The sequence below is a fragment of the Sarcophilus harrisii genome, chromosome 5 (genome assembly GCF_902635505.1).
Source record: "Sarcophilus harrisii chromosome 5, mSarHar1.11, whole genome shotgun sequence".
Taxonomy (NCBI): domain Eukaryota; kingdom Metazoa; phylum Chordata; class Mammalia; order Dasyuromorphia; family Dasyuridae; genus Sarcophilus; species Sarcophilus harrisii.
In genome coordinates, this window is record NC_045430.1 from 55,262,007 (window position 1) to 55,334,095 (window position 72,089).

Here is a 72,089-nt window from a genome sequence, read left to right on the forward strand (position 1 = left end):
CTTCATTAGCTTTTTTCTTCTTTCTGTATTGAATTGGTTTTTAAATGTTTTTTTGGTCTGGAATTTTTTCCATTCACTAATTTTTTTTTTTTAGTGTTTTTCTTTTTCAATTCACAGATCCTACTTTCTTATGTTCTTTTTTCTTTTCAATTACAGATCCTACTTTCTAGTGAATTCTTTATTTTTCAATTCACAATTCTTACTTTCCTGAGATTTTTTTACTTTTCAATTCTTTTTGGAAGTTGTTGCTCTCTTGTAAGGCTTCTCTTTCCTTTCCCCATTAATTTCTCTCTCTTTTAGGGACAAGGTTCTCTTCTATGAGGAGCATCATTAAAAGGGGACAGTCTGATGCATTTTTGCTGTTTGGGTTCTTCAGGTTTTGTTCTCTTTTCTGCATAAATGTGGATCTTCTTTTCATCTTTTTATTCATGTTTTAAACCCTTTAGGGTGGGTCTCCCTAGCAGGGGTTAACTTCCTCTGCACACAGGGAAGATGTAAACCGATTTCGCTCTGGGGTATAGTGCTCTGGGTAATTTTCCCTTCCCCCAAAGGATGGATTCAGCACTGGTGGAGCTATCAAATTGTAGTAGGCTGGTGGGTTAACTTGCCCTCGGCTGGGGACTAAGGGGTGAAAGTGTCACTGCCCAGGCCCGGGCCTCCTGTGGGACATTAGTTTGCGCTGTGGCGAGCGATCAAAGATCGGGAACTCTGCCCATGTCTCCCCAAGAAATCGCCCTGGGAAAACTCATGGCCCAGCCCCCCTGTGAATTGGAGGCCCCGGGAAGTCCTCCTCCCGTGCAGGTCACAGCTGCCCCAAGGAAAAGCCCCATGGGGGTTGGGGCTGTGCGCTTGTGGATCTTCTTTCACTTTCGTTTGAACTCTCCTCAGAACTAATTTTCTCCCAGTCCGTGATCCCCCCGGCCCCGGAACCAACCTTTTGGGACTCAGATTTTCTTTGGCGGTAGTTTTCTGCTTCTTTCTTTCAATTGTAGCAGTCAAGACTATTTTTGAGGCTCGATATAATATTGATAAAGAGGGTAAGAGAAGAGCTTAGAAAGTCACGTGTGTCTTCTCCGCCATCTTGGCTCCGCCCCAAAGAGTTTTTTATTAAATTATTTCTAATTTTTATTGATTTTTTGGGGGGGCTTTATTAAATAAAATTCAGACAGATGGCACTGTGAGTAGAGCACAGGACTTAAAGTTAGGAAAACCAGAACTGAAATCCAGATACTTACTGGCTATGTGATCTTAGGTAAATCACACCCTCTGTTTGCCTCAGTTTCCTCATCTTTAAAATGGAAATGTTAGCACCAGCTTCTTAGAGTTGTTGTGAGGATCAAATAATACAGTAATTGTAAAGTTCTTAGCATAGGGCCTGGCATATAGTTAGTTCTATACAAAGATAGCTGTGATGATGACTACTACCACTATTACATGGCTTTATTTGAACTATTTTCTCTAGTTCTTTTTCTTTCTAAATTTGGTGGAAAAAATCAAACATCTATTTTTTAAAAAAATTTAATCTTTTTAAAATCTTGACAGTTGTTCACTTATGAACAGATGTTTGATTGCACTAACTTCAGAAGAAATTAAAACAAATCTTGACTGAACATAAAGTCAGCACACAGTGCAGCTATAATTGCTGCAGCTTGGACAGCCCTTGAAGATATAATGAAAGAGGCATTTTCTATCTCCAGAAGCTGTGATTCTGAGAACAAAAGAAAAAAATGATTAATTAAGGTAAAGCTTTTTCCCAAGATATGAATGTGCATGTGATTCAAGGCTTTCTGGAGGCACAAAATGCTGGGAAATATGTGGATTAATCATAGATGTGGGGCTCTGTGAATTAATAAAGTCAGTTCAATGGAATGAATAAAATGTGAGGGTTTTAATTCTCTCTTTTTCATAAATGTCAAAATTGGCTTAGAAAAATCATTGGTTTGTCAGTATCTTTGAGTCTTATTAGAGAAGTGGAAATAATACTACACTCCCAGAAATGTTGTGGCATTTGAAAAAAAGTAATCTAAAAAATATGTATTCACATTTTTTAGTTGATATGTCTTAAATTTCAACTATAAGAAAATCGCATGGTGGGTAACTATGTGTTGCAGTGGGTGGAATTCTGGGACTAGAGTCTGAAAGCTACATTTTCCTGAGTCCAAATCTGGGTGTAGGTACTTACTTACTAGCTTTGTTACTCTAGGCAAGTCACTTAGCCCTGTCCCTTATTGATAAAAGAAAAAAAAAGAGCTAAAGAAGGAAATGGCAAACCACTACTATTTTTGCAAAGAAGACCCCAAATGGGATCAATGACAAATTGGACATGAATGAAAAATGACCAAAAGTTTTCAAGGAACAGTGCTACCTAGAGAAGATACAGTGAATTAAGATATTCAGATATTAAAATATTCAGTGAATTAAGAAGCATTTAAATATCTGCTACATGATTGTCCCTGATTTTGGCAGGGGATACATAATAGATCAAATTGAAACAGTGTTTCTTTTTAAGGATCATATGTACTCCTACAATATTGTACAACATTCCTGAGTACTTTCTGAACAAATGCAATTTGGAAGAGTTATAGATTTAGCACTCTTAAGAGAGCTTAGTGACCATTAAGTCCAAATGATTTCTAAATGAAGAGATTGTAGCACAGGATGGTTAAGTGATTTATCTGAAATCACACATAATAAATAACAAGATATCAAATATCAAAATAATGAATCATCTAGATTTTTCACTAATGTTCTCTTTAACCCATTAATTTTCATGATAAAATAGAAAATATATTTCAATTTATATTGTCAGGTTGCATTCTCAATGTTTTTGGATGCAATAATATAGAAGTGACATAATGACATATGAGCAAATCATTCATATATAAATGATTTTGAATGTGAAGAGTGAGAGAAACAAAAGTCAATGGGTACACAGTGACCCACATTCAGAGCTTCTAATTCTAATTCCAATGTTCTTTCTAGTACATCCTCAAAGTTATAGCTATATAGATGACTGGAAAAATAAAAATAACAGTGAAGAGCAGAGTCTGCCTTACCAAAATAAATCCTATTTTATTTCCCTATACCCACATTCCTATATAAATCAGGGTTTAAGAAATCTATTCACTTAGTCTATTCAATTCAAATTCAGTCAAATTCTTCTTCAACTTGTGGCCTCTGAGGACCTTTTGGGATATATTGTCAATGATGGTATTGGATTAGTGGGTTGGATTAGAAAGAACCTTCACTCCAGGATCACAAATCCTGGGTTCAAAGTTCATTTCTACCATTTACCACCTCAGTGAAGTTCACTTTACTTGATCCAAATTACAGTATCCATAAAACACATTTGACCTTCCAATTTTATGACTATAATCCTAAAAATTCTTTAAACCTCCTATTTAGCTAAAACTTAAGACTTCTTTTTTCATTTGTACTGATAATGTTACAGTGTAATGGAGAAAGAACTTGATTTGGAGTCATGAGTCTCATTCCAATACCAACTAAAAGGATGACCATGAGGTAAGTAACTTATACGCTGTGGCCTCAGATTTTGCCTCATGGGCAAAAACAAAAGGGTGGACTAGATGAGAAAACAAAGAGTACTTCTAATTCTATAGTTTTACTCCCTCAGTGACTAGATAATAAGAGTCTGAGATCAGGTTTGAACTCAATAATATGAATCTTCCCAGCTGGCTCAGCATTCTATCTACTGAGTCATCTCGATGCCCTGTTTTTAGATAACTGATCATATATATTTCTTTATATGCCTTCTTGAAGAGAACTTAAAAATCATTCTTCACTTTAGCTATAATTTCTTTTAAGACTTTTGGTTTGATAAATAGAATATCTCAAAAATCTTAATACAGTTTTAAACTTTAATAAAACAAGATTTTTGAATCATCCTGTATACTGTAATGTGATGAGGACTTGACTTGGAGTTGTGAGTCAGTTAAATTCTGACACATAAAATATCCAAAAGTACAACTACTAGAAAATTATTTAATTTCTCTGAATCTCAGTTTCCTTCTCTGTAAAATGAGAATAATAAAATTTATTCTTTTCCTCTTCTAGTTTTAAAGTAAGTAAACTGTTTTGTAAGAATTGGAGCATAATATAAATGTTAGAAATAATTATTTGTAAAAATAGACATGGAATTATTATTTATAAGATTAGTATTCAAAGAAATATGCTTCAGTTTCTTTAGCAGCATGTCAATTTGTTGGTAAATGAACAAAGAAAGTATGTAAAGAGAATTCATATTTATCTTAGGGAATAGGGACTAGACCTATGATTCATGTGTATAGGGAACTCTTAGAAGAAGAATATCTTTCTGTCATTGCTAATCAGCACTTCCTTTGCAAATTGTATTCTTGGACAATTGTCTTGAGTGTTGAGATATTGAATAATTTGCCCAGGTTCACATATGAATCAGAAGTGAAACTTTGACATTGATCTTCTGTGTTCCAAGATCATCCCTCTTATCTACTATGCCAAACTGTCTCCCACAATATATGGTATATACATAGCCATACACAGACCCATGCACCCTTGTATGTATGGGTGTATGTATACATATGTTATATATAATACATGACATATGTGTGTATATACATACATATATGCTAAATATATATTCTCTTGTGGGAAAGAGGAAGAAATATTTAGCAAAATTTGGAACTGGTTGAATGGCTGGATCTTTTGATTCAGCTTCAGCCTGGAAATAAGCCTTTGAGTGCTCAAGGATTTACAACAGAATTGGATAACGGCTCATACAGAATCTTTATCACATTGTTATTGACAAAAATCTGAATAAGACAACTATCACAATTGATTGCAGTTAGAATTCAAAAAGATTTTGTGAGAGGAAAACCACTTAGACAGGATCTAATAAGATATAACGAAGTGGCACAAGTGGACAGGGAACTGGAGTTGGAGTTTTAAAAATCTGAGTTTCACAAGGTTGGTGCTACTCTGCTGCAGAGGAAAGTAAAGGTGATGGGACACTTGAGTTCAAGAGCTTTGAACTGTAACTGGGTTAAAGCATATTGGATATATCACAATATGATAAGTGTGCAGGGAATGAATCACTGAAGTGAGAACCATTTCCCCAAATAGGGAAGAATATAAAGGTTATCTTGCCTTACTGAGGGCCCAGTTGTGATTAAATGACATAAATTTCTTGGACTCCCTAAGTATGAATTCATGGTTTCTTCTTGCTCAATTCAATAGGATAAGAAAAAGAGTGAAGAATGCAAATGGTAGGAATGATTAATGGTTGAGATTTGGGCAAGTTAAGAAGAAAAATGAAATATATCCTAAGTAGATTTTTAAAAATGAAATAGCCTATTTCATTACATAATGTATATCTGTCATTAAAACTATCTTAGTAAAGGTTGAAAGGCACTATGGAGAAGATTCTCTTAGTAGACAGGAAATTAGACTATATTATCTCAAAAAATCCCTCCTGTCTCAAGATTTTGACTATGGATAAACTACATTAGTTCTAATTTTAGGTAATCGATGTTAGCTCATTCATTCATTCTGATAATTTGTTAACAAGATACGGTGATTTATAGAACAAGTTATTTGAGAGAGTAAAATTAAATTAGTTCACCATTAGGTTGAGATTTAGAAGGGAGGAGAGTGTTGCCAAAGCAGAGAAAGTAGGGTTACAATAAAGACAAAGAACAGGGCATAGAGAAAGATATAATTATAAATGATTATGCTCAGAAAGGAATTTTAGGATTCCTATACATAAGTTAATTTGTTATTTTCAAATAATATTCTATTGTCAACTTGTGCAGCCATTCTCCTATCTATGGACATGGGATGTGTTTTCCGTTTTTACCATATAAAATATCATTATTGATGTTTTAATAATTATGAGGAGAAGTAGCATGATATAGATGTTAAAAAGCCAGTCTTAGATTCAATTCTTGCATGAGACACCTGCTGGCTCTATGATCCTGGTTAAATCATTTGACTTCTGAGAGCTCTCAGCAACTCTTTAAGATTATTAATTTCAGAGAAGGTGCAGGAATTTTCTTACCAGAGAGTTTCCTAAACTATTATAATCATTGGTAAGTTCCTCTTCTTTGTGGATATTATTTATGCTTTTTATTTCTCTCATATATTTCCCTAGAAACTTACTAGAGCACCAAGAATTAAATGCATTTTCTTGTATAATTTCCTTTTTTCCCCAGAATTGTTTGAATCATTGTTATTTATTACCCCATCTCTAATCTTTTATTTTCAAGCGATATTCTAGGGCAACTAGTTGCCATGCTTAGGTCATCAAGTAACATTTTTTCCCCTAATATAGACAGGAAATAGAAAAAATAACCACTTAACATATCTTCCTAATACTACTTTTCATCCTCTTTAAAACAGAATCATATCAATGACAGAATTATTCTTCCTGCCCAGGTCTCTTTGCTTAAACAAACAAAACAAAATATCCCATTTGTGGTTCTTTATTGTTTACTATTGCTCACACATCACAACTTGCCACCTCTCTACTTTTCAAAACTTGTCTCATATGATTCCCTTTCCTATACCTTTTAGTCTGGCTATACATGTTATGATAGAATGAGGACTATTTATGAGTCTAAGATCTATATTCAAATCCTTCCACTGCCATTCACTACCATTTATACTTGGGAAAAATTACTTTACCTTCTCACCATTTTACCTCCTTACAACTGGACAAAGTATGCATATTACTGTTAGTTCTATATCAAATTACCAGAACATGGAAGATTCTATTATAAAAGGAGAGAGACAGAGAGAGACACTACAGAGTAAAGAAAAGTAGCAAAGAATTTGAGAGGAGGAAAGGGAGTTGAAAAAAGAGATGGGGAGAGGTACGTATTTCCATCCTCTTTTTTAAAAACTAAAATTGTAGGAAAATTATGATTGTGAAAAAAATAGAATCATAGAATCTTAGATTTAGAAGTGATCACTCAATATCATCTTATTAAATTTTACCAATATATTTTATTCATCACCTTCAATTTCAAATATTTTCCTTTCCTTTTCCTACAGTCATCTCAATTTATCAAAGAAACCAGTTAAGCAAAATTAAGCAATACACTAACTAATTATGACAATATATGTGTGCAATGCTGTGTCCAATTTCACTACTTCTACATAAAAAAGTTACATTTTTTTCTTCTTTGGAAAAAAGCTTGGCTATTTTAATTTCATACTGCTTCATTTCTATTTGTTATTGTTGCTATTACATTTTCAGAAAAGTATATTTTTTTATTCTGCTTATTTTTGTATATATCAATTCATACAGCTTTTCCCATTTATTCTGATTTTTAAAAAATATATATATTTCTTGGGGCAGCTTGGTGGCACAGTGGATCTCTATCCCTGAAGTCAGGAGGACCTGAGTCCAAATCTGGCCTCAGACACTTAACACTCCCTAGCTTCCTTGGCAAGTCACTTAAACCCAATTGCATCAATTCCAAACTTCATAATTAGTGTTATCATCAGGATGTAATAATATATATATATATATGTAAATATATATATATTTACATATATATATATATATATTAAGGTAATATTTCATTACCTTCATCAAGAATTTGATTCCATGTTCAGCTTTTCACTACTTTAAAAAGTGCTTCTGTGAATATTTTATTTTATATAAAATTTCTTTCTACCCTTGTTTTTAATCTCCTTGGAGTAACTACTCAGAAGTGGGAACCCTCAAAAATTTTTAATGCTTGAATTACCTTTATAAAGGTATTTCTCCCAAGCAGTCAAGTTTTTTACAGTGGCAAACACAAAGGAATGCTAAATACTTGCAATGTTTCTATGTTAGTATCTACAATGGAAAGGCAGCTTAGCAGCACTTAATAACATTTCCTGTCCTTCTATTTGGATCCTGATGATAACACTAAATATGAAGTTTGGAATTACAGCAAGACACACTTAAGTTCCATAAAAGAAAATGAACCTAATAAGTAGACTCTGGTTTTTTGGTCTATTTTCCCCTGGCCTTTTATTGCATGTGGTTTTTATTGCATCATGATCTGAAAAAAAATGTATTTACTATTTCTACCTTTCCGTATTTGATTTTTGAAGTTTTTATGTCCTAATACATGATCAGTTTTTGTATCGGTATCATGAACCACCAAGAAAAAAGGTATACTCCTTTCTGTCCATTCAGTTTTCTCAAAAGATCTATTATACCTAACTTTTCTAAAATTCTGTTTACCTCCTTAACTTCTTTCTTATTTATTTTGTGGTTTGATTTATTTAGTTCCGAGAGAGCAAGGTTGAGATTCCCCACTAGTATAATTTTGCTGTCTATTTCTTCTTGCAGCTCTCTTAACTTCTCCTCTAGGAATTTGGATGTTATACTATGTGGTACATACATTTTTAGTATTTGATAGTGCTTCATTGTCTATGGTACCCTTTAGCAAGATCTTATTTCTTTTAATTATATTTTTGCTTTTGCTTGATCTGAGATCAGGATCACTACCCCTGCTTTTTTTTTTTAATTCACCTGAAGCATAATAAATTTGCTCCAGCCTTTTATCTTTACTCTGTATGTATCGCTCTGCTTTAAATGTGTTTCTTGTAAACAACATATTGTATGATTCTGGCTTTTAATCCAGTCTGCTATGCACTTCCATTTTATGAGAGAGTTCATCCATTCACATTTACATTTATTGTGTTTCCTGCTATCTTTTTTAACCCAAGTTATGCTTTTCTCTTTCCTTTCATTCTTGACACCTTTCTAGTATTGTGCTTCTGACTGCCACCTCCCTCAAACAGCCCTCCCTCTTTAAAGCCCCTTCCCCTTTCTTACACCTTTCCCCTACTACTTCCGTTTCACCTTCTATTAGCCTTCCCCTTTCTTTTCCCCTTTCACCTCGGACTTCACTATAACGTGAGACAAGTTTCTCTGTGAAACCAAATATGTCTGATAGTCTCTCTTTAAGCCAAATCTGATGAGAGTAAAATTCACACAATGTTCATGCCCCTCCTTTCTTTCTCTCAATTATAATAGCTCTTTTTTGCCTCTTTGTGAGATGTAATATCCTTCATTTTACCTTCATTTTCCTTCTTTTCCAGTATAACCCCCTTTCTAGCTCTAGTTTCTTTTTCATATTATCATAATAAAATCAAATTTTACCCACACTCTGTAAGTATACCCATAACAGATGTATAGTTTTCAAGAGTTCTTTCATTTTTACCTTTTTATTCTTCTTTTGAGTCCTCTTGAGTTATTTGGAGAACAACTATTTTGTTTAGCTCTGGGTGTTTCATCAGAAACAGATAAAATTCACCTGTGTCATTGAATGTCCATCTTCTTCCTTGAAAGATAATGCTCAATTTAGCTGAATGGTTTCTTCCTTGGCTGTAATCCAAGTTCCTTTGCCTTTCAGAACATCAGATTTTAAGCCCTTCAATCCTTTAAAGTAGAAGCTGCTAGGTCCTGGGTAATCCCAATTGTGGCTCCTAGGTATTTGAATTGTTTCTTTCTGGCTGCTTGCACTATTTTTTTCCTTGGTATGATAGTTCTGAAATTTAGGCACAATATTCCTTGGGTATTTAATTCTGGGGTCTCTGTCAGAATGTGATTGGTGAATCCTTTCAATGGCTATTTTACCTTCTGATTCTAGGACATCAGGGCAGTTTTCCTTTATGATTTCCTAAAAGATAAAGTCTAGGTTCTTTTTTTCATGGTGGCTTTCAGGAATTCCAATAATCCTTAGATTGTCTCTCCTAGATCGATTTTTCAGGTCAGTTGTTTTTGCTAGGAGATATTTCATATTTTCTTCTATTTTTAAATTTTTTTATAAACAATGTTTTTTTTAATTATAATAACTTTTTATTGACAGAACCCATACCAGGATAATTTTTTACAACATTATCCCTTGCACTCACTTCTATTCCAATTTTTCCCCTCTCTCCCTCCACCTCCTCCCCCAGATGGTAAGCAGTCCTCTATATGTTGAATATGTCTCAGTATATCCTAGATACAATATATGTGTGCAGAACCAAAGAGTTCTCTTGTTGCACAGGGAGAATTGGATACAGAAAGTAAAAATAACCTGGGAAGAAAAACAAAAATGCAAACAGTTTACATTCATTTCCCACTGTTCTTTCTTTGGGTGTAGCTGCTTCTGTCCATCATTGATCAATTGAAACTGAATTAGGTCTCTTTATCAAAGAAATCCACTTCCATCAGAATACATCTTCATACAGTATTATTGTTGAAGTATATAATGATCTCCTGGTTCTGCTCATTTCACTTAGCATCATTTCATGTAAATCTCTCCAAGCCTCTCTGTATTCATCCTGTTGGTCATTTCTTACTGAACAATAATATTCCATAACATTCATATACCACAATTTATCCAACCATTCTCCAATTTCATTTTCCAGTCTCTAGCCACTACAAAAAGGGCTGCCTCAAACATTTTGGCACATACAAGTTCCTTTCCCTTCTTTAGTATCTCCTTGGAGTATAAGCCCAGTAGTAACACTGCTGGGTCAAAGGGTATGCACAGTTTGATAACTTTTTGGGCATAATTCCAGATTGCTCTCCAGAATGGTTGGATTCGTTCACAACTCCACCAACAATGCATCAGTGTCCCAGTTTTCCCACATCCCCTCCTACACTTGTCGTTATTTTTTCCTGTCATCTTAGCCAATCTGACAGGTGTGTAGTGGTATCTCAGAGTTGTCTTAATTTGCATTTCTCTGATTAATAGTGATTTGGAACACTCTTTCATATGAGTGGTTATAGTTTCAATTTCATCATCTGAAAATTGTCTGTTCATATCCTTTGACCATATATCAATTGGAGAATGTCTTGGTTTCTTATAAATTAGAGTCAATTCTTTATACATTTTGGAAATGAGGCCTTTATCAAAACCTTTAACTGTGAAGATGTTTTCCCAGTTGGTTGCTTCCCTTCTAATCTTGTTTGCATTAGTTTTGTTTGTACAAAAGCTTTTTAATTTGATGTAATCAAAATTTTCTATTTTGTGATCAATAATGGTCTCTAGTTCATCTTTGGTCACAAATTTCTTCCTCTTCCACAGGTCTGAGAGATAAAACTATCCTATGTTCCTCTAATTTATTTATAATCTCGTTCTTTATGCCTAAATCATGGACCCATTTTGATCTTATCTTGGTTTACGGTGTTAAGTGTGGGGTCCATGCCTAATTTCTGCCAAAGTAATTTCCAGTTATCCCAGTAGTTTTTGTCAAATAATGAATTCTTGTCCCAAAAAGTTAGGATCTTTGGGTCTGTCAAACACTAGATTGCTATAGTTGACTATTCTGTCTTGTGAACCTAACCTGTTCCATTGATCAACTAATCTTTTTCTTAGCCAATATCAAATGGTTTTGGTGACTGCTAAGAAAAAAGATTAGGCTAAGAAAATAGCTAGGCCACCTTAATTTGATTTTTTTGTCATTAATTCCCTTGAGATTCTCGACCTTTTATTATTACATATGAATTTTGTTGTTATTTTTTCTAGATCATTAAAATATTTTATTGGAAGTCTGATTGGCATAGCACTAAATAAATAGATTAGTTTAGGGAGTATTGTCATCTTTATTATATTTGCTCAACCTATCCAGGAGCACTTAATATTTTTCCAATTATTTAAGTCTGACTTTATTTGTGTGGAAAGTTTTTTGTAATTTTGCTCATATAATTCCTGACTTTCCTTTGGTAGATAGATTCCCAAATATTTTATGCTGTCAAATATTATTCTGAATGGAATTTCTCTTTGAATCTCTTGCTGTTGAATTTTGTTGGTGATGTATAAAAATGCTGAGGATTTATGGGAATCTATTTTATAACCTGCAACTTTGCTAAAGTTATGGATTATTTCCAGATTTGGCCTGCCAGATTGCTTTGCCAGATTCCCAAATATTTTATGGTATCAACAGTTATTTTGAATGGAATTTCTCTTTGTATCTCTTGCTGTTGGATTTTGTTGGTGATGTATAAAAATGCTGAGGATTTATGGGGATTTATTTTGTACCCTGGAACTTTGCTAAAGTTATAAATTATTTCTAATAGCTTTTTAGTAGAATGTCTGGGGTTCTCTAAGTATACCATCATGTATTTTTAAATTTGTTTGGGTTTTATTTGAGTAATCCTTGAAGTCTTATTGACACATTCACTTTCATTTGTTCAATTCTAATTTTTAGTGTATTACTTTCTTCAGTTACCTTTTTTAACTCCTTTTCTATTTGGCCAATGGATTCGTTTTGTTCATTGCATTTTTTCCATTTTATAAATTCATTTTTCAAAAAAATGTTATCTTTCCCATATCCATTTTGTAAAGAGTTATATGCTTTTTTCCATTTCATCAAATCTATTTTTAAGGAATTTCCTTCAGATAATTTGTTTTACCTTTTCCATACCCTCTTTTTTTTTGCTTAGGCAATTGAGATTAAGTGACTAAGTGACTTCCCCAGGGTCACACAGCTAGGAAGTGGTATATGTCTGAGATCAGATTTGAACTCAGGTCCTCCTGACTGGTGCTACATAGCTGTCCTATACCCTCTTGCAAAGATCTTATTTCATTTCTCCATTTTAAAACTCTCTTTTAAGATCTTTTTTGAAATTTTCTAAGAAGGTCTTGGGAAATGAGGACCAGCTCATATCTCCCTTTGGGGCTTCATCTTGAGTTCATTTGCCTTTAGGAATCTCAGGGTTTGACTTTTCTTCTCTCTCTTCATAAAAGTTGTCTATCATCAGAGTTCTTTTGCTCTTTTGCTCATTTTAAAAGGGTTGAGATCTGCTCTTAATGTGAAGGGGTGACAGCCACTTTAATTTGTCCTGGGACCAGTATTTCTGACTGACTTTTGGTGCTGGGTAATCGTGGCTAAGTCCCAAGTTTTTCCAGGGGCTCTGTGGCTTACAATTGTCTTTTGAATTGCTTTTGGATGATTTGGGGTAAAAAAAAATCACAACAAATCTGCTTAACCACTCATTTGCAACCAGGATAGAGTAGCCTAAGAGCCTTACAGAAGATTCTCTGATGCATGGATGCTGCAACAGTCTGGCTTCCTACCCCAGCTCCTTGCTCCAGGCTCCCTACAGTGAGGTCTGAGATCAGCAAATGGTCCCCCTCCCCAATTGAAACAGATCCATTCTGAAGTTCTTCCAAAGTATTTTCTCCTGGAAATGTGTTGTACTCCAAATATTTGTGGGTTTTGTCGCTCCAAAACCAGTTTAGAGACTTAATCTGCTGTTGGTTTGAGAGAAGGTCAGAGGAGGCCACAGAAAGCCATGCTTGCTTCCTGCCATCTTGGTTCCACCCCTCTACTCTCTGTTTTTATTTTTGGAGACGATCAGGATTAAGTGATGTGACCAGTGTTATATAAAACTAGTAAGTGTCTGAAACTCAATTTGAACTCAGGTTCTCTAAATTCCAGTCTGTCCACTGTACCTCCTAGCTGTCCCTCTAAGTGGATTCTTAAAATGCAATAGATAATAGACTGTACTATATTATACTTTTTGTCCTTGATTTTTCTGAAGGTAGTTAACCCTTCAGAAGTCCAAGTCTTCATATTTTTCTAAATCCACTAATTATTTTCTACCTCACAGCAATATTTCAAACATATGCTGTCTAGTTCTTTTAAAAAGTCTAAAGTAATATTGATTAATATGATTGACATATAGTGTAATTTCTCTCTTTTGATTAAATCTTTTAGCTTTAATTTTGTCTCAGGTCATGATTATGACTCCTGCTTTTTTCCATAATAAATTCTACGCCTTATCTTTGTTTTCTATTTGGTCTATTTCTTATTCCCTATCCCTGATGATTCTTCTGCTTTTACCCACTACCTTGCCCTCCCCTTGTTTCTATCTGAATTTAGAAGATTTTATAGCCTTCCAAATGTATATGTTGTTTCTTCTTTATTCCATTCCATTAATCTATAAACTCTTCTATGCCTCCCTTATCTTATTCCCTCACCCTCTTATTTCTTTCTCCATTTAGAAGATTTTTATTCTATTTCAAATGTATGTTGTTCTCACTTTAACCCAGCTCTGACGTAAGTAGAGTTCCTTCTAAAAATCTCTTTGCTATCCTATCCCTGCTTCCTATCCTCTTAGCCTCTTATTTCTTTCTGAATTTTATTGCTCTGTGTGTGTGTGTGTGTGTGTGTGTGTGTATTGTTCCCTCTTTAATCTAGAATAGGTTTCAGAACTAGCAGCCCTCTCCCTCCTCCTTCTGTGACTCTTCCTTTCACATATCATTTAAAAAATATTCTCTCTGTCTCTGTCTTTCTATATTTCTGTCTCTGTCTCTTTGTGTGTCTGTCTGTCTGTCTGTCTCTCCCTCCCTCCCTTCCTCTTCTGCTCCCCTCCCCCAGTTTAGAGGAAGAGATCAAGGGACACCAGCTCTCATAGATAGGGATGGTATTGATTTCATCAGATTGTGGCAGCCTTGTCAGGGGAGGGGAAAACACTCAATTTTTAACTAACACTTCTTTCTGAATGTTAAGATCCATCATAGTTCTTTGATGTTGAGATGTGCTATCAGTACCTATTAAATCTAACCATCCTGAGTCAAAGCATTAGTGTCCCTACATAGTTATAACTGTTTCAAAAAGATTTTTATTTCATGTTCTCTTACTTCTTATGCTTATAATAGCAAAGCCCTTGGCTTAGTTTATAATATCATAGTTAGTTTCTTTTTTTTTTCAAATTGAGATTCCAGTTATGTTGCTTTGAAATTTCACAAATACTTGGCCATTCTGAAATACATTTTATATCTCTAGAAGACAAAAAACTTGACACTATTGTGAGGGATGTAAAAGACCCTTACCCAAAATGACTACGCAGAGATCACTCAAAATAGAATGAAGAAAGGTTATTTATTAAAACCTCTGGAGGATGAGTCGTCCCATCATGAGATAAGAAAGAGAAAGCTCATGGTAGGAGGGCTAAAGAATTAATAAAGACATACAGTTTTTATAGGTTCTGTTGCAAAGGATTGCATCATAAGTTGGGTAGCATTGAGAAAGAGGTGTCATCTCCCCTATTGAATGTTAAATATTGGTGTCAAAGGCAGATTAGAACGGAATGTTTTGTTTCCCTGGTTCTGAGAGGAATCATCAATCAGACCTTCAAACTTCAGATTACTGAGCTGACATCATTTAAATTAATCGTCTAAATATTGATAACATTGGACAAGGATAAATGTCATCATCTCTGGTTAAGTAAATATATCTAAAGTTTTAAATAAATATTGGCTTGCACACACCGTACTTATGTAGGTCACAGAGACATAGAAATTATAAAAAATACAGAAAAAGAATTTAAACATTCTTGTAAGTTCTTCACCTTATCTTTCCATTCCACCCACTATTTTATATTCATTTCTGGGAGGATGAATACAAGATTCTAACTTGTATGCATTGTATTATCTTAAATGTCTTTTGAAGTGTCTTTCACCTATAAACTTTATTTTGGAGTGAATTTTCTTTTCATCATCATGGATATTCTTTCAAGGACCGTCAGGGACAAGAAAAATTTCTTTTAAACAAAGAAAAACTGGCTAAATGTGCAAGTTCAACAGTATACCTATGGAACTTATTAATTTTACACCCATAGATCTGATTTTACTTTCATAAAAACCCTACTGAAATGTCCAAGTAATATTTAATATTTTCTTATCTATGAGTATGGCTGCTCTCAGACTCTGATCAAAGGCTTCAATAGCACAGATCACTCTATTTTTCTTTTTCTTTTTTCTTTTACAGTTCATTGCTTTCGCTTCTTTATTCTTTATTCTGGTTTCAATCACAACCTTTTGCCTGGAGACCCATGAGGCTTTTAATACCATTATAAACAAGACAGAACCGGTCATCAATGGCACAAAAGTTGTCCTGCAGTATGAAATTGAAACCGATCCTGCTCTGACGTATGTAGAGGGCGTATGTGTGGTATGGTTTACATTTGAATTTTTAGTTCGTATTGTTTTTTCCCCAAATAAACTGGAATTCATCAAAAATCTCTTGAATATCATTGACTTTGTGGCTATCCTACCCTTCTATCTGGAAGTAGGACTAAGTGGGCTCTCATCCAAAGCTGCTAAAGATGTCCTTGGCTTCCTCAGGGTGGTAAGATTTGTCAGGATTCTAAGAATCTTTAAGCTCACCCGCCATTTTGTAGGGCTGAGAGTCCTTGGGCATACTCTTCGAGCAAGCTCTAATGAATTCTTGCTGCTAATAATCTTCCTAGCCCTAGGAGTTTTGATATTTGCCACCATGATCTACTATGCTGAGAGAGTAGGGGCTAAGTCTAATGACCCTTCAGCTAGTGAGCATACACAGTTTAAAAATATCCCCGTTGGGTTTTGGTGGGCTGTGGTGACCATGACCACTCTGGGTTATGGGGATATGTACCCACAAACCTGGTCAGGGATGTTAGTGGGGGCCCTGTGTGCTCTGGCTGGGGTACTAACCATAGCCATGCCCGTGCCTGTCATTGTCAACAATTTTGGAATGTACTATTCTTTGGCAATGGCAAAGCAGAAACTTCCAAGGAAGAGAAAGAAGCATATCCCTCCAGCTCCTCAGGCAAACTCTCCTACCTTTTGCAAGATGGACTTGAATTTGGCCTGCAATAGAACACAGGGAGATCCATACCTAGGCAAAGACAATCTATTGCTGCACCATAACCAATCAGGTAAGACAGAACACCAAATGCATGCCTCCTCAAGTCTTCCAGAACAGTATATTCTGTAGACATAAGACAAGAACCTCATTTTCTGCAAATACAACCTAGTTCTTAGTCCTCTCTCCTTACTATTGTTTCTGAATATGCTAGACTTATGAGAGAGGCAAAGTTAAAGCCTTCTTAAGCTAATATTAACTAGACTTGTGCCTAGCTGGCTTATATAATATTCTTGCTTCAGTGCGAATGCTTTTTGCTGATGGTGCCAACCTTTTCTTTTGCCTGTCTCTTCGTTGGTCTCATGCCAATGTTTTTTTTGTATTCTTGAATGATGTGATGGTATGAATATCTTGCCATGTTTCACATTGTAAATTTCCATGTTGTTTTGCTTGGTATGTTTGTCTCTTGTGTCAGCTTTACCTCAGTCACTCGGTGGCAAACATTATAAAAAAAGTCACACCAAACTATCCTTTAAAAGCAATAGATACTTACATTGTAAAGGCCTGAATCTCAAGGAAGTCTTGTGGAAAGTTGTCCTCTAGACCTCAGACTTTGTAGCATTTGTATAATTTAAAATGTTTATCATCCTTGAGTTAAGGACAAGCATCTCATTGTATTCATTTTTAAACTTGTTTTTAACTTTAAATTTCATTATTAGGGTGCTCCCCATCTACATTGTTTCCCTCTTCTGTCAAAGTTGACTATAAATGATTTGTGAATTATTTGCTATTCTGGACTTTCTATATTTGCTTTCCTCCCCTCCCCCCCTTTTTTTGAAAAGGAGATAGAGAGGTCTATACCCATGATTTTATCCACATAGAGGACCTAGTGGATGTGGAAACTCACTCTACCAATGTAAATGGGCAACTTACTACTCCCTTTAAGTCTTAAATGCCCCTAGAGTACTGAAAAGTTGAATTAGAAGGAGGAATTAAAACAACAACAAGATTGACTCTAAGTCTAATCATCTCCCAACTATACTAATGATCCTTAACGTGTGGTCTGAGGATCTCTGGCGTTGCTTTCAGGAAGTCTATGAGGTAAAATGGTTTTTATAATAATACTAAAATATTGATGGATTGATAACAAGTAAAAAGATTCTCTTTTTGGGGGGAGTCTCCCAAATAATTTTAAGAGTATAAAGCGGTCTTAAGACTAAAAACATATGAGACTAACCAAACTATATCATTCTGCCTTTCTTTTCTCCTCCATTGATGTACATAATTGAGTCTGACCCATAACACACACACACACACACACACACACACACACACACACACACACACAATCTGTACTGAATAAGTAGTTGAAGATTTGATTTACTGCATCTCATTTCCATTCTGTTCAATAGCACTGAATATTCTTTCTGATAGATATCTGAAAATTAGCCTACTGAAAATGTCAGTAAGGATTGTGGCTTGTAATTCAAATGACAGTTCTTATAGCACAGTCCTCAGAAAATACCTCCAAGGCATGTTAGAGAATCTAAAAGAAGCCATATGCCCATGAAAACAGAGCTAGTAAGCTTATATGCATGCTGTAAGCTTAAGTCTTTGAGAACTTGATGGAAACAAAAAAAAATCTATACTTCAAGGACATCTCAAGAAGTTTGTCTTTTCAAGTTGATTTCCTTGGGCAGCTGTTTTAGAGCTTTAGAACTGAGCATCCTGGTTTTCTGCTCAATGAGACAATGTATAATATAACAATAAAGCATCAGCAGAGCCCTAGCTCAAGTTCTTATATTGGATCCCTTTTCTAAATAGGTAACCCTTTCCAATGTATTCTTATTTACATTAAAGTTGTTTCCTTTACACAATGAGCTTCATTATAGGGCTACATGTCAAAAATAAAATTACCAGCATGGTCATAGTTTATTCCCTGAAATCTATTTCCTTTTAGACAAAATCTCAAAAGGAAACAGAGATGTCCCAAAAGGATTCTCTCCCTCTCCCAATTTAATGTTTACTTTTTGCCCTATTTAGATGGTTGTGACTAAAGATAAAAATTATTTTTCTTTTTGTATCATGAGTTGACTACTGTGTTTTTTATTGAGTGGCTGGAATATCTGGCAATCAGTGTAAACCTCTATGTGCTGTGTCATTTCTTCATTCATTACTGTCTGTAAATGGGCATGATGCTTTGACCAGTGTTATCAGGTGAAGACAGTGCAGGAAGTGAGCAGCCATTGTCACCTTCTGAAAGGCTACCAATGAGACGCTCTAGTACAAGAGACAAAAACAGAACAGAGGGACCCTGTTTCCTACTGACCACAGGTGATAACACATGTGCCACGGATGGAGGAATCAAGAAAGGTAGGATTGAATTTTATCAGCTTTTGGAGGGTCATTCACTAGTTAAATGCTGAAAAAAGAAATGAAGTGTAAATGGATTGCTTTTGAGGAGAGAGTGCATCTAGTACAATGTACTTTGCTACCCCCTTCCCTTTGTCCATTTTACCTTGGCAAAATCATCCTTCCTTTTTTTTTTTTTTTTTTTTTTTTTTTTGCAAAACCTACTTGCTGTTGCATTTGACAGTCATTTCATTTTTTTTTTTTAGTCTCTTTCAACTTTTTGTTTCTTTAATCCTTTCTCTTATGAGCAGGATTATAACCACATGGGTGAGCTGTTAGTGGTTAAGAACTGGTGTTCCATGGGAGGGGGGAGTAAAAAAGTAAAAAGAATGACACACTTTTAAGTTTAATTTGTATTATTATTAACAAATTTCCATCACTTTCTTAAGTTGAGGAATAAATGAAAAAGTAGCTAAAGTGTAATTTCTAGCATTTAGTCATTTCTAAGATATAAATTCTCATACAAGGCATTTATCAATCAATTCTCTGAGTTTGATTTCAGCACATTGCTGAAATTAAAACATTTAAAAAAATTAATCATTCATCATCACTTTAATCATTCCCAAAGTCTTAAAATTTGCTGGAATTCTCTCATAACAAATAAATGGGAGTAATTAAAATTTAATATAATGTATTTTAAATTATAATTGAAGAATATTGAGCATTAAAAAAACTTCTGAATGTTTTAAAAATGTATAAATAACTAAGTAGACTCCAATAAATTTGCGCAGCTTCTGACCAAAGTTTTATGTAATAAGAAAACAATGACTATTCTATACCTTTATGAAATAGAATGATCTCAAGAGAAAAAGTAGAAACCTTTCCTACTATCTTATTAACTAGGATCTATTCTTGAAAATATCCTTTAGACATCACCAGGCATTATTATTTATGGGTTTGTGCAATTTCTCTTGGTAGTGTAAATTTAAAAAAACAACCACCACCACAACAAATATTTAAATTTCCCCTTTAACAAACATTTTTATAAGAAAAAAGTATATATGAATAGTTTAATTGAAATCCATCTCACATTTCTATGACTATTTTTAGATGTGTCTGATTTTTTTAAACATCAGTATAATTGTGCCTTTTTTCTTTTAAAATATATCTTTAAATATTCAAATACTCATTGACATTTCATCACCCATCAGTATCTTTGCCAAAATCTTGGTATGATAACATAACATACTCCATACTACTACAGCTTCATTTTAATTCTTGTTTTTACTTTAAATTGCAACTATATCAATGTGTATATATGTAATCATATTACCTTAACTATGTGCATAGCATATGTGCTACATTTTCATTTTTTAACAGAAATATTATCAATTTATAGGTTTAAATTTTTTTCTGTAATACCTCATTTAAAAAATAAAAAGTAAAGGTATTATGGTATCGTGCAATCAATTATTAAACATGTATTGTTTTCTCTATGAAAAAAGCTGCACAATAACATGGTAAAATACATTCATAGAGTTATTTTTAGATGCATATACATAAACATATATGGGTATGTATATAATATTACCCATATATAATATGCATAATATTATATAATTTTATTTAACTTTCCAAAGATTTATTCCAGGTTATCCTCCATACTTCCTCCTTCTCCATTCTTTTTTTAGTTCTCATTACACAGTATATTCTATCTACTGCTTCTAGTTGTCTAGTCTTGGCCTTTCTCTTTGCCTTCTTAGTCTTGAGTCTTATTTTGAAGAAGAGTGGCTTTTTTAAAAAATTTCTGTAATGCAGGATATGCTTTCCCCCCACCCCCTCAGATCTTCCCTCATGTTTCTATATCTTAATGTGATGTGTAATACTTCTTATAATTATTCTAGTAATCTCTCAGCATATTGCTATTTAACATTTAAACATGATGATTTAAATTTTTCTCAAAAGAAGTTTTAGATATTATATATATTATATATATCAAATACTTAAGTTGTGATATTTTAAATTGCATTTCAATCTTAGACAAATAATGATTTAAAATATTTTTTTCCTATCTGTTTCTTTTTCTATTTTCTTTCTCTTAGGCTTTGTTTTTTTCTGTCTTTCTTTTTTTGTCTCTGATGCAATTTCTTCTCATCTATCTCTGTCTCTGCTGAGTTTCTGCCTTGCTCTGTCTCTGTCTCTCTGTCTCCATATCTCTTTCTCTCAATGTCTTTGCCTCTCTGCCTTTCTGCCTCTCTATCCCACTCAAGCTTCCTTACTCTGTCTCTGCTTGTCTCTCAAATGCTTACTTTTCATAGATACACCAAGTGTAGGGTAACAAGATCACATTTGATCTTATTATACAAGAATATTTTTAAAAATTCACAGTATAAAATGAAATGGTATATGTGAGTGTTTGCAAAGCTAAACACATTTTCCCAATGCAGGGCATTTTTATTATTTATTTTGAAAGTACAAAGCTGCATGCATAAGATATTGAAAGATTGATTCCATACATGGAGCAGTTCTATGTTCATATTTTCCCTTTGAATTATATTTCCCTTCCTAAGTGAAATTATCATTTGGAAATCTTATCTCCATCTTTTTACTTATTACCTCAATGAGTTTCCTATCCATGGAATGATTGGCAGATGGTCCTAGATTCAAATTCTGATTCTATCATATGGTCGGCCACCTTCGTGACTTTAGGCAAATCACTAAACCTATCATGGCCTCATTTTCCTGAGAAGGAAATAAATTTAGGGGTTTAGAACCTATAACCTATAAAGTCTTTTCTAGTCCTAAATCTATAAATTTATGATTCTTTTTAAATGCATATTTAACTTTTGATTGATTTGCCCCCTAAATCTAGTAACATGTGCTCTCTTCTCTTAGACTTTTTAGTTTATTATTTTCTCATCTTGATGTGGATCTTTCCATCGTTCCTTCTTTCCTTCCCTCTCTCCTTGTCTTTTTCCTTCCCTATTCTCCTTTCCTCTCTTTTCTTCCCCTCCTCTCCTTCCTTTTCCTTCCCTCTCCTCCCCCTCTTCTCCTCCCTTGCTTTCCCTTTTTTAATCCTGCCATCCACTTCTCCCTTACCCTCCAATTCCTCCCTACTTTGCTTTCTTCCTTTCTTCCTTTCAATTCCTCTTCTTTCTTTTTATGTATTTTTTATTGGTAGTAATATTGAATAATCATTCCCTTTGCTGTTTTTCTCTTACATTTGAAATTGGTTTCTACTGTTTTATCTTTAGCAAGCAGAAACCTACTTCTCTCTCCCCATCTCCATTTGAATGAAAAACCTCATCATTACTTTTTTGAAGCATTCTCTTTCATGTCATTTCAAGTGGCTACATAAGTATATCCTATTTTAAGAAACCCAGAAATAGAAAAATGGGAACTTGCAAACATATGCATTCTGTTTTAAATAATGAGGTCTTCCTTATAAAAGAAAGAGAGAGGGGGGGGGAAGAAGGGAGGGAAAGAGAGAGGGAGAGAGAAAGATTTACACAGAAGTTTTAGGGAAGAAATGTTGTTTGTCCTTTGTTCTTGAACATGACCATGACATCAGGAAGGTGATGCCATGACATTCAGGTGAATTGGATTGGGAGGCCTGTGTAAGGTCATCTGCCTCACTTTCCCCTTCAGAGCCATCTGGGTACAGTGACAAGATATGGAGCAAGACGATTGGAGATGGCCCTGGATGTAATGGGAGACTTTGGCCATGTTAAGCTAAGATCTTCAACTGGTTTCAGTTTGACTGAAGCCTCACCTATTCAGTGAGCAATTGAAGCAAAAAATCTCCTATTTCACCTAGCCCCTACACCCCCCCCCAAACAAACAAACAAACAAACAAACAAAAACAACCCTAAATAAATAAATAAATGCAAGGGTAAGACCCTCAGAGTCTCAGACCCTCAGGGAAAACAGAAATGACATCAGAAATGACTACTATTCAATCTGTACCTATCAGGACCCAAACAATGACCAAATGGGGCTTGGTTTCGATCCTACTGGTGACCAATTAAAATCAGACTAGTTTTCTTTTAAGGCTTACTCCTTAAGAAAGAAATCTATCAGTAAACCCCAAAAAAATATATTGGGAGGCTTCAGAGGTGCAAAAGAGAAAAAAAAATGCTTTTAAGAGCATCTCTAGGTAAGGACATGACATCCTATGTGGATAGTAGGAGGGAAGGAAGGAGGAATAAATATTGTATAGCTAAAGGCATATTTATGTGTAATGAGTAACAAGTTTTCTAAAATTTTGTTTGATTAAACAAATACCATTAAAAATCCTAAATATCCAAGCCAAGATAAGTAAGGTGAAATTTCTGAATCTTATAGATTCATATTACATGTGCTCAAAAACACAATTTCCTCTCGGTATTAGATTAAATTTTGTTTTAGGCATAATTGCTCATTAAAGTTTCTTATACAAAATAAAGCCTATTTATACGAGTTGAAACATATGTAATTCAGATGCACTGTGTAAAACATAAATTTCTCAATTAAACAATTGCTTCCAGTCGTGATTAAACCCTTGAGTGAATAATAATGAAATTAATTCAAATGAAATTATTTAATAAGCTGATAATTCTGTTGTTAATAATCATATTACAAAGGAATAATTGTGATTGAAAATAGTATTTATTATATTATAGACAAGTTCTCCTCAGTAAAACTGTTTAATTTCTAGGATAGTTCTCACATTATTATGAAGATGGAATATGGAAGTTTATGTAATATTGCATGAGACAAAAATATTATAAATACAATAGGTTATGATTTACACAACTTTCTTGTATGTGTGCCTGTTTAATACTGTAAATTCATCCTGGGAGACAAGAAGGCTACTATAGTTTGTTAGTGAAATATTCTGGAGTTATAAGAAGAATCATGAGGAATCCTTCAGTCCATGAACCCCATGTTCCTGAATAGAGAACAAAGAGTAGTGTCTAAGGAAGAGAAGGCTAGAATAAAGGAAAATGAACATATAGTACATAAATATGGGAATCAAGAACAATATGTACTATGTTAACATACATTTTCTAGCAAATCTTAACTACTTTAATGTGGCATTCTTAAAGGATTTTTTAAAAAATCGCAAAACCAAAGACTTTCAAAGTTGGAAGTGTTTGGGGCAATTGCACCTACCCAAACTGACTGCTCAGGAGTCACTCCAAATGATGTACAGAAAGAATTTGTTAGAATCTCGAGAAGCGGACCATCCTGACCTGTGGGCCCGAAAGGACAGCAAGGATATCCACAGGAGGAGTCATTCACTTGAAGATGCTTACAACTTTTATACATTTCAGACAAAGAACCCCCCAAATCCCACCCTCTATAGGTTGTGATTGGTTACACAAACCTTTATCTCCCTATTTGGTCCATGGAATGCAGTGAAAAAGGTGATATACAGCTTCGGCCATTTAATTCCTTCTTTGGACAATGGAATGCAGTCCAGGTCTCATCTAAAATCACTTGACTGGGGCCTATAGGCCTGATGTACTTTAGTTAACAGTCTCTGATCAATATGTGCTTAATCTGTAAATTCTTCACCTTTCCACACAGAAGGGACTTTTGGCTGAATCCATTGGGTCTATTAATTTTTTTAAGTATTTCATAGTGGGGGTCCTTTTTAATAATCCATATTTTATTTTAATCAATTTTTTTTTGAAAAGAGCTCCCTAGGTTTCATCTATCTATCAAAAGTTTCCATGACACACAAACTGCTTAAGAACCCCTATTTTGAGGACTCATACAATATCTGAAGATCTCCAGTGAGAGGGAGCCCCCTCTTTTGCAAGTCAGGTCATCCAGCTTATAGATAACTCTTAAGTGTTAGGAAGAGGAGAATGCCTTTCAGTCAATCAAATAGAATTTTGATAGATAAAAAATGAACTCACTGTTATCTTTCTGTTATTCTTCAAATCATCTATAAGAAATGAAAACCTAGTCTCCTCCAGTGTTTAATTTAGAGCAGCTGGCATCCAGCCTTTTTAGCAGAATTACTTATGTTCCTTAACACAAGTTGATGAATTTGAAAATGCTAAAACATTTACAAAATTTAATTTGTATTTTGGTGGCAGAGTATTGGACTTGTTTATTTCATCAGTGTGTGCATATATATACATATATATGTATGTATGTATATATATATATATATATATATTTATCTGCATATATAGCTATATGGATGTGTATATATACACTTGAGTGTGTATGTACATCAATATATAATTATACACCCATATAAATATATAGTGTGTGTGTATGTGTGCATAAAATCAAGTCTTCTTCTCCTAGATTTATTTATTTATTTAGATTTAATTTAATTTCTTTTGACTAGGTGAAAGAGGAGATTCTCTGCCTCAATTGCTACTTAGCCTTAGTCACTGAATGAGTGTGGCTTCAAGTTAACTGAAATCTGTTGTAAACCTTAGCTTAAAAAGGCCAAGATCTTCCTTTGCATCTAGGGCCATCTCCAGTCATTCTGATCTATATATCTTGCCATTAGACTCAGATGACTCTGGAGGGGAAAGTGAGACAGGTGATTTTGCACAGCCTTCCCTCACTTAAAATCCAATTCACTTTCTTAATGTCATGGTCTCTTCAAGAATGAAGGCAAACAGTAATATATACACATACCTATCTCTATCTATCTATCACTTTCTATTTATCTATCTATCCTAGTGTGGAAACTCATTTCACTGATACAGATTGATAGTTCATCTGTAATTTAAAATTGATTGGTGGACATTGAAAAGTTATTTGTCATCATTATACAGCTAATATGAAGGGTAGGCCAAGCAGCTGCAAAAGTTGCTATTCATTATTATTTTATTATTAACAATGATTATAGATGGCTCTATCCATAGCAATGACTTTTGTTTTGAGTGACGAATAATTTAAATGGTTTGACTTAAGCTTAGTAGAAAATATCAAATAAGACACCTTTCAGGATTTGAAAGATCCCAGAAGAAATCACAGCACATCTGCTATCTGCTTAGTGGATTGGGATTGATGGAGAATTTTGTAGTACTCTACAAATAGCAAATTCCCTAAGGTCTGTACCTTTAAGTACCCACTAAGGAATTTCAACTTCCATCAGCATTATTTTTTAATAGAGGCAATTAGAACATACCTCTCCAATGGCAAATGAGCTATGTAGTTAGTTGAAGACAAAGAGATAAAAAGAGATACATACAGAGAAAGAGTAAGAGAAAGAGAGAGATAGACAGACAGATACAGAGAGACATACAGAGAGGGGGGTGGAGAATTGTTCTTGACATCAAGGAGCCTTAAACAAAATTCTGTCCTCCATATAGCTAATCTTCTTTCTTCCCACTCTCTACAATGCCTTTTATTCTCCCTGAAGTGGATGAATGTTGACAAGTCTCTTGTGACACACAAAAGAGTATGTCAGTTGCTTAGTGAGATACATTCTATGGCCAAAGAAAATGAACCCTTTATTCCCAAATTTCCTTTACTTGAATAGAAAATGAAAATCATTTTCTGAAGCAGGGAGAGTTGACATTAATGAAAATAGAAACTAAATCTCAATTATATTCCATATAAACTTTGGAGCTAATCTAGTAACAGTACACTACTATATGCAGGCTTTGTTCCATTAAATGCAAAGCAATCTGGTTTAACATATTCTTTTTTTTTTGATGGTGGAGGTATACGCAACATTTTTTTTTTAATATTCCCTGGAAAATGACATTAAATGTCATTATTTATGATTCAGAGTATATCATCCTTTCTCAGCTCTGATATTTGACTATTAAATACATGTGTTGAGTGTTCTCAATTTCCTTTTTACATTTTCTCTATAATCTTGTCATGGATGTTAGTGCATAAACAAACAACTATGTTAAATGAATGATGGAAATATGAAATGAGTCCCTAGAAAATGTCCTCAAACTAGCCAACATTTTGATCCAGTGTATAGATTTTTTAAAAAAGTATTTTTGCATAGTCTTATAAGAACTTTGAATGCCCCATGCACCAAAGTTTAATCAATTCTAGAAATGTTCTCTGGAAAGATTGCTTTAGGACTGCATTTTCAATGCAATTGGGATGGCTTGAGTTAATTGCATTTGAATGGCAGCCAAAGGGAACTTCACTTTTTAGAGCTGCAAAATTATCTCAATATGGAATTCTTTGTAAACAAGTCTTCTTGGAGATCAAATTAACACTTTTGATGACCATTTTCTATGTTATTTGTCTATGTATATTTTCTGGTTAAATTCAATTGATGTCTGTTCATTCTTTCATAAAAGGATATGAAAAGTCCAGAAGTTTAAACAACATAGCGGGCTTGGCAGGCAATGTTCTGAGACTCTCTCCAGTAACATCACCCTACAACTCACCTTCTCTTCTGAGACGTTCTCGATCTCCCATTCCATCCATCTTTTAAACCAAAATGCACCAGGAGGCTAAATTGCATCAATTCAAGTACTGTTTACCATATAATGGAAATAATTACATGTAGCATTGTTGTAGGCTCCACTAATACAATAGAAATCCTGCATGATACTACTATTATCAGAAGTCAAAAATGCCACTTGAGTAGCTAATGAGTCTCAGCTTGACTCTACAGATTATATAAGTAGTGCTTCTCTTTCTCTTCTGCACTAATTTTCTAAACAAGTATTTTCTGCCAATAAAGAAACATATAGTGTCATCAATTGGCCAGTTTATTCAATAACATAAGCATATTTTCAGGGAGAACTATTTAAACCAATGTGCTTCCAAATGACTACTACTCCTTTGGATCTACCTTCATTTCTCGTGATGCTCTAATTCATTCTGAAGATGTCTGGAATATTGTCTTGATTGCACAAATTATTAATATGACTTTAGTCAAATCATTTGCATGGACCATCCTATCTCCATCACTTGAAAACAGTGTTACACTAAATGAAAATCCTGGATGACTCTGGATGCTTTTTGTTTTTGTTTTTTGTTTGTTTTTTCCACATGGAACCATCCTGTTGATGCAAAAGCAGTGGGCAATGGTTTGCATGTATAACTGTGGGGTGGAAGAGGGAGGAGGAATATAAAGGATAAAGGAGGAGGGAAGAGTTCCTCTGTTTTTTTCTAATACTTTAAAAGAAAAATATATTTACAAGGTTTATTTTTAATTGCTTTTTGTCTTCTAAAATGCTGTAATGGAATTCTGAATGTCTGGTTATTTGCACACAGATAACTACAAAGAGGTTGTCATTACTGGTTACAAGCAAGCAGAGGCCAGATCTCTAACGTAATGACTTGAGGAAGGCACAAAACATGAAAGAAAGGTAAATACCAGCCAGGCTTGCACTCTCCTTCCTTTCCTTCCCCTTCCCTCCTCTCCTTTTCCCTTCCTTCCTCCTCTTCCTCCTCCTCCTCCTCCTCCTCCCTCCTCTTCCTCCTCCTCCTCCTCCTCCTCCTCCTCCTCCTCCTCCTCCTCCTCCTCCTCCTCCTCCTCCTCCTCCTCCTCCTTCTTCTTCTTCTTCTTCTTCTTCTTCTTCTTCTTCTTCTTCTTTTCTCTCTCTCTCTCTCTCTCTCTCTCTCTCTCTCTCTCTCTCTCTCCCCCACTAAAGAATACTTAATATCATAACCATTTTTTCCTTTATTCCCTTAAACATTTTCAAAAGAGGCCTAGGATCAAGTCACAGTCCAAAAGACTTGTGCTTCTTTTTTAGGGGATAAAATGAGAATGGGTACAAATGTAGAAGGGCAAATGTTTTTTAAAGAAATATCTTTGATTAGCCTTAAATCTGTGACTTACTAGGTCCATAAGAATTTCAGGCAGTACTTTTTGCAAATGTTTTGTCCTGTATGTTGTTTCTGTGTGTCTATCTAACTATCTGTCTTAATTGTAAACTTCATCTTTCTCCATAAAGCACAAAGACGCCTTAGGGGTAAAAAGGCTTCCATCTGATTCCAAGTTTTCTCCTTTCTCCCTATTCAGTCCAACCATCCTTCTTCACATGCAAGTTAATAATGTCCTTCATACCACCTACCCTGCCTATGAATGGTTTTGATAAGCAGGATTTAAATAGAGGGTTTTTTTTTTTAACTGTTTGCACTCAGTTGCCAACTGGCATGTCAGTTCTACTACCTAGCAAGCAGCATTCATCACTACACTTTCACTAAGCCTCTGAAGAATCATAGTTAGTTTTTAAGGAATAGGATCTGTTTACCAATTACTATGAATTAAATGGATTTGGTGTTTAGGGATAATGAGAGGGAAGAAAATGCTATGTAAAAAACAGGATTAAATAATTCCTTCTGAGGCAGACAATATTCCTGGCATTGTTGAATAATACCTGCTTCTCATATGTTTAATTTTTTTTGTTATTTTGTTAAGAACATAATGACCATTTTTCTTGTTGACCATGTGAAATATATTAAATTGATATGTATGAGCCCTAGAGCATGAACTGCATGTCAGAATCCTTGTACAAAAGTGTATTTCACATACATTTCTGATATTTAGAGATGTACATTGAAAAATATTACTCATATCACCTGTGAACAGATATTAACTATCAACAGCTTTCTGGCAAAGGAATTAATTCATTGTCTGGTGCTGCTGTTATTGACTACATTGTTGCCCAGACTTTTTCATGGATTTTTAATTGCTGATAAGAGACAATGGAATTTAGCCATACCAAGGACTGTACTGGAAAGTGACTACTGCTGCTGCTAAATGGGTCCTGATAGGCATGCTCTGCCTTGAAGAGGTCTTTGGATCCTTACTTTGATTTAAAGATGACTAAAAGTTCATGGAATGAACTTGGTGCTTCCAATGTGAGAGAGTTGCCAGTGGACAAGCCAGTGTGGATGAACCCATTGTAAATAATTTTTTTAAAAAAGAAATACACATTGTGCATGGGATATCAGCTTTAGTTATCTAACATCAAAAATAGCTGAATTTGCAGTAATTCCTGGTCTTTTATGCTGCTTGCAAATGCACAAGCCTCTCTTTGTTTCCTCATGGGCCTCTCCCTACCCAGTAGATTGTGCTGTGAATCTAAGACGCATGCAGTGGTATTAATTCTATGTATGTTCATCTTAATTTTCCACACACTTACTACATTTTGGGGTAAAAAAATAATTCTTAAACATTGTTCCTATTTATTAATAGTCATTGACATGATTATATTTGTTAATCATTTTATAATTTTTATTGACTATGAAAAACATTCCGATTTTCATTTTTTTGAGAAAACAACTATTATGGCTAGAAAAATATCACCAACTTTGTTCATAGTATAATTTTTTTTCCTTGTTACCTCAAATATATAAATATTTTGAAAAAATTAAATTCTGGCAAGAAGATTTTTCTTGCAATAATAGTGGAGCAACATCAGTTATAGTGAAATATGTAATCAAATTATATCTTAAAATGTATATTTTGCATAAGAGAGATATTCTTTGATCAATTATTCTTTGTGAGTTTTGTGGTAATTGAAGCCAGTTTATTATATGTCTCTGAAGTTTCATAGTTGAAAATGTTAAAGATTATTTCATTTTGTTGAATGATTATCTCCAGAATGTATTAGTGGCCCTGGGGATCCTGGAAATTTAAATCTATCCCAATTATGAAACTCTTTTGTGAACATTTTAAAATGCATGGACAATCTTGGTGAAAACTAATGATAATGTAACTAATTGAAATGAAGAATAAAGGGTAAATGAGTTTGGGATGAATTTGGATACTAACTCCTAAATGGCTCATTTTTTTTCTTTCCTTTACACTTTCTCCCCTTCTTTGTTCTTATCTTTGTCCTTTTCCTTTTGAAGTTTCATTATCTCTCTGTTTCTAACTAATTCATAAAAGCACCTGATCCAGATTTCCAAGTATAAATGTCTTAAGTCAGATATACAATTATATATGTGTATATGTATTTATATATGTGTGTGTATGTGTGTGTATCTTTGTGTATGTACATACATATAGTCAGATATAAAGGTGGATTTTCATAAGGTAGAATGAGAGCAACAAAACATTGCTTCTTCATTAACCCTCATTTCCTAAAGTCTATTAAAATTCAGAATCTGTGTAAAAATTTTTTTTGCCAGACATTACTTTCTACCAAAAATCATCTCTGGTTGAAATAACATCCGATGCTTACATGTTATTTTAACAAAGTCTGAAAACTACTTTTAATACTTTGAGTCTCAAGTATTAAAGGTATTCTTGCTATTCCAATTTTACAGATGAATGAACTGAAGCAAATAGGCGAGATGTCTTGCCTGCCCATGGCTATACAATTAGTAGGTGTCAGAGGCAGAAATGAAGTCTGTGAATTTTAAACTGATCTTTATATCAAACTTTGATGGCAATTATTTTCCATTTAAAAATGCTCCTTTCTCCTCCCTATATTCATTTCATCCTTAAAAAAATATGGTCCTACTTATTCAAATTATCTTTAAAAGGATACCTTGTTTATATTCCTATAAATTTATATAATATATAATGTAAATATATTCCCGGCCTTTTATGCTGCTTGCAAATGCACAAGCCTCTCTTTGTTTCCTCATGGGCCTCTCCCTACCCAGTAGATTGTGCTGTGAATCTAAGATACATGCAGTGGTATTAATTCTATGTATGTTCATCTTAATTTTCCACACACTTACTACATTTTGGAGTAAAAAATTAATTCTTAAACATTGTTCCTATTTAAACATTGTTCCTAGATAAATACTTTTTTCTGAGTCTCTTTAAGAGGTTCTACTCCATGATGTTTCTCCAGTTTGGGTTCTTTTTACTTCTATAATTCTTCTGCTCAAAGGTAACATGCATCCTTTCTCCTAGTGACTTCACCCATTAACTTGCACAACTGAGCTCCTGATGAGGTTTAATTAAGACACACCACATAGTTAACATTCAGACTATTATATGGCATAAAATTATCCTAGTAGGTAAGGATGACAATTAGAAACAACGAAGTAGTATAGTGGATAGATTGCTGAGCCAGAAGTCAGATTTGAGTTCAAATACAACTTCAGACACTTTCTAGCCTATGTGACCTTAGGCAAGCCATTAAACTTCTGTTTGCTTGAAAGGGAAAATAAAAAGAAAATATTACAATTGTTAAGAAAATAATACCCCTTAATTTGTTAGAGGAGTTTCTGTATTAAATTTCTCAGATAAAGAATTGGCATCAGGAGCAAGGAATACTTAACTTTGAAGTCAATGATCAGAAATTACCCTGTATGGGCCTAAAATTTGCTTAACCTTTCTGTATTTAATTTCCATATGTTTAAAATGGAGATAATAATTCCTCAGTCACTGAATTACTGTGAGAATAATGTGAGATAATGTATATAAAGTGCTTGTATCAGTTATTACTAAAAGTGTTAAGGAACTATTAAAAGACTCAGAAAAAGGAATTTATCCAAATATAATTATAAAACCAAATTTTTAAATATAAATTCTAGAATCAGTTATGACTGCTGTATAATTTAATTTTATAATAAAAATGAGTGTTGCTTAATTCCTTCATAATTTTTATTGTAATTTTTACATAAAAAATTGATGGTAATTATTTTCTGTTTAAAAAACCCTTCACCATATATTTCTTCCTTATTTTACAGTGATTCTACAATCTTGAATTATATAGATATGTTAGAGTACATGACTCAAGAGAATTTATCCCATTCCTTGAAAATTATTACAGCTAAATGAGTCTAGAAAATATATATTAACTAATGGTCCAAGAAAATTAAAATACATTGATCTAGTTTTCAAATAGAAAAACAAAAACAAAAAAGGAGCCCCTAGGGGTCTCCTTTATTTCGCAGTACCCAAACTCTTATGCTTCATTATTTAAACTCTTTCATGATATTGGAATTGTAATTATGTACATATATTTTCTGTAGAGCAATCTCAGTTTCCCTTTGTGGTATCAATCTAAGTCCTTACTTTTTCCTATATTCCTCTAAATCAACTCCTTTCAATGTACATCCTCTTTCATAGTTACCCTAAAGTAAAATTAGATTTTTACATAAGGATTATGAAAATTACATTTTAACAGGTTAGTATTTTTTAATCTACATTTTATTATAAACGAGAGAGAGAGAGAGAGAGAGAGAGAGAGAGAGAGAGAGAGAGAGAGAGCCTCCATAGAGAATTCTAATAAGATAGAACAGATATTTCCCTATTTGGTGTCACAACTAGAAGCCTGACATTCCTATATACCTTGAAGGAACCTTTAAATTTGTATTCCCTATACAGAGTAAAATGGCAAGATGGAGGGGAAAAATCCCAAAGATATCCAAGAACTCAGGAATGATGTGCTACAACACTTATTGAAAATAAATATTCTGTGCACAGAATACATTTTTATTATACCAGAAAAAACACTTATTAACCTTTCATTTTCTCATGTTATTGAATCTGAAAAGTGCAACACTCAGAGCATAATCAGAACTACACAAAGAAAAGACATATATAATCATAAGACCACGTTTTTAAATATAAATTCTAGAATCAGTTCTGACTACTGCATGATTTAATTTCATAATAAAAATGAATGCTGCTTAATTCCTTCATAATTTTTATTTTTTTCCAAGAATTGATTGATTGAGAACATAGCAACATCCTATCAACCTAATTACCTTTGCTTTTTATGTGTGAAATATACTCAAGTCCAATAATCCTACCCTCAATAGAAATATTATAAGACATGCCTCTACAATCAGAGGACCTCTATTCAAATACCACTCTGACACTTATTACTTATATGACATTGGGAAGGTCACTTAACCTCTTTATTTCCACATCTGTAAAACAGGTATAAATTATGCCCTATGTACATATCTCATGGAGTTCAAATGAGATAACATACAAATTATTTAGGAAACCTTAGTTGCTCCATAAATCCCACAATGATGATGATGAAAAAAAGAATGAGGATCTCTTTACATGACACTAAACTAAACCAATAAACACATTCTAAAGACATTTTTGAGATGAAATATCAAAAGCAGTGCTCCTAGAGTCAAAAGTTTCAGTTTTAATTCCTTTTCTGACTCTTATCATGAGTGAGATCTCGGGCAAGTCATTTCACTTTTTTGGACCTCTTCTGTTTTAAAGTGCTTAGATGGTTTCTGAGGTACTTTTCACATTTGCATCTACAATTCTATGAAAGAAAAGAAAAAAATTCTCCCACTATTTTCTCTGGGTAATAAAAAATCACTTATATATTTTAATTTAAAGCTGCTAATTGTTGTTTCACTTGTTTCCTTGTCTCTAAAACCTATTAAATTTTCTGCATCTTTTTTTTTTTTTTGGAAAGACAAAGCTTTCTTTCAAGCTGGAAGAAAGTGATGAGGACTCCCAGACAGCTATATTTAACTTTATATACAATGTATGTAATTGCTTACACAAAACAGATGCTGGGAAGATGCTGAATGAATAGTACATTACTGCTCCCCACTTCATTATATAAGTAAGTCACAATCAAGAAAAGTGGCCATCCAGGCATAGTTCAACTGACTGCATTTTAACCAGTCAGAGGAATTGGATTTGTGATAAAAGTTTGACTCTTTCTCACTTCCTTATAAGCTTCATATGCATGGGTTCTGTTTCTTTTTCTCCTTTTTATCTATGTTTCTGAAAAATTTGCAGGTAACAAATATTTTAAAAATATTTGTTTAATAAATAAATAAACAACTGAATGAATGGTCAAATGAATGACTATTCCTTTGATCATTGTGATTCTATGACTAAAATGCTCTTCCAAATGCAGTACAAGTCAATTTCACCCAGCTACTTTTGTTAAATCTATCTAGTAGGTTTTCTCTTCTCTTTTGACTTATAGCTTACAATGTCACCTCTGTCTTTCAAAATTGTTTTGAGCAATACTACAAAACAGTTTTAAGACATTCATGTAACAACTTCATGGATTATATATAATGCAAATTTATTTTCATATAGCCAATGTAGTATCATATCCATGTTATCTCCTTGATTTCTATCTAATATTTAATTTCCATTCTGAATGAGTCCTATTGATGTTCGAATTAATAGAGACACCTAATTAACTTTAGTTCTATTGCTGCTCAAATGATCAACTTGTAGCATCCTTCCCTCATCACTATTACCACCATCAACAACAAAGTAGGGATCTTTTTCAGCTGATTTCTATCAAAGAAAATTTGAGCACAGATATTGCTAATTTCTTGAGATTAATTCCTAAGAAATGTTTATTAAATAAGCACTTACTTTTTGCCAGACATTTATTCAAGTGCTAAGGATATAAAGAAAGGCAAAAATAAGTGTATTTTTCAAGGATATCACCTTCTAGTTGGGTTTGGAGAGACACTGCATAAACATCCATATTGGATATAGAGAGAGAGAGTATATAGGAGTTATTATTAGAAGCAAGATATTAGCATTGTGGATAGAGAGGTGGCATTTAAAAGAGTCTTAGAAGAAAGCAAGAAGACAGAAGGAAAAAAGCAGAGCCTTCCAGGCACAGATGTGTAATATTCCTCTCTAAAATATAATGTTCTCTGTGAGCAGGTTTCTTGGGGGACTTCTGGGGCAGCCTTCATTTCAGTTCAATGTAATCACCCCAAATGCAGCCAGGAGTTAAAGTCCAAATCCTTTATTATGTCCTTCAAAGTCTTGTCTCCTTCACTTGGGGCTCAGAAGAGGCTTTCTGTAGTCTTGGTTCGAGAGCTTAAGCTGCCTTCTCTGGCTTGTGAATCTCCTCAACTAAATCCTGGCTGAGGCTCCGAGAGCTTCTAGTGGGCTTGTCCTCTAGTGGGCTTGTCTTTTAGTGGGCTTGTCCTTCTGGTCCTGAGACCTCCTCCTTATATATCCCACACTGAGTATATGCTAATCATTATGTCACTAGGAAACCATTTTTTGTTGTAGGAGTAAATCAATGCTAAACTAGATTTAATCACTGCCTCCTCAATTCCACTTACTTAGCACCTTGTAAGAATCCTAACACAGAAGGATTTTATTTGTATAGAGCAGAAGACAGTCAACAGGCTATTGAAGAAGTAACAGTTATTTTAATTAAACTGAAGATACTCTTCTTTTGAGGTCAAGAGCATGCTGCATTGCATTTTCTATGATTTAAGGGAAAACTTATTCTATTTTATGTCATATATATTGAAGGTAAATGTTGACAGGTCATTTGTGAAATTTTATAGGTATGATTGGAAATGTGAAAACTCATTGACTTTTAAAAAATTATTTAATATTCTCTTCTGGGGTGTTTGCATAAGGTACAAACAAGTGGTTCTGAAGAGAGTACTAGATTTGGAAGCATAGGCTAGTTAAAATCTGGTCTCAATTAGCTTCTACCTATTGGATCTAGACATGTGGCTTATCCTTTTTGGTCTTTGGTTTTCTTGTCAGTAAAGGAAGAAAAGGAAGGGACAATGAGGGAAGGGAATGGAAGTCAAAGAAACAAAGAAAAATAAAAGCAAGTTATCAAAGGAAGGCAAGGGAAAGAAAGAGAAGAAACAGTGAATCAGATAATATCTGAGGTCCATCTTAATGTTAGATCTATGGTCCATTCATTCTTTTTTTTTAATTCCTCTTCAAGCCTACATTGCAACACAGATGGGAAGCTTGATAAAGCAATTTTACCCACACTTAGTAATGGCTAAATAAACATTTATTAAATTGAACATTATATAATCGGATCAAATATATTCTTGCGAACATCCATATTTTCAAATGCCCTGATGTTGAGGAGTGGTGTGAAGTGCAATTAAAATAATTTCAAATGGGTTGTTTAGAATATTTTAAAGTTTATAGGAAAAAAAACTTTACATAAATTACCATAACCATCCTTTGGTGTGAGTGCTGCAGTTTTTATTAGTTCCATTGAACCAATGAGAGTTCATCATGTTTTGACTACTGTTTCACACCTAAGAAAGGTCATAGGCAGAATTTAATATAAGGTCTCCTTGACTTTGTCCAATCAGAAAGCCATCTACTTTAACCTGATAGATTTTTATTTTTGCTAGCAAAAAAACTGACTAGGACTCTTATTTGCTCACTTATCAGGCATTCTAATAGTATAATCTTTTACTTTATGGGGTATGTTTGAGACTTTGGATTAATCTTTCTGTTTTTTTTTTTTTTGATTCCTGAAGAATCTCTTTCAAGGTAGGCAGATATCATTTAAATTGTTCATCTACAATTATTAGAAGATTTTTTATTAAAGATAATCATCCATGCAAAAATCTTAAATAAAAAGTAAGCAAAGAGATTACAGAAAGTCATCCCCAGGATAATACACTATGATGAAGTAGGATTTATACCAAGAATGCAGGGCTGGTTCAATATCAGGAAAACTATTAGCATAATTGACTATATCAATAACCAAACTAGCAAAAATCATATGATTATCTCAATAGACACAGGAAAAGTATTTGATAAAATCCAACACCCATTCCTATTAAAAACAGTAGAGAGCATAGGAATAAATGGATTTTTTTTCTTAAAATGACCAGTAGCATCTACTTAAAACCATCAGCAAGCATCATAAATAATGGGGATAAACTTAGAACTATTTCCAATAATATAAAGTGTGAAACAAGTTTGCCCACTGTCACCATTATTATTCAATATTGTAGTAGAAATATTAGCTTTTACAATAAGGGAAGAAAAAGAGATTAAAGGAATTAGAGTAGTTAATGAGAAAACTAAATTATCACTCTTTGCAGTGCAGATATGATGGTATATGTAGAGAACCCTAGAGAATCAATTAAAAAACTACGAGAAACAATCCACACCTTTGACAAAGTTGCAGGATACAAAAGAAATCCACATAAATCATTAGCATTTTTATATATTATCAACAAAGTCCGACAGCAAGAGATATAAAGAGAAATTCCTTTCAGAATAGTGGTCGGTAGTATAAAACATTTGGGACTCTATCTGCCAAGGGAAAGTCAGGAACTATATGAACACAACTACAAAACACTTTCCACACAAAGTCATTCCTAATAGTTGGAAAAATATTAAGTGCTCATGGATAGGCTGAGTGAATATAATAAAAATGACAACACTACCTAAATTAAACTACTTATTTAGTGTCATACCAACCAAACTCCCAAGAAATTATTTTACAGATCTAGAAAAAATAGTAACAAAGTTCATCTGGAAAAACAAAAGGTCAGGAATTTCAAGCGAATTTAAAAAAATGCCAGTGAAGGTGGCTTAGCTATGTGAAACTTAAAACTATATTATAAAGCAGTGGTCACCAAAACCGCCAAAAATATTGAGACTCTGTTAGCATGGAGGTTGTGGATTAGTCAACCATGGTTGATGTCGCAGCAGATGTGGGCTACTGAGAAGGCAGTTAGGGTGTCGGAAGTGTAGTGTGTGGTGAGAAATACGCCCGTCAGGATTTGGATACCTAGACTGATTCTCAGTAAGGATCCAAAATTTCATCAGGCATAAATGTTAGAGGGTGCAGGGAGATCAATGAATGAGTGGTTAATGATTTTTATTAGTGAATGCATTTTTTGCTAAGAAATAGAGAAGTTGATCAGTGGGATAGGTTAGGTTCACAGAACAAAATAGTCAATGACTATAACAATCTAATATTTGACAAACCCAAAGACCTCAGATTTGGGGATAAGAACTCACTATTTGACAAAACTGCTGGGAAAATTTGAAACTAGTATGATAGAAAACAAGTATTGACCCATACCTAACACCTTATATCAAAATAGGGTCGAAATGTGTTCAAGATTTAGAAATAGTGATATTATAAACACATTAGAAGAACATAGGATAGTTTACCTTTTGGGTCTGTGGAGAAGGAAAGAATTTGTGACCAAAGAAGAACTGGAGTTCATAACTGAACATCAAATAGATAATTTTGATTATATTGAGTTAAAAAGTTTTTGTACAAACAAAACTAATGCAGACAAGATTAAAAAGGAAGCAATAAATTGTGAAAACATTTTTACATTTAAGAATTTTGATAAAGGCCTCATTTCTAAAATATATAGAGAATTGACTCAAGTTTATAAGAATACAAGCCATTCTCCAATTGACAAATGGTCAAAGAATATGAACAGACAGTTTTCAGATGAAAAATCAAAACCCTTTCTAATCCTATGAATAGTTACTTTAAATCACTGTTGCTCAGAGAAATGCAAATTAAGACAACTCAGATATCACTACATACATCTCAGATTGGCTAAGATGACAGGAAAAGATAATGATGAATATTGAAGGGGATGTGGAAAAACTGGAACACTAATACATTGTTGGTGGAACTGTAAACAGATATAGCCATTCTGGAGAGCAATTTGGAACTATGCTCAAAAAGTTACCAAACTGTGCATACCATTCAAAGAATAATTTAATCAATTAAGCATTGTTTCTACTGGGGCCTATGAACCAAAGAGATCTTAAAGGAGGGAAAGGGATCCACGTGTGCAAACTTGTTTATGGCAGCTCTTTTTGCAGTGGCAAGAAACTGGAAACTGAGTGGATACCCATCAGTTGGAGAATGGCTGAATAATTTATGGTATATGAATGTTAAGGAATATTATTGTTCTCTACGAAACAATCAGTAGGATGATTTTAGAGACCTGAAAAGACTTACATGAACTGATGTTATGTGAAATGAGCAGAACCAGGAGATCACTGTATACGGCAACAGCAATATTATTTGAAAATCAATTCTAATGGACGTAACTCTTTCTTACAATGAGATGATTAAGGCCAGTTCCACTGATCTTGTTTTGAAGAGGGCCATCTACAGGCAAAGAAAGGACTATAGGAACTGACTGTTGATCAAAAGCATAAAATTTTCACTCTTTTTGTTATTGTTCACTTGCATTTTGTTTTCCTACTCATTTTCTTTCCTTTTTGATCTGATTTTTCTTATGCAGCAAGGTAATTGTATAAATATGTTTACATATATTGGATTTAACATATATTTTAACATGTATAACATAAAGTGAATTGCTTGCCATCTAGGGGAAGGAATGGGGGCAAGGAGGGGAAAATTTGGAACACAAGGCTATGCAAGGGTAAATGTTGAAAAATTATCTGTTCATATGTTTTGAAAATAAAAAAACCTTTAATAAAAATGAATAAAAAGATAATCATCCAGACAAAACATTACTTCATCCTAGACTCATCTTGAACTTCATTATAGATTTGCATTTTATTAGGATTTCTTGGTCTTTTAAATCAAATCCTCAACAACTATAATATTTACACTAAGTTGCTCTTTTAAACTGTGAGATGATTCAGGCCAGTTCCAATAATCTTGTCCTGAAGACAGCCATCTGCACCCTAAGAGAGTGCTGTGGGGATTGAGTATGGATGGTATTTTCACTCATTTTTTTTTTTGTTTGCTATTTACTTGCATTTTGTTTTCTTTCTCATTTATTTTACTTTCTTATATGATTTTTATTTTATAGTATGATAATTGTGGAAATATGTATAGAAGAATTGCACATGTATAACATATATTGGGTCACTTGCCATCTAGGGGAGGAGTGAAGAGAGGAAAAAATTTGGAACACAAGGTTTTGCAAAGGTGAATACTGAAAATTATCTATGCATATACTGTGAAAATAAAAACCTTTAATAATAAAAAAGAAAATAATTGTACAGCAAAAAAATCAAAGAAAAAAAGTGAGGATCAGAATAGTTTAAATGAGTTACTCAAGGTCACACAGCAAGTAAGTGTCTAAGGATTGCTTTGAAATTGAGTATTCTTAGTTCCATCTCTAGAAGTCTTTCCATTATAGCTGAAGTGGCAAACATGGCACCCATGGTCCACAACTGTCCTATGTGTGACTTGAACCAGATTAAAATGTTGCTTCTTTCCGATTTTAATATGTTAACATATTTATAAAAATAAATATATAAATAGCTATTTTCTCAGTGAATATTCTTATATATGGCTTAGTAGATCCCATTTTCTCTCTTTTTTAATTGCACTATTTTTATTATCTTTTTCAGTTTTCAACATTTACTTTTATAAGATTTTAATATACAACATGAAGAAAAGACCCCAGACTTCCAATGTGAGAAGTCATACAATGGTGAAGAGAACTTCCAGGGTATAATATAGAAGGAGAGATGCTATACAGTTCAGAACTACTCCTTTCAACTCAATGTCATTTTAGACAAGACTAAACTTTCTATGTGATTATTAAAACATCCATTGGGTCACTTGGTCCTTGTCATGAAACATTAATGATTTATGGTGAAGAGAAAAGTGAGCAGAATCAAAGGAAAATTTTGTACAATAACGGCAATAGTGTTTTAAGAATGACTGAGCAACTAAATTTAATTATAATAAATACATATATTAAAAATTAAGAACATATGAAGAAATATATTCTATATCCAAAGAAAGAAGTAAGTATGGAATAGGAGAAAAAAATTAAAAATCACATGATAACTTTGTCATATTTTAAAAGGAATAGCTAGATATACATCATAGATTTGCGATTTCATGTAAAATCATCTTTTTATTATACTATATTATCAAAATGCTTACTTTTAAATTAAAAATAAAAGAATTTTTTAAAAAAGAAATTGAACAATTTCTCAAGGTTATCTAACCCTGTCTCAATTCTTAAATCATTGACAGGTGAAAAGTGGCCATTTTTGTACACATTTTCTACTCCCAATCATTTCATACTTTGGCTGTAGTTGGAAGAGAGAGAGATGAGGCAGCTGAGATTTCCCAATATCCTCACTTAGCTAAAGAAATGGAACATCAAATATATTTTATTAATGGCAAAGTGCTAGAAATAGCTATAGGTGGTAGGATTTTTTTTATTCTCTTTTGTGCACTTTTTACTTTATTTTCCCCCTTCTGTCATAGAGGCTACAATTAATCAGGGCTATCTATATAGATACACAGATATCTATATACATCTACACACATATATTATGTATATGGTTCCCAATATATGTATGAGAACACATATATATATATATATATATATATATATGTGTGTGTGTGTGTGTGTGTGTGTGTGTGTGTGTATGTATTGTGTATGTGTATAGAAACATTTACATACACATATATACACCTATGCATCTATGTTAAATCCATGAAAACTGAGACCTGAGAAAGACCTTAGGTCAAGGTCTCCCATTATATCTTGTGTCATCTCCAGTAATCCTGACTATATCTTGCCATTGTACTTAGAAGGCTCTGAAGGAGAGAATGAAATTAGTGACTTTGCACTATCCTCCCTCACTTAAATCCAATACACTTGCAAATCATGGCATCATCTTTTTGTTATCATGCCCCTCCTCAAGAATGAAGAACAAACAACAATGATGGTTGACCTTATTATACTTTTTTTACTTGTCAGATGTTTCTCTGAGGTAAGATAACATCTTCCTTCATATAAGTCTTGGTCTTCTACTAAATCAACTAGCTCATCTTATCCTACATCGCGGAAATATTACAACTCAATCAATCATATCTGAAAAATTGTCTATGACAGTTTTCCCCAGTTTTTGTATTTCTTCTATTCTTGACTGCACAGGTTTTACTTGCACAAGACAATTTTAATTTAATAAATCAAAATGACCCATTTTATGCTTCAAGAATGCTCTTAGCTTATACTGTGATTTAAGGTCTGATATTACTGAGTATGCTTCCTTCATATCTTCCCTTCACCCTGGTTTCTTTGAAATTCCTGACCTGTGTTCTTAAAAATGGATGTTATCATTTTCCCCCAGCTCAATAAGATAATTGTTAGTCATTTAACTGGATGTCATTACATAAATCAATTAGGCAAAATTGTCATAAAAAACCAGTGGCTTTACATACCATGAACGATAAATATTACTTCAATTATTTAAGTCTGCATTTATTTGCATAAAAAGATTTTTTATAATTATGTTCATATATTTCATGTATTTGTGTCAGCAGCTGTACTCTCAATTATTTTAAATGTCTAAAAAAATATTGAATAATATTGCTGACATGTAGTACAGTTTCTCTATTTTCCCTTGATTAAATCTGTTTTAGCTTTAACTTTGTCTGATATTACTATCCTTTTTTTACACAATAATTTCTAATCTGACCTTTATTTTGTCTTTGTATGTATCTCTCATTTTGTAGCATTTTCTAAAAGCAACATATTATTGAATTCAAATTTTTAATCTATCAGTTTCCATATTATAGGCAAATTTATTCCATTAACATTCTAAGCTATAATTACTTGTGTATTATTGATTTTTTCCTCACTCTATTCCTATTGCTCCTCAGTCTTCTGGTTTACTTCTACCTACTACCTTGTCCTGTTATTGCTTAATCTACCCACTCCTCCCTTATCCTCTCCTCTATCTATACCTTAGCCTTCTATTCTCTTTCGGAATTTAGAAGACTTTCATACTTTTCCATACATACATACATACACACATATGTATGCATATGCACACACATATTCTCTCTTTAACCCATTTCTGATGATATAGTATGATTCCAGTGCTATCCACCCTTCCCTATAAAAGCTTTTTTTGTATTTTTTTCCTTTTACACCTCATTGTATGAAACAATTGCTTCTTTTTATCTTTCTCTACAGTTTTCATTATTTTTAGAATAACCCCATCATATTTAGCTCAGCCCAAACTTTTCTTCAAACTACCCAAATAATGCGAGTCATAAAAGAATTGATAATGTTTTCACGTGTAAGAAATCAGTTTGATCTTCTTGAGTCCCTTATAATTAATCTTTAATATTTACCTTACCAGTGTGTGTTAACTCCTTCTTCCCATAGCAACAGTTTAGTCCAGGAATTGTCTGATCAGCACAATTGTGGTTTTTTTTTTTTATTTTTTTATTTAATAGCCTTTTATTTACAGGATATATACATGGGTAACTTTACAGCATTAACAATTGCCAAACCTCTTGTTCCAATTTTCACCTCTTACCCCCCCCCACCCCTAAATGGCAGGATGACCAGTATATGTTAAATATATTAAAATATAAATTAGATACACAATAAGTATACATGACCAAAACATTATTTTGCTGTACAAAAAGAATCAGACTCTGAATTATTGTACAATTAGCTAGTGAAGGAAATCAAAATGCATGTGTGCATAAATATAGGGATTAGGAATTCAATGTAATGGTTTTAGTCATCTCCCAGGTTCTTTTTCTGGGTATAGCTAGTTCAGTTCATTACTGCTCCATTAGAAATGATTTGGTTGATCTCGTTGCTGAGGATGGCCTGATCCATCAGAACTGGTCATCATCTAGTATTGTTGTTGAAGTATATAATGATCTCCTGGTCCTGCTCATTTCACTCAGCATCAGTTCATGTAAGTCTCTCAGGCCTTTCTGAAATCATCCTGTTGGTCATTTCTTACAGAACAGTAATATTCCATAATTTTCATATACCACAATTTATTCAGCCATTCTCCAACTGATGGACATCCATTCAGTTCCAGTTTCTAGCCACTACAAAAGGGCTGCCACAAACATTCGTGCACATACGGGTCCCTTTCCCTTCTATATAATCTCTTTGGGATATAATCCCAGTAGTAACAATGCTGGATCAAAGGGTATGCAGAGTTTGATAACTTTTTGAGCATAGATCAAACTACTCTCCAAAATGGTTGGATTCGTTCACAACTCCACCAACAATGAATCAATGTCCCAGTTTTCCCATCCCCTCAACAATCATCATTATTTTTCCTGTCATCTTAGCCAATCTGACAGGTGTGAGTGAGTATCTTAGAGTTGTCTTAATTTGCATTTCTCTGATTAATAATGACTTGGAGCATCTTTTCATACTAGAAATAGTTTCAATTTCTTCATCTGAGAATTGTCTGTTCATATCACTTGACCATTTTCAATTGGAGAATGGCTTGATTTTTATAAATTAGAGTTAATTCTCTATATATTTTGGAAATGAGGCCTTTATCAGAACCTTTGACTGTAAAAATATTTTCCCAGTTTATTGCTTCCCTTCTAATCTTGTCTGCATTAGTTTTGTTTGTACAAAAACTTTTCAGTTTGGTATAATCAGAAATTTTCTATTTTGTGATCAGTAATGATCTCTAGTTCTGCTTTGGTCATAAGACCTTCCTTCCACAGGTCTGAGGAGGTAAACTATCCTATGTTCCTCTAATTTATTAATAATTTCATTCTTTATGCCTAGGTCATGAACCCATTTTGACCTTATCTTGGTGTACGGCGTTAAGTATGGATCAATGCCTAGTTTCTGCCATATTAGTTTCCAATTTTCCCAGCAATTTTTATCAGACAGTAAGTTCTTATCCCAAAAGCTGGGATCTTTGGGTTTGTCAAAGACTAGGTTGCTATATTTGTTGACTGTTTTATCCCTTGAACCTAATCTAATCCACTGATCAACTAATCTATTCCTTAGCCAATACCAAATAGTTTTGGTAACTGCTGCTCTATAATATAATTTTAGATCTGGTAAAGCTAAGCCACCATAATTTGATTTTTTTTTTTCATTAATTCCCTTGAAATTCTTGACCTTTTGTTTTTCCATATAACTTTGTTGTTATTTTTTCTAGGTCATTAAAATAGTTTTTTGGGAGTCTGATTGGTATAGCGCTAAATAAATAGATTAGTTTAGGTAATATTGTCATCTTTATTATATTTGCTCGCCCTATCCAAGAGCATTTATTATTTTTCCAATTGGTTAGATCAGACTTAATTTGTGTGAAAAGTGGTCTGTAATTTTGCTCATAAAGTTTCTGATTTTCCCTTGGCAGATAGATTCCTAAATATTTTATATTATCAGTAGTTACTTTAAATGGAATTTCTCTTTGTAACTCTGACTGTTGGATTTTGTTAGTGATATATAAGAATGCTGATGACTTATGTGGGTTTATTTTATAACCAGCAACTTTGCTAAAGTTGTGGATTATTTCTAATAACTTTTGCAGAATCTCTGGGGTTCTCTAAAGTATACCATCATGTCATCGGCAAAGAGTGATAATTTGGCTTCCTCATTGCCTGTTCTTATTCCTTTAATCTCTTTCTCAGCTCTTATTGCTAAAGCTAGCATTTCTAATACAATATTAAATAGTAACGGTGATAGTGGGCACTTGTTTCCTCCAGATCTTATTAGGGAATGGTTGCAGTTTGTCTCCATTACATATGATGCTTACTGATGGTTTTAAATAGATGCTGCTGATTATTTTAAGGAAAAGTCCATTTATTCCTATACTCTCAAGTGTTTTTTAATAGGAATGGATGTTGGATTTTATCAAATGCTTTCTGCATCTATTGAGATGATCATATGGTTTTGTTAATTTGGTTATTAACATGGCCAATTATATTGATAGTTTTCTAATATTGAACCAGCCCTGCATTCCTGGTATAAATCCTACTTGATCATAGTGTATTATCTTGGAGATGATTTTCTGTAGTCTTTTTGCTAATATCTTATTTAAGATTTTAGCATCAATATTATTAGAGAGATTGGTCTATAATTTTCTTTCTCTGTTTTCAGCCTACCTGGTTTAGGTATCAGTACCATGTCTGTGTCATAGAAGGAATTTGGTAGGACTCCTTCATTCCTATTTTATCAAATAATTTATATAGCATTGGGGCCAATTATTCTTTAAATGTTTGGTAAAATTCACATGAAATCCATCTGGTCCTGGGGATTTTTTTCTTAGGGGAGTTGTTTAATTGCCTGTTCTATTTCTTTTTCTGAAATGGGACTATTCAAGCAATTTACTTCTTCCTCTGTTAGTCTGGGAAGTCTGTATTTTTGGAGGTAATCATCCATTTCACTTAGGTTATCAATTTATTGGCATAAAGTTGAGCAAAATAATTCCTTATTATTTCTCTAATTTCCTCTTCATTGGTGGAAAGTTCTCCCTTTTCATTTTTAAGACTACTAATTTCATTTTCCTCCCTCCTTTTTCTAATCAGATTTACCAAGGCTTATCTATTTTATTGGCTTTTTCATAGAACCAACTCTTAGTTTTATTAATTAGTTCAATAGTTTTTTACTTTCAATATTTTTAATTTCTCCTTTTAATTTTAGAATTTCCAATTTAGTATTTTGATTAGGGGTTTTAATTCAGTCTTTTTAGTTTTTTAGTTGCAAGCCAATTCATTAATCCTTTCTTTCTCTGTTTTATTCAAGTAAGCCTCTAAGGATATAAAATTCCCTCTTATTACCCTTTGGCTGCATCCCACAAATTTTGGTATGATGTCTCATCATTGTCATTATCTTGAGTGAAATTATTAATTGTATCTATAATTTGCTGCTTCACCCAATCATTTTTAAGATGAGATTGTTTAGTTTCAATTACTTTTTGGTCTATTTCACCCTAACTTTTTGTTGAATGTAGTTTTATTGCATCATGATCTGAAAAGAAAGCATTTACTATTTCTGCTTTCTTGCATTTAATTTTAGGGTCTTTATGTCCTAATATATGGTCAATTTTTGAATAGGTTCCATGAAGTGCTGAGAAGAAAGTATATTCCTTCTCTCTCCATTCAATTTCTCCAAAGATCCAACATACCTAATTTTCTAATATTCTATTTACTTCTTTAATTTCTTTCTTATTTGTTTTGTGGTTTGATTTGTCTAATTCTGAGAGTGCAAGGTTGAGATCTCCTACTATTACAGTTTTGTTGTCTATTTCTTCTTGCAACTCTCTTAACTTCTCCTTTAGGAAGTTGAGTGCCATACCACTTGGTGCATATATGTTTAATATTGATATTGCTTCGTTGTTTATGCTACCCTTTGCAGGATGTAGTTACCTTCCTTATCTCTTTTAATTAGATCAATTTTACTTTTGCTTGATCTGAGATAAGGATGGCTACCCTGCTTTTTGACTTCACCTGAAGCATAATAGATTTTGCTCCAGCCTTTTACCTTTACTCTATATGCATCCCCCTGCTTTAAATGTGTTTCTTGTAAACAATATATTGTAGGGTTCTGACTTTTGATCCAGTCTGCTATCTGCCTCCTCTTTATGGGGGAGTTCATCCCATTTACATTTACGGTTAGAATTACTAAATCTGTATTTCCTGCCATCCTAATAACCCCAGATTGTGCTTTACTTATTCTTGCCTCCCCCAACCCTCTTTCCCCTGTTAAACTTATGTACCCCTCTTGTATCCACGATACTTATCCTCTTTATAATCCCTCCCTCCCCCTTTGGGTCTTTCCCCTTCCTTCCCTTATTATTCTTTCTTTTCCTTTTCCTCTCCCCATTTTAATGAGGCAGAGAGAATTTTCTCTAAAACAAATGTCAATTATTTTTTCTTTGAGCCAACTCTGATGAGGAGTAAGATTCACACAATGTTCCTCCCCTCTCTAAATTCCCTCAGATATGATAAGTTTCCTTAGCCTCTTTGTGGGATGTGGTTTCCCTCTTTTTCCCTCCTTCCCACCTTATTCTGCCATCATCCCTTTTCCATATCTACTTCCCTTTTTATGTTATATCAGTACAATCAAATTATACATGTATTCTTTTTGTATATCCACAACAGAAATACAATTCTCAAGAGTTATTTTACCTTTTCTGCATCTCTTGAGTTCTATTCTTGGAGATCAAATTTTTTGTTTAGTTCTGGTTTTTCTTCAGAAACAAATGGAATTCATTTGTTTCATTAAATTCCATCTTCTTCCCTGGAAGAAAATGCTCAGCTTAGCTGGGTAGTTTATTCTTGGCTGCATCTCAAGTTCTTGTGCCTTTCAGAATATCATATTCCAGGCCCTTCTCTCCTTTAATGTAGAGGCAGCCAGATCTTGAGTGATCCTTATTGTGGCACCTCAGGTATTTAAATGGTTTTTGGCTGCTTGTAAAATTTTTTCCTTAATCTTATAGTTCTGAAATTTTGCCACAATATTCCTTGGGTTTTTTATTTTAGGGTTTCTTTCAGAAGGTGTTCGATGAATTCTTTCAATGCCTATTTTACCTTCTGATTCTATTACATCTGGGCAGTTCTCTTTGATGATTTCTTGTAAAATAGTATCTAGGCTCTTTTTTTCATCATAGTTTTCAGAAAGTCTAATAATCCTCAGATTATCTCTCCTAGATCTATTTTCCAAGTCTGTCGTTTTTGCAAGTAGATAATTCGTGGTTTTCCAGTTTGTCATTTTTTTGTTTTGCTTGACTGATTCTTGCTGTCTCAATGAATCATTAGTTTCAATTTGTTCAGTTCTAATTTTTAAAAATTATTTTCTTCAATAGCTTTTTTTACTTCTTTCTGTATATGTCCAATTGAGTCTTTGAATGTATTGTTTTGGTCTGTGGAATTTTTTCCATTTCACTAATTTTTTTTTAGTAGATTATTTTCTTTTTCAATTCACAGATCCTACTTTCTTGCGTGTTCTTTGTCTTTTCAATTCACGGATCCTACTTTCTTGCGAGTTCTTTGTCTTTTCAATTCCACAAATCCTACTTTGTAGTGAATTCTTTATTTTTTCCAATTCGTATTTCAGGAAGTTGTTGCTCTCTTGTAAGGCTTCTCTTTCCTTTCCCCATTTATCTTCTAACTCTCTTTTGAGACTTTTAATGGTCTCTTCTATGAGAGCATTATGTAAAGGAGGACAGTCTGATGCATTTTTGCTGTTTGAGGTCTCTTCAGGTTTGCTGACCTGCTCTTTTTCTGCATAGAAGCTGTAGATTGTTCTTTTTATGTTTTTATTCATGTTTTAAAGCCTTTAGGGTAGGTCTCCTAGGCAAGGGGTTACCAGCTTCCTCTGCAGAGCAGGAAAGATGTAAACCGATTTCCGCTCTGAGGTATGGGAGTGCTCTGGGTGAGGTTTTCCCTTCCCCAACAGGAAGTGGATTCAGCACTGGCCGAGCTATCAAACTGCTTAGTAGGGCTGAGTGGATTATCGGTGCCCTCGGCTGAGACAAGGGTGAAAGTGCCACCGCCCCAGGCGGAGCCTCTTGTGGGACTGTGAGTATTAGCAGCAGACCCCAGACCGCAGACCGCAGACCGCCACAAACTCTGCCCAGTGTCTCTGCCTGATGCAAATCGGCCCTGGAAAAGCTCTCTGACCCCCAGCCGAGCTCCCCACTGCGCAGATTGGAGGCTAACCCGGGCTGCGTCCTCCTGCTGTGCAGGATCACAACCGCCCCAAGGAAAAGCCCGTACTGCGGGTTGGGGCTGCGCGCTTGTGCTGAGATCTGTGCCTTCACCCTCGGTTTGAGACTCTCCTCGGAACCTAATTTCTCTCCCCGTCTGTGCCGATCTCCCCCCTGGCCCCGGAACCAACCTTTTTTGGCGAGACTGCATATTTTCTTCGGCCGGTGAGTTGTTATACTTCTTATCTTTACAAATTGTAGCAGTCAAGACTATTTTTGAGGCTCGATATAATATTGATAAAGAGGGTAAGAGAAGAGCTTAGAAAGTCGCGTGTGTCTTCTCCGCCATCTTGGCTCCGCCCCCCCACAATTGTGTTTTGATGACATCCCCTTTTGTTTGGTGAAAGGTTCTTCAGTCTTCTGCTCAGTTGTCAAATCTTTACAGTATCTGTGAAATGAAAATGTCTTAGACTGAGGCCATTTCCTAACTCCAGCTGCCTCAGGGCTTATTAATTGTTGATTCCACAGAGTTGGCTTGGATGTGTTTGCACTTCACTCAAATTGCACTTCTGTCCCAGGGAAGCCAGGTCTTTCCTTTGCATCTTCTAAAGTTGTCTAAGGAGAAAAACTGCTTTAATCTGATTTGTGTTCATTGCCACTGCTCCAAATCGCCTCTGAGGAATTGTTGGTTTTTTGGGGAGGAAATTTGGAGAGTCAAAAGTTTTTTGTTCTACTCTATCATCTTCTCCTCAAAAGTCAGAAGAATTTGAAAGACGGGAGATTAATTTAGAATTTGTAAAATTTTAAAATAAATTTATAAATTATATTTCAGAATACACAAGATTTTAAAGATAACTTTTTGATGAATAAATAAAAAAACTGAATTAGTAGCATCCAGTCTTGAAATCCTTGGGTCTGATCTATAAGAAGATTGATAATCCACAATATTTGGATAGATGAAAAATGAGGTCATATAAATAAGTTGTCCCAAAAAACTTACTGTAGTTTTAAACTTTATTGGATTAAAAGTGAATTAAGTCTTTTGAGAAATGCCATATTTATCTACAAATGTTATCTTTGAAAGAAATAGGGGATTAGGTTGTTAAATCCCAGACAACTTTGAAAAGCAAACTAAGAAAAGATAAATAAGGGATGGGGGAAAATGAAAAAAAAAGTTATGGGGTTTTGTATATGTTCAGATCATCTAAGATGGAGACACTTATGTGGAAGATGTCAGGGATCTTCTGAGAGAAGACATTCTGCATTTTACCATGTGGATAAGAATAACCTCTTTCCATTTGCTACTGGAATAGATAGCATCTTTAAAAATATCATATTGAGGCAATCTTATTCTCTCTCAGCACTTTGGTGCTGTCCAAGAGGTAAAGAAGTTCATTCATTTGAAGTATGAGCACTATAACTTAAGCTGGGGATAAGGGAAGATCCATTCCCCTTCCATCTTAGGTAGGTACTGTGGTCCAGAGAAATTGAATTGGAGTTTTATTCTTTTTCATTTGGAGTCAGAGTTCAAAGCCCTATTTTGTTGCACTGAGGGAAATTTTCTATGTTTACTTTTGCTATGTCTTTTTAAAATAAAAAATATTTAATGTTTTATTTTCTTCAAATTACAAATTCCTATGTTATATAGATTCATATCCATATATATACACATATTTATATGTGTATATATACACATGTCTAAAACATACACATGAGACACACACACAGAGAAAGCGGGAGAGGGAGAGAGAGAGAGAGTAGAAATAGTCCTGGATGCAGTGGAAGACTTGGCCAATTAAAGCCTAATCTTTCCCAGGTCTCAATTTGATTGAGGCATGCCAAATCTTACCTAATACATAGTAAAAAATGAGACCAAAAATGGCCTCTTTTACCTAGTGAAAAATGAAAAGAAAAGAAAAATCATTCCAAGAAGGGAATGCCCTCAGAGTTTCTGAACTAAATGAAAGAAAAAATTTAAGAGAAAGAAAGAAAGGGAGGAATGAAGAAAGAAAGAAAAGGAGGAAGGAAGGAGAAAGAAAAAAGAAAGAAGGAATGAAGGAAGGAAGAAAGAGGGAGAGAAGAGAAGAAGAAAGGAAGGTAAGTAGGTAAGGAAGGAAAGAAAGAAAAAAAAGAACTTTTTAAGACAACTCTCAAACTATTAACTATAGAAAAGATGCTGATATGGATCTGTATAGGTGTAATGTCTGGACTAGCTCTCTGGAAGATCTCAATACCAGCCCAAGTCCTTGATCTTAGGAGATGAGTGAAGGGGTGGGACCCACATGGATGGTCAAAAATGGAGTCTATTTCACGTTATCTCAATCTTAAATACCCTAGAATAATTACAGCACTACAGCATACTGTGCTATACTGTGTAACTATACATGGCATGAGTCAACTATGAAATGCTGAGCATGCTGGGCCACATAAGCACCTTGCTGCTATTATGTAGATGCCTCTTTGCTGCAAGTATCTCTGCTTCAAGTAGAATTCAGGTTGTGTGTGTGAGACAACCCCTGACTTCTCAGGAAGGCTGAGATATCCTGAAGGGGAGATGAGAGCTGAACCAGATTTTGTCAGCATATTTCTCCTGGATTGAAGAGTCTTATATCTCACCCAGAGTTCCCCCCACTATCTGTGGCCCTGTACATATAGGGAATTACAGTACTCATTTTATAGAGCTATTGGTATAAGAACTATAAGTTCCTATACTAATGAAATTACAACTCTATTCCCTACCCCTATTCTTATTCTTACATTATATAAATATGTATTGTAGAACAAAAGACTAACCATAATTGTAAGGAATAGCAAGGTGTTTGTGTGTATATATATTCTGATTTTATGTATTAATTGATGAGAATCAGGAAAGTAATTCCTTGTTAAGGACTATGCTTAAGTGTAAAGGGGCAGGTTGATTCTCTGTAAGCCCTCACAGCTGTGAATCATAAGGAATCACAAGTCAACCTTTACTGATACAGATGTTGCTTGTGAATTGGGAATGAAATAAATTGGAGGCAAGAGAGAAGAGAGAGGTCAGAGAATGCAACTGCCTCTCAGTCTCTTGTAGAGTTATCCTCTCACATGAAGGGATCTATTCTGCTGGTCAGAATTAGATCCCCAGCAACCACTGGTGGCTCCCATAACACCCACCAGCCACCAGCAGGTTGCTCCCATAACAAAAATTCCTGATGCAAAAAGCAAAGAGCAGGGCAGAGCCAAGATGGCAAAGACACGTGTCTTCCTAGACTCTCCTTTTCCTTCAACCAATTTTAATTAAATTTAGCCTCAGAATTATTACTTGACTGTCAGAACCCATGAATATTGGGAGTACAACACATTACCAACCAAAAATAATCTTGTAATTTGCCAGAAAAGGTCATTTTTGCTCGTGCACGGGGAGCAGACTCAAGCAGGCAGTGAGAGCTCAGGCAAGAGCTCAGCTGAGCAGACTGGAGGTGGGTGGAGTGTAGTCTCTTCTGGTGGAAAATCTGCAGGTAGAACTCTATCACAGTGTGAACTACTCTGCCCTGACAGCAAGCCAGTAAATCAGCAGAGAAGCAATACACACAGCAAGTAAAGACTATAACCCCAAAATGCTAGAGTCTCTTGGGACCTGACTACACCCACCCAATTCAGCATGATCCAAGTGCAGCTGGAGACGCTACTCCCAGTGCAATTAATGCCTTCCTACTGCCACTGATTTCAGTGCAACTGCTAATACCAATGCAGCCTGTGGGTGCTGTCCCACTGCCACTTCATTGCCACTTCCTGTTGTCTGTAGAGGGAAACTGGAAATACACCACTATCCCAAAAACAGACTGTAGCTTTTCTTTTCTTTTGGTTTACAGATAAACTTCACACACCTCATTAAAAATTGGGAGGGAAAAAGTGAAAAGGGAAGGGGGAATACAGAAATTGTAAGGAAAAGGTTTAAGAAAAGGGGAGGGACTTTAAGGGAGAGGGAGGTACCCTAAAGAGGGAGGGCTGAGTGAGGCAAGTGGTACTCACAAGTTTAATAGCAGGGAGGGGAGGAAGAGGAAAAGGAAAGAGAAAAGAATAATCTGGGATTAACAAGATAACAGGAAATACAGAATTACTAATTTTAACCATAAATGTGAATGGGGTAAACTCCCCCATAAAGCAAAGGCAGATAGCAGACTGGATTAAAAGCCATAATCCTACAATGTTGTTTACAGGAAACACACTTGATACAGGGTGATACATACAGAGTAATGGTAAAAGACTGGAATCAAATCTACTATACTTCAGGTGAAGTAAAAAAAAAAAAAAAAAAAAAAAAAAGCAGGGGTAAGCCATCCTTATCTCAGATCAAGCAAAAGCAAAAATTAATCTAATTAAAAGAGATAAGGAAGGGCACTATATCTTGCTAAAAGGTAGTATAGAAAATGAAGCAATATGAATACTAAATATATATGCACCAAGTCATATACCATCTAAATACCTAAAGGAGAAGTTAAGAGAGTTCCAAGAAGAAATAGACAGCAAAACTATAACAGTGGGAGATCTCAATCTTGCACTCTCAGAACTAGATAAGTCAAACCACAAAATAAATAAGAAAGAAGTTAAAGAGGCAAATAGAACACTATAAAAATTAGGTATGATAGCTCTTTGGAGAAGACTGAATGGAGACAGAAAGAAGTATACTTTCTTCTCAGCAGTTCATGGAACAAATTGACCATATATTAGGACATAAAGACCTCAAATTCAAAGGCAGAAAGGCAGAAATAGTAAGTGCATTATTTTCAGATCACATTGCAGTACAAATTACATTCAATAAAAAACCAGAGGGAAATAGACCAAAAAATAATTGGAAACTAAATAATATCATCCTAAAAGAATGATTGGGTGAAACAGCAAATCATAGACACAATTAATAATTTCACTCAAGAGAATGACAATAATGAGACACCATACCAAAATATGTGGTATGCAGCCAAGGTGATAATAAGGGGAAATTTTATATCTCTAGAGGTTTACTTGCTTAAAATAGAGAAAGAGAAAATCAGTGATTTAGGCTTGCAACTAAAAAAGCTAGAAAAAGAGCAAATTAAAAACCCCCAATCAAACACTAAACTTGAAATTCTAAAAATAAAAGGAGAGATCAATAAAATTGAAAGTAAAAAACTAGTGAATTAATTAATAAAACTAAGAGGTGTTTTTATGAAAACTCAACAAAATAGATAAACCTTTGGTAAATTTGATTAGAAAAAGGAAAGAAAAAAATCAAATAGTCTTAAAAACTAATGAAGAGGAAATTAGAGCAATATTTAGGAGTTACTTTGCCCAACTTTATGCCAATAAATTTGATAACCCAAATGAAATGGATGAATACCTTCAAAAATATAGGTTGCCCAGATTAAAAGAGGAAGAAGTAAATTGGTGAAATAGTCCTATTTTAGAAAAAGAAATAGAACAAGCTATTGATCAGCTCCCTAAAAAAAATCCCCAGGACCAGATGGATTTACATGTGAATTCTACCAAACATTTAAAGAACAATTAATTTCAATGCTACATAAACTATTTGACAAAATAGGGAATGAAGGAGTCCTACCAAATTCCTTTTATGACACAGTCATGAGACTGATACCTAAACCAGGTAGGATGAAAACAGAGAAAAAAAATTATAGACCAATGCCCTAATGAATGTCAATGCAAAAATCTTAAATAAAATCTTAGCAAAAAGATTACAGAAAATCATTCCAGAATCATACACCATGATCAAGTCGGATTTTATACCAGGAATGCAGGGTTGGTTTAATATTAGGAAAACTATTAGCATAACTGACTATATCAATAAAGAAAATGAACAAAAACCATATGATCATGTCAATAGATGACAGAAAAAGCATTTGATAAATCCAACATTCATTCCTAATAAAAACACTTGAGAGCATAGGAATAAATGGAGTTTTCCTTAAAATAGTCAGTAGCATCTATTTAAAACCATTAATAAGCTTCGTATGTAATGGTGATAAACTGAAACCATTCCCTGCAAAAATCAGGAGTGAAACAAGGGTGCCCACTATTACCATTACTATTCAATATTGTATTAGAAATGCTAGCTTCAGCAATAAGAGATGAAAAAGAAATTAAAGGAATTAGAGTAGGTATTGAGGAAACCAAATTATCACTCTTTGCTGATTATATGATGGTATATTTAGAGAACACTAGAGATTCTACTTAAAAGCTATTAGAAATAATCCACATGTTTAACAAAGTTTCAGGATGCAAAATTAACCCACATAAATCATCAGCATTCTTATATGTCACTAACAAAATCAACAGTTAGAGCTACAAAAAGAAATTCCATTAAAGTAACTACCAATAATATAAAATATTTGGGAATGTATTTGCCAAGGGAAAGTCAGGAAATATATGAGCAAAACTATAGAACATTTTCCACACAAATAAAGTAAGATCCAACCAATTGGAAAAATATTAAATACCCTTGGATAGGGTGAGCAACTATAATAAAGATGACAATACTACCCATACTAATCTATTTATTTAGTACTATACAAATCACACTCCCAAAAAACTATTTTAATGACTTGGAAAAAATAACAACACAATTCATCTGGAATAACAAAAGGTCAAGACTTTCAAAGGAACTAATGAAAAAAAATCACATGAAGGTGGCCTAGCTGTACCAGATCTAAAATTATATTATAAAGCAGCAGTTAGCAAAACCATTTGGTATTGGCTAAGAAATAGACTAGTTGATCAGTAAAATTGGTTAGATTCAAGGGACAAAACTGTCAACAACTTTAATAATCTAGCATTTGACAAACCTAAAGGCCCCAGCTTTTGGGATAAGAATTCACTGTTTGCCAAAAACTCCTGGGAAAATTAGAAATTAATATGGCAGAAACTAGGCATTGCCCCACACTTAACATCATACACCAAGATAAGATCAAAATGGGTTCATGATCTAGGCATAAAGAATAACATTATAAATAAATTACAAGAACATAGGATAGTTTACCTCTCAGACCTGTGTAGAAGTGATCAAAGAAAAACTAAAAATCATTATTAATCACAAAATAGAAAATTTTGGTTATTTTAAATTAAAGAGCTTTTGTATAAACAAAAATAATGCAGACAAGATTAGAAGAGAAGTAATAAACTGGGAAAATATTTTTACAGCCAAATATTCTGATAACAGCCTCATTTCCAAAATATATAGAGAACTGACTCCAATTTATAAGAAATCAAGTCATTCTCCAATTGATAAATGGTCAAAGGTTATGAACAATTTTCAGATGAAGAAATAGAAAGTATTTATAGTCATATGAAAAGATACTCCAATCCATTATTAATCAGAAAATTCAGATGAAAACAACTGTGAGTTATCACTACACACCTGTCAGATTGGCTAGGATGACTTGAAGAGATAATGCTGAATGCTGGAGGGGATGTGGGATAACTGGTACACTGATACATTCTTGGTGGAATTGTGAATACATCCAGTCATTCTGGACAGTGATTTGGAATCATGCTCAAAAAGTTATCAAACTGTGCATACCCTTTGATCCAGCAGTGTTACTACTGGGCTTATATCCCAAAGAGATCTTGAAGAAGGGAAAGGGATCTGTATGTGCAAGAATGTGGCATCCCTCTTTGTAGTGGCCAGAAACTGTAAGCTGAGTGGATGCCCATCAATTGGAGAATGACTGAATAAATTGTGGTATATTAAAAGTATGGAATATATTGTTCTGTAAGAAATGACCAGCAGGATGATTTCAGAAAGGCCTGGAGAAACTTACATGAACTGATGCTGAGTGAAGTGAGCAGGATCAGGAAATCATTATACACTTCAACTTTCAAAATACTTTATGATGATCAATTCTGATGGAGGTTGCTCTCTTCAATAATGAGATGAACCAAATAAGTTCCATTTATTCAATAATGAATAGAACCAGCTGAGTGTGAACCACTACATAGCATTCCTAATCCCTCTATTTTTGTCCATCGGCATTTTTGATTTGCTTCAAAGGTTAATTGTATATTGTTTCAAAGTCCAACTTTTTTTATGCAGCAAAATAACTGTATGGATATGTATCCATATATTGTATTTAACATATATTTTAACATATTTAACATGTATTGGTCTACCTGCTCTCTGAGGGAGAGGGTGAGGGGAAGGAGGGGAAAAATTGGAACAAAAGTGTTTTTTTTGTTGTTGTTGTTGTTGTTGTTTTTTTAAATAGCCTTTTATTTACAGGTTATATATATGGGTAACTTTACAGCATTGACAATTGCCAAACCTCTTGTTCCAATTTTTCCCCTCCTTCCTCCCACTTCCTCCCCCCCCCCCGAGATGGCAGGATGACCAGTATATGTTAAATATATTAAAATATAAATTAGATACACAATAAGTATACATGACCAAACTGTTATTTTGCTGTACAAAAAGAATCAGACTCTGAAATATTGTACAATTAGCTTGTGAAGGAAATCAAAAATGCAGGTGGGCATAAATACAGGGATTGGGAATTCAATGTAATGGTTTTTAGTTATCACCCAGAGTTCTTTCTCTGGGCGTAGCTGGTTCAGTTCATTACTGCTCCATTAGAACTGATTTGGTTCATCTCATTGCTGAGGATAGCCAGGTCCATCAGAATTGGTCATCATATAGTATTGTTGTTGAAGTATATAATGATCTCCTGGCCCTGCTCATTTCACTCAGCATCAGTTCATATAAGTCTCTCCATGACTTTCTGAAATCTTCCTGTTGGTCATTTCTTACAGAACAATAATATTCCATAATATTCATATCCACAATTTATTCAGCCATTCTCCAATTGATGGACATCCACTCACTTTCCAGTTCCTGGCCACTACAAAGAGGGCTGCTACAAACATTCGTGCACATACAGGTCCCTTTCCCTTCTTTATGATCTCTTTGGGATAAGGTTTTGCAATTGTCAATGCTGAAAAATTACCCACTCATATATCCTATAAATAAAAAAGTATAATAAAAAATAATGTCCTTATAGCCCTTTTCTCTTGAGCTGTTGCTAAAGATAATTTTTTTTACTTCTTCCTCTCTCCTTGAAAAACTCTGTGGATTTACCTTCTCTATGTAGAGGCACTAATTCTACTTTGCCATTTGTAGTGTCTCTGATTCTGCTTATATTTCCATCTGCTTAGAATATTCATGAGTGTGATTTTTGCTATTCAAAGAGTGGAGAAAATAGAAATAATATCTGCCAGAAAACATAAATAACTATTCTTCTGGCCTAGATTCTTATGAAGAAGGGAAATCCATTTTCCTCTTAAAGTTGTTCATAGAAAATAATATCTTATTGAGATTATGCTCAGAATTCTTGGCTTGCTGATAATGATATATGATGAGTCTTGTTATTTTTGTGGTAAGAAGTTTACCTAGACTAAAGTTGTTTTTCCCAATTAAGACATGCAGAAAAAACTCAGATGGTGCTGCCAAGGACACACCTGCCACTGATCTTGTGATATAGTCATTGAGGCCTAAACCCTTCCTTAAATTCAAAATAACACAGTCTATATATAAGATCATACCAGAGAGATCATGGAATTACCAACTAAAATATGATCTTCATGATCATCTAAACCATTGCTTCTTCTTAACCTGTGGTCAGTGAATATTCTTTTTCCTTTAATATTAGATGGTCACTTAATTCTTCATGTATCTGAAAGATTGTCTAGACACAGATATCCTGCCAAATTATCCTCATATTACTCTGTTGAATCATACTTGATATTTTCTACTAATATTCCATCTCTCTACCTAACCATCTGTTGTTAAAGGATTTCATATTTAGTTATGAATTTGACTCACAAGTTTCTGAAGTTGCTTCTAACTTGGACATTCTGTGATTCCAATTTCAATGGGAGTCAGACCATAATGTTGCAATCATGTTAGTAATCTGTTATCATTTCTTCATGATTTTTGTACTATCTTACTTTTTACTTCTTCATATCTAGCATCAAGATTTCTTGTGTTTCAGTGATTATTCTCTATAGAAAATCAATTGTAAAACATTGTTGATCAGCAAATGTCCTCCCTACTCTATTAATGGACTAGACTAATTATATGTAGTATGCATAGCATTATGAATGACATTACCATATGTCTTGACACTTATAATAGTATTTATTTGCTAATGAAATATCTATGATTATATGTTGACATGAATTATTGTTTTAGATGAAGATGTGAACATAAGATTTGAGTACCTCAAATTCACTGAATAAGTTTTTTTTTTTTTAATCAAGAAAACCCAGTAAAACTGCAACCTGACCTCAGGTTTAAAAAAATGTCATTGCCAATTGTGAATAATAGTGCATGTTTTCTTGTTGTGAAGTTAGACAGATTCAATACCTTGACAGATTTTCAAAATATTCTTAGATGTGATTAGTTGTACTTGCCAATTATATTTTGGCTAATTTGCAAATTCACTTTAGCTCAATGAATTGGTTATATCTTTGGATTAACTTACCTTAAGTAATTTGTCCATAAATGTATTTTAATAAGCTCACATCTGTCATCAGTTGTCTTCCATCTCATTGTCACGTTGCAGGAAGACATCTTCTTCCCTAGTTGTTTTGTTTAATCTAATATTGTTTTGCTGATGTTTTGCCTTGGTAGATTTTCCCTTATTCCCTGAATTATTTCTATTTTTAGTATTTTTTCTAATGAAGGCAAAAATTCTCAGATATAATTTTTGTTTTTTGTTTTAAAGTATATGTGGTCTTGTATAGGGAGGAAAGTTTGATCAAGGAAACTCCCTTTACCATTGTGGATTAACAATTATTGCTTTAATGGAACACATGACTAATTATACTTTTTGTTTTAGTGTATGAAAATGAAAAGAATGAGAAAGAAGGAAATAAAAAAAGGGAGCAGGAAGGAATATAGAGAACATCAGTTAGAGGGAGAAAATATGTTGAGATGTAGGAGCAAGACTCAGGAAAGTGTCAATTAGAGTGAAAAGGGGCAACGTCTTTTGCCAGTCCAGAACTCAAGTCCTTTAACCTTCGACTACAGATCTGCTTTGTCACTTTGGGTCCCAGTTGTTTTTCAACTTTTTGGCTGGTCAAAATCTCCTTTCTTCTCACCTTGGACCCAGGGCTCTTTATCTAATCTATACGGAATTACCTCAGAGAATTTGCCTAGTGTCCAATATGTGTTTCCAAAAGGTCTTTTCCTCTGTGTTGTGATAGAAATGACTTAGCTTAGTCATTAATAGTATAATGGACTGGTTTTAGGTTTTGAGGTTGTCCTTGCTTCTGCTTGAAGAAGGGGATTTCATGAGAAGACAGAGGAAGGTAACAGACACTGAAGTTCAAAAGAAATTAAACCGTAAATTTTTTATTAAGTTTATAACAAAATTAATTTTTCTTGCATTATAATTATATATATATGTGTGTATGTGTGTGTGTGTGTGTGTGTGTGTGTATGTATTTGTACTTAGCTTTGTTGGATTCTAGTACAGATGTAAATAAATGAAAGAAAAAGCATTATTAATTACTTTCCATATGCCAGACATTATGTTAAATGCTGGTATTACAAATGCAAAATCTGTTTCCTCAAAGACCTGACATTCTAAGGAAGAAAGGAAGGAAGGAAGGAAGGAAGGAAGGAAGGAAGGAAGGAAGAAATAAAATTAAAAAAAAATGTATTAAGTACCTACTATGTTCCAAATGCTGTACTAATTTCTTTACAAATATCATCTCACAACGTTAGGACATAGATACTATTATTATGCCCTCTTTACAGTTCTGTAAGCTGAATCATACAACTAATCATACAACTAGCCAGTGTCTGAGCCTAAATGTGAACTCGGGGTCTTCCCATCTCAAGGCCTAATCCTCTAATCAAAGTGGCACGTGCCTGTTCCAACTCAAAGATTTTAACTCCTAGGATAAGAATTTACTAATCTGACAGTAGATGAAAAGGATACATCTCATCTCTCCTCTCTCTCTCTCTCTCTCTCTCTCTTTCTCTCTCTCTCTCTCTCCTTTCTCTTCTCTCTCTGTCTCTATCCCCCTCAATTTCTCTTGGTCTCTCTATCTCTGTCTCTGTGCCTCTCTCTCCCTCCCTTTCTTTATCTCTGTCTGTCTTTTATACACACACACACAAGCCCATCATTGTTGACTTTTTAATGATAAAAAGAAAATGTCTTCCCATACTTGAGGAAATATAGGTTCATCTTCTTTTATGCACTTTCAATATACCTAAAGAATTATGTAATAGGTTTGGAGCCAGGACTTATACACTTGCAGTTTTCTCTGCTTACACCATATTTTTGAATGCCCCATGATTAACATTCTTCCTGGAATGCTTTTTGACTTGAAATAAATAAATGAGACCATTATAAGAAATTTACTAAGAAAAAGTTCAAATTATCTATCTTTGAATACATTTTAATTTTGGGAGGAGGAGAAAGTGTTGATGGAAATTTCTTTTCTCTTTGAACACCTCACTACTCAAGTACTTGAGTTCTGGACAATGTGCAGTACTATTTAGTTTTACATTCTTTTTTATTCAATGTTATTATAAAGAGTTTATTAAAATTCTTAAGTGGTTTTTCTTACAGTATCTTTCATGTGTTCATGTAATTATATGTATGAAATAGTTATGGTAATTCCAATGTAAGTTAATAATAAATTATAAACTTAATTTATAATTTATAAAGTTTATAAATTGATTTATTTGTTAAATGTGTAAAGACTACATAAAAGATATAATCTAAGAAAAAACTATATGTATATGTGTATGTATATATGTATATGTATGTATATATAGTTTTTTAGAAAGTTTACATGTCAACCCCTATTTAAATGACATCTCAAATATATATTATTTGACAAATGTTATTTGATTCCTTCACCCAGGAAGGGTAGCTTTCTTTGAACTCTGCTCACATATTTTTGCCTATCCTTTTTTTGGGGGGTATTGGGGCAGAGAAAGGAGGATTTCATTAAAATAGAGAGCTTCTGATAAAGAATTCTTCCAAAAGCACAAATTAGTTATTTCTCTACAAATTAGATTCTTAAGAGACTTGCCTAGAGTAATGAGGTTTTAGTGACTTGTCCAGTCACTAATAGCTAATATGTACCAGTGGCAAAATTTGAACCCACATCCCAATGATAATGATATTATAACATACTGTGTCTCCCACAGCTCTTATATAGTAATTCATAATTTAATTGCTTAGATATTTTGCCTCCCCAATTTGATTCCAAGTTGCTTCAAAGTAGGGATGATATCTTTTTAAATAACTATCTCCTAAAAGCAACCTTTTTTTATTCAAGCCAGTTCATATCACTTTCTCTCTCTCTCTCTCTCTCTCTCTCTCTCTCTCTCTCTCTCTCTCTCTCTCTCTCTCTCTCTCTCTCTCTCTCTCTCTCTCTCTCTCTCTCTCTCTCTCTCTGTCTCTGTCTCTCTCTCTGTCTCTCTCTCTCTCTTTCTCTCTCTCTCTCTCTCTCTCTCTCACACACACACACACACACACACACACACACTACAGATATTAGATGTGCTTCTTGAAGAAATAGAAGTAGAAGGGAAGAAAAGAAAGATGGAAAAGGGAGCTAAACTAAGTGTAATACATAAAGGAATGTAGTGAATCAATTTGGAGAGTGTCAAGGTTTTTTTCTCAGGGCATCTGATTAGCTAGAGCAAAATACTACTTTAAATGCTCTTCTCTCACAAGGTTCTCTTCATCTACATGTCAAAGTCATACAACATTTCTTGAAAAAAATGTAACATGGAGAAAACTTTGGAATTTGGGCCTTGGCTCACTAATAAAAAAGCAGGGCATAATACAGGGAAACATATTATCCATATATATTTGCCATTGTCATGAAGGTGATCTAGTACAGATCTCAGTTTATAACTTAGGGACCAGCCTGGTGAAACATAGAATCCTTAGAATAATGTTGTAAAATACATAAAATGATGTAAAGATTACAAGGAAAACCCAATGTGTATGGATATGTGTATATGTCTGTGTGTATTTATAGCTATGTCTATATATCTATGTCTCTCTCTCTATACATATATACACATATACACACACACATATATATATATATGTACATATGTGTACACATACATATATACACATATATTTTCCATCTAAGCTCGTGTCTCTTGACATTCAGTTTCACTAGATTGTCAATGGGGTCCATAACATAAAAATATTAAGAATAATTGGACTACAGCTATGTTGATCCTCCTAAATCAGATTTAGATCAAAAGCCCAATTATCAAAAAAAATGGTTGAAAAATCCATTTGATTCTTGACTTTAACATGTAGTTGCACAGATGAATTTAATCTTTATTATTCAATCATTTCAGTTGTGTCTGACTTCATGAACTCATTTGTGGTTTTCTTGGCAGAGATACTGGATGGCTTGCTTGCCATTTCCTTTTCTAGCTTATTTTACAGACAAATAACTGGAGTAAATATGGTAAAGTAACTTGCTCACAGTCCTTTAGCTAGTAAGTGACGAAGGTCAGATTTAAACTCAGAGAGCTGCCTTCTAAACTTGCCTCTCAAATCCATTGTGTCAGCTAGTTGTCCCTATTTTTAGCCAATGGAGTCCCATAGAGTGTTAGCCAATTCATGGCCTATGGAGCTCATTAATTTTATCTGTCTACACACACACACACACACACACACACACGTATATATATCAATCTTCAATTTCCACAGGGAATTTCCACAGGGATGACATTCTTAGAAAATGATGCAAAAATTAAAAAACAGAAACATTGATATGTTGAACCTTTGGGAAATAGAGGATTAGGTTCTGACAACTACCAAAACCTCTAGACATTCACTAGAAATTGCTGAAAATATACTTTCTGCATAGTATTCTAAATAGTATTTTATTTTTCCACATGCATGTGAAAACAGTTTTCAACATTCTTCTTGTGTTCCAACTTTTTTCCCTCTCTCCCACTTACCTCCCCACAAATCAAGCAATCTGAAAAAGGTTAAAGATGTGCAGTTGTTCTAGACATATTTCTATATTTGTAATGCTGCACAAGAAAAACTTGATCAAAAGTGAAAAAAAAACATGAGAAAGAAAAAAATAATAAACAAACAACACAAAAGGTGAAAATACCCAAGTCTTTCTCTGGATGTGGATGGTACTTTCCATCACAAGTCTATTGAAATTGCCTTGAATTGTTGAAAAAAGCTAACTCCACCACAGTTGATTATCACATAATCTTGTTGCTATGTACAATATTCTTTTCATTATGCTTATTTCACTTAGCATCAGTTCAGCTTCTCCAGACTTTTCTGAAATCAATCATTTCTTATAGAACAGTAATATTCCATTACATTTATATAGCATAACTTATTTAGCCATTCCCTAAGTGATGGACATACACTCAATTTCCAGTTCCTTGCCACTACAAAAAGGGATACTACAAACATTTTTTGTATGTGTATCTTTTTCCCTCTTTTATGATCTGGGATATAGACCACAATGCTGGATCAAAGGGTATGCACAACTTCATAGTCCTTTGGGCATGGTTCCAAATTGTTCTCCAGAATGTTTGGATTATTTCACAACTCCATTAACAACATACTATTTTTTTTATAATAAAACATTATTTTTGATAATATGTACTTAGCAATCATAAAATGAACTCACAAAATTCAGTACACAAAATAAAATTGGTAATCTAAACAACATTTTTTCTTACTTCTATTTTTCCTCTTTTTGCAGATATAATGAATGATTCATTAATACCAAACTCAAGTCACTGAAGACAATCCAGAATGACTGTCAATACTTAGATTACTGAGAGGTTACACGATTTCCTTAGAGTCATATGGAGTTCAAGGCTTCTTAAACTTTCCACTCATGACTCCTACAACCAAGAAATGTTTACATGACCCCCAATATATAAAATAAGTATACAAATCAAATATTTACTGATAACTGACCTCTAACACCTTTATTTTCTCATTAAATTGCATCACTAGTTTTGCAGATTTGAGTTTAGTTTCCAAATGCTTCATACTAACAGCTTGGAGGCATAATTGCAACACAAAATTTGAGCTCTAAAGGTGAATAATGAAGCTATCCAATGAATAAACAAGGAGGATTTTGTTATTGTTGTTGTTGTTTTGTTTTTTACTACAGTAGGGTGAATAAGACCAATAAAACACTTGGGAGGATATTCATTCCCTACATTTGCACACATCTAAGTGAGACAATGTGGTAATGCAAATAGTAAGCTGGTCTCAAAGTCAGGAGATCTGAGTTCAAGTCTCCTCTCTGACATATACTAGTTTGGACAGATTTTGTTCAGTTTATTAAACCTCAGTACTCAAGAAAAGTATAATATTATGATTTTTAGAGAAGCTAATGTTTTTCATTGGTACAGGAAGTTTCTCACTGAGCCTCTTAAATCAATGAAATCATATCTTTAACCTCTTTCCCCTTTCCCACAGACATGTATGTGGGTCAATATATCTATGCATATATACACATATTATGTACATACATGCACACACATATATGCATATATACTCAAGTACATATATACACAAGCATAATACATATATAGACATAAACATATCTATTTTTTTATTTAATAGCCTTTTATTTACAGGATATATGCATGGGTAACTTTACAGCATTAACAATTGCCAAACCTCTTGTTCCAATTTTTTACCTCTTACCCCCCCACCCCCTCCCCTAGATGGCAGGATGATCAGTAGATATTAAATATAATAAAATATAAATTAGATACACAATAAGTATACATGACGACATAAACATATCTAAGCAAATACACATATATATTTAGAATGGGTTTCTTGAATATAGGGTCTTTTTGGGGGGGAGGGAGGCAGGGAGATGAGATTTGGCTTTTCTTAGTATACTTATCACAGTGCCTGAAACATAGGCACTTAGTAAATGCTTGTTGAATTGGGAATTGGAAATAGATTGTGAGTTAGGCTCAGAATTCAATAGGAAGACCACAAAATGTATTGCCTTTGGAAAACTTCAAAGTATTTTTTAAAAAATTCTCCTCAGCTTCAGTCCCTTGAAACAAAGGTCTATTTCTTTGTCAATATTCTTATGATATTAAATCATCATGCAAGAAAAAATCCTCTGAAGGACTGAAGTTAACATGATGGGTCAAACTGGAATGAAACATTTGACAAACAATAAAGCAGTCAAAAGAAACAGAATAAAAGATTTCATCAAAAAACTGTAACTTAAAGAAAATCCCAGCAGCAATGAAGGCCTATATATTAACATGGAATTTTGTCTTTTTATCAATGAACTTTCCAGACAATCAGAATATTTTCACTTCTGAAAATGGTCACAAACATTGGATGATCAGATGCCAGAATATGAGTAAAAACCTACCTTCTGTTTACATTGATGAGAGCTCTGTCATTTAAGAGGAAGGAGTGAGAAATGATATAAAAAATATCTCTTTAGATAAATGTGTCCAAAAAAAGATTATGGGCTTGGTCATATAATAGAAGTGATGGATAACCAGCCTACTTATTCCATTATCACCTATGTGATTTAAAAGAATAAGAGCAGGAACCCCAAAAGACTGGGTAGATTTTTTGTACTTTTTTGCAGAAAGACATGAATGACTGTCATTTAGGAAGACCATAATCTACAACTTTGGAGGGAATACCCCTATGGAGGAGGTCACAGATCCATTAGCAATAATAGAATATCCAAATTAGTACCTAGAACACTGTTTGGTTTACTGTTCTGTAAACACTCAAACAGTTCAATTGACATAGCTCGATTATCTGTGCAACAATTTATTTTCTTGTGTTCCTATGAAAAAAAATTAAAGGTGTTGAATAAAAATCAAGTGCATACAAAGATACTATTTTTATCCTTAATATATAAGTTGCATGATAAAAACTATAAAATAAATTATTATTTCTAGTTTTTCAAATTATAAATAGCAAGAACATATCAACAATAGTGGTAGTTATTTAGAAGTTACATAGATTTCAGGCTACTATCTCACTATACTGAAACTCTTATAGGAAGAATATGAGGCTTCTTTCATAAGCTGATAGTCAATTTTCATTTGTTAGCTAATGAAAGGAGCCTCTGGAAATATGATTTTCAGACTTTAGTTTAAGTCATGAACTAAAAATTGCATTTTAAAATTATGGAATAGACAAGGTCAAGTTGCTAAAATCATGTACCCAGATAATATTAATCAACATCTCCTCCCCCACCATCCTAGTTAATTTTCTTTCATTTTTCTATTTCTGATAGAGATAGGAATAGAGGCTAACCTAATGATTTCATTGATAAAGGGAACTCAAGAATGAGGGAACCTCCCCTATCAATACAGTCTGGCACCTTTCTCTGAAAGTTATTATTTTATTTTATTTTATTTTTAATAGCTTTTTATTTACAAGTTATATGCATGGGCAATTTTATAGCATTGACAATTGCCAACTTTTTGTTCCAATTTTTCCCCTCCTCTCCCCCCACCCCCTCCCCTAGATGGCAGGATGGCAGGATGGCAATACATGTTAAATATATTAAAGTATAAATTCAATACAAAATAAGTATACATGTCCAAACCATTATTTTGCTGTACAAAAAAATCGGACTCTGAAATATTGTACAATTAGCCTGTGAAGGAAATCAAAAAATTCAGGTGGGCAAAAATATAGGGATTGGGAATTCAATGTAATGGTTCTTAGTCATCTCCCAGAGTTCTTTCGCTGGGTGTAGCAGGTTCAGTTCATTACTGCTCCATTAGAACTGATTTGGTTCATCTCATTGCTGAAGATGGCCAGGTCCATCAGAATTGATCATCATATAGTATTGTTGTTGAAGTATATAATGATCTCCTAGTCCTGCTAATTTCACTAAGGATCAGTTCGGGTAATTCTCTCCAGGCCTGAAAGTTATTATTTTAAAGATATATTTAAAGTATTGAGAGGTTAAGTAATTTATGATCATATGGAGTCCAGGGCTTCTTAAACTTTTTCTCTACTCAACCCTTTTGAGTGCAAGAAAATTTTACATGAGCCTTGGCATATAAAATAGGTATATATACCTATAAAGTATGGGCTAGCTCCCTGGAGGGCTTCAGGATCAGCCAGAGGCAGGTTAAATCAAAGTCCTTGGTCTTTAGGGGGAGAAGTGAAGGAGGCAGGCAAGCTGCCATGTGGCTTGCCAAAGATGTATCCTGGATTCTGGAGTCCAGAGCCTCTCTCCTCCTTATCCTGCCACCAAGTGACCCTGACTTCTCTCCCTCAGCCCTCCAATCCTTGCCTATGAGAATCTCACCACCAAGCATTCAGTAAACACCAATGGTGAGGAGAGGCATCATCTAAACATATGCTTATGGAGCTATTGTCTCAAATCGAATAGTGTATCTTTTTCCCTCTTTTATGATCTTTTTGGGATATAGACCACACTGCTGGATCAAAGGGTATGCACAGCTTCATAGTCCTTTGGGCATAGTTCCAAATTGTTCTCTAGAATGATTGGTTTATTTCAGCCTTAAAGTCACCTTTTAAAATAGAAATTTGAACTCAGATCCTCTGACTCAAAAGTTGGTGCTTTTGACACTGCTTCTTGAAAGTGTTAATATAGCTCCTAAAAGGACACAAGTATGGTAATATTGATATTACCATTGATATATCCAAAAACAAACTATTGTTTATATTTAATATTCAAAAAGGAACAAAGTAACATCACAATATCAGGATTAATGTATGTCTGGCTGTGGTTGATCATACTAATAAGAGCTCAGAAGGCTATATCACAGGTCAAATACAAAAAGAAATGATAGAATTGTAAAATAATTGAGTATTAAAATGATGAAGTAATAAAAATAGTTTAGATGGTATCTTCGAATGTCCATAAATTGGACTTGAGCAAGGCAGAGTTGTAGAAAGTAGTCAGTTTCATTCTCTCTTCCAGAGTCATTGGAGCTCAGTGGCATGACAAAAAGTCAAGATGAATGGTGATGGATCTGAAAACAGTGGGTGACTTTGTTGTCTGACCAAGGTCTAAGCACTCCTTACCATCTGCTTCTTTTTTTTTTCAAGTTCATTTTGGTTTATTTATTTTTATTATTTAATAGCCTTTTATTTACAGGTTATATATGGGTAACTTTACAGTATTAACAATTGCCAAACCTCTTGTTCCAATTTTTCACCTCTTATCCCCCACCCCCTCCCCCAGATGGCAGGATGACCAGTAGATGTTAAATATATTAAAATATAAATTAGATACACAATAAGTATACATGACCAAACTGTTATTTTGCTGTACAAAAGGAATCAGACTCTGAAATATTGTGAAGGAAATCAAAAATGCAGGTGTGCATAAATATAGGGATTGGGAATTCAATGTAATGGTTTTTAGTCATCTCGCAGAGTTCTTTCTCTGGGCGTAGCTGGTTCAGTTCATTACTGCTCCATTGGAAATGATTTGGTTGATCTCATTGCTGAAGATGGCCAGGTACATCAGAACAGGTCATCATATAGTATTGTTGTTGAAGTATATAATGATCTCCTGGTCCTGCTCATTTCACTCAGCATCAGTTCGTGTAAGTCTCTCCAGGCCTTTCTGAGATCATCCTGTTGGTCCATTTCTTACAGGAAAATAATATTCCATACTATTGATATACCACAATTTATTCAGCCATTCTTCAACTGATGGGCATCCACTCAGTTTCCACTTTCTAGCCAATACAAAAAGGGCTGCCACAAACATTTGTGCACATACAGGTCCCTTTTCCTTCTTTATAATCTCTTTGGGATATAAGCCCAGTAGTAACACTGTTGGATCAAAGGGTATGCACGGTTTGATAACTTTTTGAGCATAGTTCCAAACTACTCTCCAAAATGGTTGGATTCGTTCACAACTCCACCAACAATGCATCAATGTCCCAGTTTTCCCACATCCCCTCCAACAATCATCATTATTTTTTTCTGTCATCTTAGCCAATCTGACAGGTGTGTAGTGGTATCTTAGAGTTATTAATTTTCATTTCTCTGATTAATAATGACTTGGAGCATCTTTTCATATGACTAGAAATAGTTTCAATTTCTTCATCTGAGAATTGTCTGTTCATATCCTTTGACCATTTTTCAATTGGAGAATGGCTTTGTTTTTTATAAATTAGAGTTAATTCTCTATATATTTTGGAAATGAGGCATTTATCAGAACCTTTGACTGTAAAAATATTTTCCCAGTTTATTGCTTCCCTTCTAATCTTGTCTGCATTAGTTTTGAGTTTTGTTTGTACAAAAACTTTTCAGTTTGGTATAGTCGAAATTTTCTATTTTGTGATCAGTAATGATCTCTAGTTTTTCTTTGGTCACAAAGTCCTTCCCCTTCCACAGGTCTGAGAGGTAAACTATCCTGTGTTCCTCTAATTTATTAATAATTTCATTCTTTATGACTAGGTCATGAACCCATTTTGACCTTATCTTGGTGTACGATGTTAAGTGTGGATCAATGCCTAGTTTCTGTCATATTAGTTTCCAATTTTCCCAGCAATTTTTATCAAACAGTAAGTTCTTATCCCAAAAGCTGGGATCTTTGGTTTTGTCAAAGATTAAGTTGCTATAGTTGTTGACCGTTTTGTCCCTTGAACCTAACCTATTCCACTGATCAACTAATCTATTCGTTAGCCAATACCAAATGGTTTTGGTAACTGCTGCTCTATAATATAATTTTAGATCTGGTACAGCTAAGCCACCTTCATTTGATTTTTTTCATTAATTCCCTTGAAATTCTTGACCTTTTGTTTTTCCATATGAATTTTGTTGTTATTTTTTCTAGATCATTAAAATAGTTTTTTGGGAGTCTGATTGGTATAGCACTAAATAAATAGAATAGATAATATTATCATCTTTATTATATTTGCTCGCCCTATCCAAGAGCATTTAATATTTTTCCAATTGGTTAGATCAGACTTAATTTGTGTGAAAAGTGGTCTGTAATTTTGCTCATAAAGTTTCTGATTTTCCCTTGGCAGATAGATTCCTAAATATTTTATATTATCAGTAGTTACTTTAAATGGAATTTCTCTTTG

At 33.9% G+C, this 72,089-nt stretch overlaps 1 protein-coding gene across 1 annotated transcript; it reads left to right on the plus strand.

Annotated features, from left to right (window-relative positions):
• The first annotated feature begins 714 nt into the window (after nt 1-714).
• Nucleotides 715-28,342, plus strand: KCNC2 (potassium voltage-gated channel subfamily C member 2). The gene is made up of 4 exons (XM_031940160.1): nt 715-801; nt 15,715-16,693; nt 18,829-18,993; nt 28,183-28,342. The coding sequence occupies exons 1-4, from the start codon at nt 715-717 to the stop codon at nt 28,242-28,244; spliced, it is 1,293 nt and encodes a 430-aa protein (XP_031796020.1). The 3' UTR covers nt 28,245-28,342.
• Nucleotides 28,343-72,089: the final 43,747 nt, after the last annotated feature.

Coding starts and splice junctions, on each gene's coding strand:
- KCNC2 (XM_031940160.1), top strand. CDS start 715: ATGTCTCCCCAAGAAATCGCCCTGGGAAAACTCATGGCCCAGCCCCCC. Junction 802..15,714: donor GAAGTCCTCCTCCCGTGCAG/GTCACAGCTGCC, acceptor CTCTGATCAAAG/GCTTCAATAGCACAGATCAC. Junction 16,694..18,828: donor GCTGCACCATAACCAATCAG/GTAAGACAGAAC, acceptor TGCTTTGACCAG/TGTTATCAGGTGAAGACAGT.